Raw genomic sequence first — 72089 nt, forward strand, 5'->3', positions numbered from 1 at the left:
ACTATGAGCCCCTTTTCATTGATCCACAGGTCCTTTTCTGCCGTTCCTTTCTCCGCTGCAGACGTGACGCTAAAATCATTTTAAACTGCAGCGGTTTCAGCTTGGTTTTGGAGGATGGTCAATTCATTGCAGCTGGAAAAGGCTTAGCCATGTTTGCTGGCTCCTTTTCCAGCTACCCGCTTAAAGGAGGAACCCATCTCTCCGCAAGAACCAAGTGCTAGGGATAGGGAAACAGGCAGTTAGACGCAGAATCTACGGAGTGGTCCGAGCTTGCCTAGGTGTCAATCATGCGTGGGGACGCGCACTCCTAATTCCTTTCCGGAAGGCACTGTAACGTACCTTGGCGGCGCGCGGGGGAGGGGGGGGTGGCGGACTCTTCCTTCCCTCAGGTTGCAGTGGCGTTGCTCTAGGGTCATTCATTACCAAGAAGCCTCTAGGGAGTCATTCTAGTCTTTGGCTTAAAGGACTGCACCAGAAAATAAACAACCCATTCCTTGAGAACAGCACGTTGATTAGCATCAAAACGTAGACTTCGAAATCTATCCTTGAAAGATGGGCATTCAGCGCGCTCTTCCAGCACCGGAGAGTTCCTTCCCGCCGCCTAATAACTTCAAGGAAACTGGGCATGTGGATGCACCTAAGTGGGTGCCCGCGGCTAGTCAAGCACAGAGCTCAGAATCGCTGGGCTGCTCCCCAGAGATTCGCACCGAGCTGAGCTTGAAGCCAGCTAGGACAAGGACCAACACAGGAATGTACAAACGTGTCTGTGGATTCCCGCAGCGGTGCACACTCGATCCCCCTGTGCGAGTGCACCGCAAGGCTCTCCGCCCCGCCCGCCCTCACGGCCAGCCCACGGTCATTCTCCAGAGAGCTGTCCCCAGGTGTGGCATGTACCTTTCCCACCCTCTAACATGGAGGTGAGGATGGATCACCAACTGTAAAAGAAAAATAATTAATTAAAACAGAAATCAAGAAAAATAAAATAAAATAAAAGCCCGCGCTCCCCACTGCTGCCTGGCGCGGGGCCAGTCGAGGCGCATGGATATTGCAAGCGCCTAGCAGTGATGGGTGGTGCTGGCTCCAGTGCCCTAGAGTGGGGTTTGACGATGGCGGGCTCCTATGCAAAAACTACAAAGAAGCCCTCAGTCCTTAACTGAGGTACTCACAATTCAAAGCAATGTCCCCAAATGAGTTAATCCACTAGGCAAGCATTTTGAGAGTAAACATTTGGTGGGTAAACATCCAACCATCTGCCCGTCTATTGGAGCTGTCACCCCACGTCCCTTAGCCTGAATCCCTCCGCTTTATGGGGAAAAGGGGGAATTCTCCTCCGCACTCCCAATTCAGACTCTTGTATCCTCCCCACACATCACCTCTGGACCCTCTTGCTCAGATTGAGACATGCCATTTTGTGCCCGCATTTAAATTGTCCGCGCGCTTCTCAGCCACAGTCCCTTCTTTTGGTAACCCCGGCTGAATAACCGCTCCAGGGTAACTTTCCCCCCTTCTTGGTGATTTCTTTCCACGATCCGCAGCAGGGAAAACACCTTAAAGGAAAAAGAATGTTAGCGTCACTGGAAACCCCGCTCCTTGGAGAGGCTACTACAGCAGTTGCTATTATGTTTTCGTATTTGCTGATGCAAACAGGGGAACCTCTCTAATTCCCCTGCCCATTACCTGCGGCTGGGGACTGGGAACTTTCCGCGGCAGAGTCCCCTGCAAGCGCCTCGGGACCTGCGGGTTGTTCTCGCTCTCACACTCACACTCACTCAGGCAGCCAAGGCGAGAGTTCTGCCCCGCCTCGCCCGGCTGCCTTGTGACGTTTCTACTTGACGGTCACTTTAGCCAATGAGCAGTCACTCTGTAGGTGGTGCTCCTCAGCGATTGGTTGGCAGAATGAGGGCGCTGCGCAAAAACAGAGAAGCCGAGCGCTCCGAGCTCAGAAACTGCCAGGCAAGATCACAGGCTTTGGGGCTGAAGCAGGAGGCAGGATGGACTGAGAGGAAAAGAGGCAGGTTAGAGAGAGAGAGAGAGAGAGGCTTGGACAGGAAACAGGAAAAAAAGAAATTGCTCGTGTGTTCACAACAAATCAGGGGCCGGTGGAGTTGAAGACAGAGACAAGACTATGAAAGCCAAGAAATGCAAAGAGAGCCAGAGGGAAGAAAATGTCAAGAGGAACGTCCATCCGGAGAAATGAAGAGAATGAAAGTTTTATGCTGCAGAAAGGCTCCGTGTTTTTCCGGCACAGAATTCTCTCGCTGTCTTTAAGCCCGCTCGCCTTTGCCAGCCGTTGACATCAAGAGGCATGTACAGCGGTGCCGGCAGCATCTCCTTTTCCTTCTCTTCCTCTTCATCTTCCTCCTCTTCTTCCTCCTCCACATTCTCCTCCCATCAGCAAGAAGACAAACCTAGGACAGTCTTGAAATATCGAAATTTCCTCCTTGGGATTTGCCAGCGCCGCGTTGCGCCAACACTGTCGGAATAAAGGAGGCTGACTATTGTATTATCGTTATTTTATTAATTGGTCAGTGGGAAGAGTACAGCTGAGCATAGGGGACATCTGTCACCCTTTCTGCGCTAAGATTGAAAAATGAGGCTGGTTTTGAGGAAGCTTTAAGATGAAGCGAAAGGAATAAAAAATTTAAACAGCCACTGAAGGCCCTCACATATAGTACACTTTTATTTATATTTTTGAGATTATTGTTTTTGGGGGTGGGGTGGTGATCGGGTGGCTGCCTGGCTAAGGGGGAGCGGCTTCCTTTCCTTTTGGAGATGATTGTGCTGTTATTCTTTGCTTTGCTCTGGATGGTGGACGGAGTCTTTTCACAGCTTCATTATACGGTGCAGGAAGAGCAGGAACATGGCACTTTCGTGGGGAATATCGCCGAAGACCTGGGCTTGGACATTACAAAACTTTCAGCTCGCAGGTTTCAGACCGTGGCCAACTCACGGACCCCGTACTTGGACCTCAATCTGGAGACCGGGGTCCTGTATGTTAACGAAAAGATCGACCGTGAGCAGATCTGCAAGCAGAGCCCCTCTTGTGTCCTGCATCTAGAAGTCTTCCTTGAGAACCCTCTGGAGCTGTTCCGAGTGGAGATCGAAGTGTTAGACATCAATGACAACCCTCCCTCCTTCCCGGAGCCGGACCTGACAGTGGAGATCTCAGAAAGCGCTACACCAGGCACCCGGTTTCCCTTGGAGAGCGCCTTTGATCCAGACGTTGGGACTAACTCATTGAGAGACTACGAGATAACTCCGAATAGCTACTTCTCACTAGACGTGCAGACACAGGGAGATGGCAACCGATTCGCTGAGCTGGTGCTGGAGAAGCCACTGGACCGAGAACAGCAAGCGGTGCACCGCTACGTGCTGACCGCGGTGGACGGGGGAGGAGGGGGAGGAGGAGGGGAAGGAGGGGGAGGCGGTGGTGGAGCTGGCCTGCCCCCCCAGCAGCAGCGCACTGGCACAGCCTTGCTCACCATCCGAGTGCTGGACTCCAACGACAATGTACCCGCCTTTGACCAACCTGTCTACACTGTTTCCCTACCAGAGAATTCGCCCCCTGGCACATTAGTGATCCAGCTTAATGCCACCGACCCCGATGAAGGCCAGAATGGCGAAGTGGTTTATTCATTTAGCAGTCACATTTCTCCCAGAGCTCGGGAGCTCTTCGGACTGTCGCCGCGCACCGGCCGACTGGAGGTGAGCGGCGAGCTGGACTATGAAGAGAGCCCAGTGTACCAGGTGTATGTCCAAGCCAAAGACTTGGGTCCCAATGCTGTGCCTGCGCACTGCAAGGTGTTGGTGAAAGTGCAGGATGCCAACGACAACGCACCGGAGATCAGCTTCAGCACCGTGAAAGAGGCGGTGAGCGAGGGTGCGGCCCCTGGCACAGTGGTGGCTCTGTTCAGCGTGACGGATCGGGACTCAGAGGAGAATGGGCAGGTGCAGTGCGAGCTACTGGGAGACGTGCCCTTCCGCCTCAAGTCTTCCTTCAAGAATTACTACACAATCGTGACAGAAGCCCCCTTGGACCGAGAGGCTGGAGACTCCTACACCCTGACTGTGGTGGCCCGCGACCGGGGCGAGCCTGCACTGTCCACCAGTAAGTCGATCCAGGTTCAAGTGTCTGATGTGAACGACAATGCTCCGCGCTTCAGCCAGCCAGTCTATGATGTGTATGTGACCGAAAACAACGTCCCCGGTGCCTACATTTACGCGGTGAGCGCCACGGACCGCGACGAAGGGGCCAATGCAAAATTAACCTACTCTATCCTAGAGTGCCAGATCCAGGGCATGAGCGTCTTCACCTACGTGTCCATCAACTCAGACAACGGCTACTTGTATGCCTTGAGATCCTTCGACTATGAGCAGATCAAGGACTTCAGCTTTCAAGTGGAAGCCCGGGATGCCGGCAGCCCCCAGGCACTGGCCGGCAACGCTACGGTCAACATCCTGATAGTGGATCAGAACGACAACGCCCCCGCCATCGTGGCACCCCTGCCGGGGCGCAACGGGACTCCAGCCCGCGAGGTGCTGCCGCGCTCTGCCGAGCCGGGCTACCTGCTCACTCGCGTGGCTGCAGTGGACGCGGACGACGGCGAGAACGCCAGGCTCACCTACAGCATAGTGCGGGGCAATGAAATGAACCTGTTCCGGTTGGACTGGCGTACAGGAGAGCTTCGCACTGCTCGGCGGGTCCCAGCCAAGCGCGACCCCCAGCGGCCTTATGAGCTGGTGATAGAGGTGCGCGACCATGGGCAGCCGCCCCTGTCCTCCACAGCCACCCTAGTGGTTCAGTTGGTGGATGGAGCCGTGGAGCCCCAGGGTGGGGGCGGGGGCGGAGGGTCAGGGGAACACCTGCGCCCTAGCCGCTCTGGTGGCGGGGAAACTTCACTGGACCTCACACTCATCCTCATCATCGCCCTGGGCTCCGTGTCCTTCATCTTCCTGCTGGCCATGATCGTACTTGCCGTGCGCTGTCAAAAGGAGAAAAAACTCAATATCTACACGTGTCTAGCGAGTGATTGCTGCCTTTGCTGTTGCTGCTGCGGCAGCGGGGGCTCGACCTGCTGTGGCCGCCAAGCCCGGGCGCGAAAAAAGAAACTCAGCAAGTCAGACATCATGTTGGTGCAGAGCGCCAATGTCCCTAGCAACCCGGCCCAGGTGCCGGTGGAGGAGTCCGGGGGCTTCGGTTCCCATCACCACAATCAGAACTATTGCTATCAGGTCTGCCTCACCCCGGAGTCTGCCAAGACCGACCTGATGTTCCTGAAGCCCTGCAGCCCTTCCCGGAGTACAGACGCTGAGCACAATCCCTGCGGAGCCATCGTCACCGGGTACAGCGACCAGCAACCAGACATCATTTCCAACGGAAGCATTTTGTCCAACGAGGTAAGGGTGAAGCGAAAGAACTGCCATCTCTCATCTCCTCCATCAGAAAGCCTCCTGTAGCCCGGCCTTGCATCTCTTCTGGTGCACTGTGTATTTTAAAGTGTTGGCGTGTTTGTATGGATGTGGTAAGGGAGGATATGGGGGCCACCTTTCCTCACCTCTTGGTGTGTAATCTAACTTCTGTGTTGTTCCTGACTGCACTCCACCCCTTGGCTTTTAATTTGATCCTCCCTCCCAGCTCGCCTTTGCTTCTTTGCCACCTCAGAGCTTCCTTCTCTCTCCCCCTTATTTAAGGTCCTGCCTTCCTTGAAACCTGGGTGACACAAGGGAGAAAGCTTGGAGAGAGAGAGGAAAACGTGGGGGAGGGGCCTCCTATCACTGACAAAGGTCTTTTCCCCCTTGCATCTGTCCTAAGCTTTAATAAAGTTGGTTCAATTTTGGTTTGTTTTTCACTGCTTTCAGTCACCTGTACAAGTGAGCCATATATTGTTTAACTTTATATGGTTGCCTAAGTTGGATTGCATGTTTTAGTGATCAGTTCCTTCTCTGAAAAAGAAAGAAAGAAAGAAAGAAAGAAAGAAAGAAAGAAAGAAAGAAAGAAAGAAACTTCAGTTCTGCTCTGGACAGCTTTAACACAAGCTCTGGAAGCCGAATGCCCACACAGTGTGAATTTGAATGAAGTTCCCTTGGCACAGAACCCTGTAAGAGTAAACTAACTGAAAGCTTCAACAATTGTCTTAAATATATCATTTCAGTAATAATTACCTCCTTGCCACTGTTTTTTGAGGAATCGCCTACTGTTGGCTTTCTTCATCAAAGAATTTGGCTTGTCAATTCCAAATTCTTTTTAAAAGGTAGAGACATAGTGGCAAAGTTGGGAAGTGGAGGGAACCATGTAAAACAAAGTTTGGACTGAGGTGTGTGGGCTGTGGGGAGCCTGCAAAGGGCCTCTGGAGGGAAGGTGGGGCCAGGATTATGACAGTCTTTCTTGGCATCTTATTTTGAGTCTCAGATATAACTTATTCATGAATATTTGTACAGCTCATTTGTATCTTACGTATCTTTTGAAAATAAACAACGAAATAATTCGAGAAAATATTCAAATCTTTTCTTATTGAGCGTGCTGTTTTTCTTGTGTCCATCAGTTATCCACTTAAACACTGCGTAGGCTGTGAAAAGACAAGATGCAGAATCCAGTTAGGGTAATTCCATGGTAGACACAGGAGTTTATTAACCCTAGCTATAAGGTCTTTGCATTCTCCTTTTAGAGTAAGACATAAGTATTATGGGCCAGCATGTTTTCTGGTTCTGCTTTTGTTTTTGTTTGTTTATTTGTTTTTGTTTTTTAACCTTTACAACTGAATTTTAAAAATCTAGAATCAAATATCTCTACACACTTCCCCTGGTCCTAGACAGCAATCACCAGGCTGTGGTCTTATGAAAGCCTGAACATGTGTTTATATATATATACAAGTGCCTACATCCAATATAATTCATATTCTCAGAAGCAGAATGATCATTGCATGCTCTGAATTTTAGTGCTCTTGATTTATTTTTTTCCTAGAATAAACACCAGAGAGCAGAACTCAGCTATCTAGTTGACAGACCTCGCCGAGTTAACAGGTAGGAAATCTTTTCAATCCTTAGTTTTTGTATGAACAGTCTCAGTCTCCTACCTAGTAAATAAGAAGTAGATGTGTTGTTTCATATTAAAAGACATAATGTCTAAGGCATTTAAGCTAGGAAGTGCATAAGTACTGTATATAATTTAGGTACCTGTGTACTGTTGGCTATAAAATAAGTTTTTAAAATAAAAATTATAAAATATTTTGCCAGTATCCATGACCTGTCCACATATTTGTTCATATATATCTTATGAATATGACATAGACATATACTTAGCTCCAATCATAGAATAATGTCCAAACTTCACATGTTTGATGTTCCAATTGACCGTATTTTTGGGGATTCATATCTAAGTGGTAGAAGCCAGCTTTATGTGGAAGTAGATAATAAGTAAAAATTCCATGAGTCTGCAGCACACATCTGTGACCATGTGGTGGCAGAAGAATGATTTTTTGTGTTTCCTCACCTTTTTTTTTTTTTTTTAATAATTCTAACATTCTCCTTTTTGTGTCTCTAGTTCTGCATTCCAGGAAGCTGACATAGTAAGCTCTAAGGACAGTGGTCATGGGGACAGTGAACAGGGAGACAGTGATCATGACGTCACCAACCGTGGCCAGTCAGCTGGTAAGTGTGATCAAACAGCAATCTAAATGCCCTTTATATTGCTGTTTATTTAAATATGTCTCCAAAGGTTGATGGTAACAGTATATCTTCTATGGTTACTGTTTGCTCAAAAGAGACTGTGAGAAGCGTTGCGTCCCTCTGGAGTTATGACTATGAAATGTTCCTTAATGTACGAAAGTCACACAGAGGTAACCACATATCTCCCACCTGGTCCAATTCCTTGTGTGTAAACAGGGTATTATTAGGCTTATATATGGAGGAGATAACCAAGATGAATTTAACTTACTGACTGTCACAGGGGCAAGAGGAGATAGATGCAACACTGGGCCCTAGAATCTAAACTCCATGCCTTTCAGAGAAATGAATTTTAGATACCAGGTATCACTTGAGAGGGAGTGATGTTTAAAAGTCATAAATCTACTTTCCAATTCTGGGTCTCTGAGCTTCAGAACGTTAGTAATAGATATTTGGTAATTAGTACTGTTGAAGAGTCTTGGACAACTATCAAAATTTGAACTCAAGCATCTGTCTATGTGGGCCAACTAATGGACACAGGTGGCAGTTGTAGGACAGTATAACTTTTAAATTGACCATTGTCAATTTAAATTGAGTTAAATTACTTCAAATTTTAATTATGAACTTGATATTTAAGGATGTGTAATATCTAATACTAATTATGTATACTGAAAATGTATAAAAATAAACTATGTGTATTAAAGTGAAAATAATTTTATAAAATGCTTTCTTTTCTTTACTTCTATTTGGATTTCACCAGTGAAAGATGTTTGCTGAATTCTCTTTTTTTCCTAATTCTGTGTTTATTTGACACATGAGAACATGGAAAGCCTGGGAAATTCTTGAAACATCTGAAAAACGTCAATCACTGGGCTACCTCTGGGTGACACTCATTTCTCTTGAGACTTTGATTTTATTCCATAAAGTGACAGGGTTTCTTATTTTTAAAGTAATATTAGTCCTCGAGAGTACTCTTTCCTTAACACACTTGGTAGCCTTAGGAACAGTACTGAGGCAGTGTGACAGAGGGCAGCGCACACCCCACACCCCGTAGGACCTGGCAGCAGAGGTGGCTACAAGCCTCTCAGTTGGCTAATGTATGCTCTGTCTGTGACTGCTTAGTCTTGGGAAACCCAGGCAGGAGAAAAGGGAAAAAAGGCTGCTCAAGGGTCTCTTTATATTGCTGCAAGTCATTAATATGCAGACCTAATGAGACTTGAGAACTGCCAAGAATCCCAGGAGGTCCCTGCCCCTTGCGGGCCTTCACGCTAAGTGAACAGAGCATCTATTTAGTGTCTGGGATCCTGACAACAAACCAGACCTTGCCAGCAGTTTATATGCGAGTACAAAGTCCCTTTCATTTTTGCCCTATGTGTGGTATATGATTTATTGTTATCATTTAAAAACTGTACATTTAGAACTATTCATTTCTATTTCCCCAAGTTTCTAATTTAACCCCAGCCTTTTACAACAAAACATTTGACATGAGAAGACTGCTACATGTTTCTTTGCATGCATTTTTTCTTTCCCACCCGCTGCTTTTTCTTTCATTTTCTTTAAGTAGCACCCAGTCTCACTAAGCATTTTAGTTAGCCAAGTTACTTAGAAATACATAATGAGCCTAAAAAGCTATGCAAAGAGAGAGAAGAATGAACAAACCTCAAGAACTGCTAAATTAGTTAGATAGGTGTTCCTGTTAGGGTGTCTTCATGAGAGATTTTATTTCACAGAACAGTGTTGGCTTTTTTGTTAATGATTCTTTCAAAGACTTTGGGGTTTCAGAGCCTTTTAAGGACCATTAAAATGCTGAAAAGTATACTACAGTACATTTTAAATAAGCAAGGCAGGTTTTAGTTTTCATCATCAAAGTACTGAACTTTTTGCCCCCATATTAAAGTTGTTAGATCTATAAAAGTGATAGAGAATTACCACACCATTAATGCAGCTCAGTGGTAACAGGGTAGTCACAATACACTGGGCACAATAATTGCTGTTTTGCAGTTGTGAGAAAGCACTTACAGTGAGAAGTAATTGTACCTTTGTGTTGAATTGATCATTTGCAATAAGTTTAATTTTATAGTAAAAGGTATTCTAAGTGTTTTTAAAGTAAAAATCTGAATACATAAATTTAAAATGTCTCTTACTAAGTGACATGCTGCAGCTCATAGTAATGTTTTGTATTATAAACCTCACAGCAAGTAGCAGGAATATTTCAGAAGTTATTTGTTCCAAAAAATGTGATTTTTTTCATAAAAACAACTTATGTTGATCTCCCAAATTTGCAAAATTAGGTAATTAAACACATCTCACTAAGCATGTTAGAAGAAAATGTAAAACAAAGGAGTAAAAGTGGAAAGATTAAAAATTCTGAATTCTCTCTTTTAGCTTGTGTCTCTTGCCAGAGCACAATATAGCCTACTGTTTCACCTGTACAAATTTACCCAACTTTTTTTTTTAACTTCTTCAATATTTTCAATGATAACCTTACTGTATGCTTATTTATGGGCACATGAAACCTATCCTTTCCTGAATTGCTTCCCTTTTTCATCCTTTATTTTTCTCCTTGTTTTTATGCTATCTAAGCCTTCGGCAGTCCCAAACATTCTTCACAAAAAGGCTGCCGCCATGGAGGCAGCTGCAGAGTCACATGAGCCTTCTTAGTTGGCCACTGCACCTGGCTCCATGTGCAAAATTATTGGGCTTGACCACTGCTCTGTAGCACTTTGCTTTCTATAGCCTTGTCAAGGTGCTTTCCGTTTTTGTTTTCAGTGCACTATTGATGTATCAGTTAGATATGGCAGAGGTCCAGGTAGATGTGGTGAAGGCCTGCAAAAGCTATCACCAGAGGGAAAACTGATTAACCACAGCCAAAGGGCTAAAAAGTAGTTTAAAGGAGACCTATTTCCAAGGTTCCTTTAGTAAGTCAGTATGTTAGAAGATTTATTTTGCTATCTTAGAATAAGGATAGAACACATTAGTCATATGATTTTAAACATTGTTAACACCATTGAGGTACATTTACACAAATCTATATAGTTGAAAGAAATTGGTCTTAAGTTTATTAAATGTGATGATATGAAAATACTATGAGTTGTGAATTGATTTTAATGTCTTTCTCTTTCCAAAGATATGATAAAAGCTAGAAATTTAGGTAATGTAGCCACTATTTTACAGGGAAAATTATTGGTTATAAATTTAAAAGTAAAATAACTAGAATTATTTGTAATTTTAAGATAATAAGTAAAATATATTGTGTACTATGTTAAACCACTGGAAGGCAACAGCATCCGCAAGAAAATTCTTGGTTTTCATGAACTACAAATATCTTTTTTAAAATTCAGATGTCGGCAAATAAAGCTTTGACTTATAAATAAATGGAATTCACTCTAGTTGTTTACAGAAGTTTGTTCAAGTTTCTAATGAATCTGTGAATCTATATAAAGAGGCATAAGTTGAAAAAAATGAAATATAATATACTGAGAGAAAATGGAGAAAACTGTAGGTATTTTTAAAGATGATAGGAAGGGATAGAATTTTGATGTGCATTTTAAATTTATTAATGAGTTAGTTATAATGATATATCTGGCCCTGGCATGTTCTTAAAATTATACATACCTTATAACTGTACTTAATTTCTATGAAGTATTTTTAAGATACTTTAAAAGATTGCTGGAAATTTTTGCAAAAAATGAAGGTTTTTAAAAATTTTTTATCATACATATTGAAAGTTTGACTAGAAAAAGTAACATTTTATTATATTATTGGAAAAGAACACAAACTGGATACACTTATAATTTTTTTAATCATAACAATTCTCAGCGGGGCCATATACTGCTACTGACTAAAATATAGATACATGTGTCTTAAAATGTATCTGCTTCTATCTTTGTAAAACAGGCAGTCTCTAATATCATCTGTCATAATCGCAAGAATAGCTTATTCCTGAGGACTGGAAAGAAATGACTGGAAAAAAATGATTGCAGAAAAAATAGCATATTTTAAGATGCTTAGTAGATATCAGCAAATTTCAAAAATTTGTCTTGTGTTTTTCATGTCTGTACATGTGAAATAGGTTTAGTCATAAGTGCATTTGAAAGAGAAAATAATAGGTTTAACTTATCAAATCTTGGGCCTTCAATTTGAGTCATAAGAGCTAGTCAGAAAAAAAAAATGTGGATGCTCTGAATTGCATCACAGATACTGGAATTGGCATCCATATATGTGATATGGTCACATTTTCACAAAAAGTTAAACAACGTTCTTTGTATTTGGTAATTAAAGTCGCACAGCCAATGTGCCTAATGATAAATGATAAGAGAACACTGTTAGTCATCTAACAGCTCCCGGTGTGAGGACCCTTAATGGGATACATTTATTTCATTCTCAAACTATTTATCTAAGTGACAAATGAAAAAAAGTCTATTTTCTATTAATTTCTCTGCTTCTTATTTGAAGCTTATTGATTATGCTGTGGCTTTCATTTTCATTTCTATATCTGATTTTTTTCTCAAGAGAAATAGATCCACCCATTTTATTGATAGAACTGGTGAAATATTCAGGCCCTATTATAGTCCTCACTTACCAATCCATATCCAAATATCATATATAGCATATATAACCATATATAATATCACCAAGGAAAGTCCACTTGATAGTTTCATACATTTATTTAAAATATTGATTAACAGTTTTCTCTCTTGTTGAGTGACATTGTTTTTACCAACCTCTCAATGTTCCTTAATTTTGTCAATAACATGCTGTGTATACATTTTAATTATAATAGTTTACATAATCTAAGGGCATTTTAATCAATTTCTACTAATATGGAGATACAGAAAAGAATCACCCATTTGCAAGATAAAAACATGTACAATTTAATATATAATTACACATAAAAGTAATTTCTAGCAAATACCTTCTAGTATCATTAATAAATAGCTTATCACTGATATATTGGCCTATTAGTGAGATGATAGTAATCTGAATGACAATAAATACTTGTACATGAATACTTAAAAATGAATGCCTGGCTTTTCATATGTTTGGATGAATTTATCCATTTAAAATGATATGCATCAATTATATGCAGAATATGTTATTAATTAGAACAATTTGCACTAGTGCTCATCTTTCTTTGATTAAGTAGAGCAATTCTATATTAATATTGTGAGCTTAAACATCCATCAATTCTTCAAATTATCATGCTTTTATAAACATTTACTCTTCTGTCATACATTACATCCAGGCACAGTTTCCCCTCTCTCCGTCACTCCTTCCAGTTCCTCCCCCACCTCCTTTCTCCTCCATCTATTCCTCCTGTTTCCCTTAAAAAACAAAAACAAAACAACAAAAAACAAAAACAAACAAACAAACAACAGGACTCCTAGGAATATCCACCCAATAGGGCCTAAGGAGATACAGTAAGACTGTGTGCAAAGCCTCATATTAAGGCAACCGAGTAGGTGGAAAGTGCAGGCAAAAACATCTGAGATACCGCCCCTCCCACTGTCAGGAGTCCCATAAGGACAGCAAGCTAACAACAATGACATATTTGCAGAGGACATAGCTCAGACCCATATAGGGCCCATGAGTTTCATGCTCTGTGAGCCCCTATGAGCCCCTTGATTCTTGTCAGGAGGCACGTACAAAAGGCATCGGATTTATATTTAAAATAATTATACATAATTATTTTTCTCTTAAGGTGACTTCTGTGATACAGAAGAACCTTTTACTTGTACAAATATATAAAATAGACAATATTTAACCATAAGTGGACCCAATTATAAACCTTGTGACTGGGATGCTGCTTGAGCACCAAATAAAAGTAAATCAGGGATATTCTCTTTTTCCTTTAACATGCATATCTTTTTGCGGAAATACAGTGTGTATAGAGTGTAGTGAAACATCTCCAGCGTTTTCATTCTGTTCCCAGTCAAATTTTGTGATCCTGGTTTCAGTATTTAAACTCCTTAAAAGATTATCCAACAGTAATTCATGTTCAGGCTTTTGAATGACAATCAATAGGATGTTATAATCAAGCATGGACTTAGCATTACATGTTGATTTGTTTAAACAGAAAAGTCATTATTTAGTGATAGTAATAGATGGTAATTAACTTGATGCTGTTTCCTAAAAAATTTAGTTAATACTTTTAATTCTAAAAGATTATAGAAATTCTACAGGCTTCATTTTTTGAAATATTTATTAACTTGTGCAAACATTTTCAAGTACACCTTCGTGTAAATCAATGTGTAGCACAGTACATCCATTGAAACACTAAAACTTCCTTAGAGAGATGAAAGAATTCTAAATATTTCTGAAATTAAGAGTGAAGTGTACCCACTAAATAAATTTCTATGTCAGTTTTTAAATTCTCATTTTGCAATGCATTTGAAAGATTTTTTATAAATTAAGCATGCTTTAGTTATTTGAAATTAATCAAAATTATTCTTGCCAGATGGCTCAGTGGGGAAAGGGCCTTGCAGACAAACCTGATTTTCATCTCTACTGATCACATGGTGCAAGAAGAGAAACCACCCATGCAAGCTGTTCTCTGACCTGGCCTCCACACTGCCCTAGGAGGCAGAAACTCATGCTCACATTCTCCCTCTCTCTGTCTCTGTCTCTCTGTCTCTTTGTCTCTCTGTCTCTGTCTCTCTCTGTCTCTCTCTCTGTCTCTGTCTCTCTGTCTCTCTCTCTCTCTGTCTCTCTCTCTCTCTCTCTCTCACACACACACACACACACATACACAAACACACATGCATGTGCACAAATAAGAAAATGGATATAATTTTAAAACGCTAGGAAAATTTTATCCATATTTAAAATATTCAATAAATGTACATGCATACTAAGAAATGCATTGGAATCATGCCTTTATTTACATTCTTTTCCACATTGTGCTATCCACCAAATGAGTATCAGGCTGGACATAGTGGCAGCATACTGTAACCTCAGCATTTGGTAGACTGAGGCAGGGCAATTAAGAGCTCCAAGCTATTTTTAGACTATTTAGCAAGTTCTAAGTCAGCCTGAGCTATATGGCAAATCCCTCTCCCAACAGTCAGAGCAAATGAAACAGATGAATATTAGATATTTACTATTCCACAGCTCTCAGAACTTCTTGGGCTAGTGAGTTAACTGAGTGAGGCAAGTGTTTGACTTTGAGGCCTGAGGATTAGAGTTCAAGCTTCCAAGTTCAAATAGCTGGGTGTGAATGTGATGGTACCCACTGCAGTGTCAGAGCTAAGGAGGTGCAGACAAGCAGAACTCTAGAGATCATTGGCCTGTCAGCACAGCTGACTTGGCAAGGTCCAGGTCAGTGACAGACTCCATCTACACCGCCCCTCCTTGAAAATGCAAACCCAAATCAAACAGAAAATAGTGGGTGATGTCTGAGGAATTGCACCTTTTACTTCCACATGCATACACAGATAGTTACTTGCAAATCTGCACACATATACATATCTGAAGACACATGAACACACATACACACACACACACACACACACACACACACACACACACACACACAAGCACGCACCACTAGATGGACTTTCTTGGTCATAATCAGGTAAAATTTAACAGTCTTCTGAGTCTAAGAGGGTGGTAAAGTCATGGGAACATTTTCCGTCTTGCTACATAAGTTAACTTATTGTTGACTAGGACAACTATTTATGTATAGATGAGCACTAAGGAATATGTCGATATTATTTGTAGCTGATTCCCACTGCATTTGGTTACCTCGGCTACACTAATTATAGTCATTTGTTTGGGGTTTGTGCAAGGTGATAAATAATAAGTAATTTATAGGCATATAGATTGCCGGAGTTCCAATCACAGATATTTTTAGAAACTAATTTCCCAGGAAACTAAGAACCATACTTTTCCTACTCACAGAATGTTCAGAATTTTTGCCATTGGCTCTTTATCAACTTGAGATAAAAATTTTGTTGATGTTAACCTTCCATTTGTGATCTAAAGTCTGTAGTCTCACTGTTGTCAGTACTTGGCAGATCCTCTCTGTGTTTCTAGGGACAATATCCCACACATTGTTAAGGAGTAGTAGATTAAGAACCCTCTGTAGCTGGGATCTCTCTATATTATCAGCCCCATGAAATATTTTTCAAATGTTATTTCTTATTATTTTAATTAATTTACTTACTCATTCACTTTACATTGGGATCATAGGCACCTCCCTCCTCTCTTCTCTGTCCCACTCTCTGTCCCTCTTCCTCTCTTCCTCCCTTCCTCCCTTCTGTCTCCCCTATCCCTCAGAAATGGGAGGCCCCCCCATACCCACCTATCCCAGCTCAATAAGTCACATCAGGACCGAGTATGTCTTTTTCCTTTGTGGCCTGTCAAGCCAGCCCCATCAGGAGGAAGCAATCAAAAAGCTGGCAACAGAGTCCATGATACAGACAGCCTCCCTTTCCGAGCCCTGGTCCCCTTACTAATGGAGTCCCATGAAGCTTGTGCTGCCCATCTGCTACATCTGTGTAGGGGGCCCCAGGGCCAGCCCATGCGTGGTACTAGGTTGGTGCTTCAGTCTTTACAAGCCCCCATGGGCCCTTGTTAGTTGGCTTTTTCAGTCTTCTTGTGGAACTCCTATCTCCTGCAGATCCTTCTATCCTTTCCCCCAGTTTTCCACAATGTTCCATCCAATGTTTGGCTGTGAGTCTCAGCATCTGTTTTTATCTGCTGCTGGGTGAAGCCTCTCAGAGGACAGCTGTGCTAGGCTCCTGTCTGTGAACACAGCAGAATACTGTTAATAGTGTCAGGGGATTCATTTTCTATTCACTATTTCCTCAGCCTTTAAGAAATTGTGTGTGTGTGTGTGTGTGTGTGTGTGTGTGTGTGTGTGTGTGTGTGTGTGTTTCATCAGTATTCAGAGTTAAGGAACTGTCTCTGAGATTTCTTTGCCACTGATTCTCATCTTTCTCACTCGCAGATCCATTATCCGGTTTTAAATCACAAGGGAAATATTATTAAAAGGCTTTTGGTTTCTATCAGATTAAGAAGAAATGTATTTGGTGAAATGTCTTCACTGATCACGACATTACCTGTCGTTTTTTCCCCAACTGTAAAACTGACCATGGTCACTACATGGTGTTTCTTGTCTTTTCTCTTTTCCTTTCAACCATTTTCCTTCTTTCAGGTATGGATCTCTTCTCCAACTGTACCGAGGAATGTAAAGCGCTAGGCCACTCTGACAGATGCTGGATGCCTTCTTTTGTCCCTTCGGATGGACGCCAGGCTGCAGATTACCGCAGCAACCTTCATGTCCCTGGCATGGACTCTGTTCCAGATACCGAAGTCTTTGAACCTCCGGAAGCCCAGCCTGGCGCAGAGCGGTCCTTCTCCACCTTCGGCAAAGAGAAGGCCCTGCATGGCACTCTGGAGAGGAAGGAGCTGGACGGATTGCTGTCTAATACACGAGCGCCTTACAAACCACCATATTTGAGTAAGTATCGTACAAAATCCTACATCAAATTATTTCCCCATAGGAAGTGAAGTTCCACATTCTTACTGCTGAAGACAGTTTGAGTTCTTAGAATCTTTGATGAAAATTTGTTTTAGGGTAGGCAGTAATCTAGGATGGAAAACTGAAGTTAGCCGGAAGAAGGGCTCTGTTGTTCGGGCTCTATTGACATAAAACACCTGGTTGGCTTTATACAGGAAATATCTTCAGATGTTCTTTATTTCCCTAGAGTGTGGCAGCCTTCCTCACTTGATTTCTGTGAGGTGCTAATCAAAAGTAGAGGATCCTGTGTCTTGAATTTATCAGTGGACTCCTTTTGGGAATGAGAGGGATTGTGGGGATCGATGTTGGGGGGCTTATGCATGCCAGGCAAGCACTGTACTCCTGAACTTTGTCTCCACCCCAAGTCTCATGGTTTCTAATGATATTGCTTGGTATTTTTGTCGTAGTGATGTTACAAACATCAGACCAAATTTAGAAAGTAGTGTAGACCTCATGTTGAGTTTTCACTGCAGATATTAGTGGTTTAACATTGGTCAGGACTCAAGTACATAATCCAAGCTAGAAGTACTGTGTAGAAGAGGCATCAATGATCTTGTAGTATTGAGACTATAGACAATATGCCCTCAGTTCAACACTGACATTGTATTTTCTACGTGGATTATCTTATACAGTCATTATGAACATGAAAAATGCTTGGAGGTTCTATGATAGGTTTCCTATGAGGACCTTGGTGATGAAATGATCCCATTTAATACCTGTGCCATGACATCATTTCCTTTTATTTAATGGTTAAATACTATTTACAATTCAATCTTGGTTAAGCCACATTAATAGTAATTGATACAGATGAAACTCATGGCAGCCCAATCAAAAATAAAATCTTGAAAACTCTATTGCGTTTTATATATTCTTTCACCTTCTAGTATCAAGAAAAAATATTCATTTTAACATAAGCTAGAAACAATGAATGAGAAATATTGAAGATGAATAATTTCAATTTGTGCTGGTAAAATAGGAAGGATTAAGAAAACACAACCAAACTATACACACACACACACACACACACACACACACACACACACACACTCATTTAAGCCTTAAAACTAGGCAAAAACCACATAAATACATGAGGCCATGGCTTTTAATATCAGACAATAAGAAAGAGCAATCTTCCACAGAGGCTCCCATCAGACTCCCAATGATCACAATAGTGAACATGTTGTGTTTTACGAAAGATTGGCTTCAGACTCTCAAGTTACATAGGAACACCACTTACTTCATGGGATAACTACTGCAGTATTTCAGACCCTACTAATTATGCCTTTCATGATATTCAATAGCCTTCTTTTTCTTTATGCTATACAAAGAGCATAAGTAATTATTGAGAGTATAAGATCCAAAGTTGAATATTCTTATGCTAGTTTATTCAAAGAGCAAAAAGCAGATTTTATAAAGGAGGTTCCTAATGGAGTTCTTCTCAAACGTAATTATAGATTTGAAACTTTATTTGCTCTTAAAAATAAAATTTGTCCAAAATATTAATAATGTTCCCAACATTGTGAGGAAAAATAAAAGAACATATGATTCTAAGGAATCAAAGTTTATACTTTTGGATGAATAGTAATATTTCCTCTAAGAATATTTTGTCAGGTACTAACAGCACTGCCACAAATTAGTGCAAAAATTTCAATTTCATAAAAATCTATTATTCTCACTTGAAAGTCTTACTTCAGGGACCATTGATTTCTTTAGTATGTATGTTAACATAATCAAATAATAAATCTATTATTGTACCAGGTAAATGTATATTTGTTTGCTTATTTAGCATGTCTCTTGGATCAAATTAGTATCTAATCATGGTCTATATTTCTCACTATCGATTTTAGCCTACTAACACTGTTCAAAATCCTTAGTGTTTTGATTGAAGTGTAGTCCAAGTAGAGAATAAGCAAAAAAAAAAAAAAAAAGCCAATTGTATTTACTATATACTTAATTCATCCTGAAATTTAAATCATGTATAAATTTCTCCATTTAAAAAATAATAGCATTTCAGATACTTATAATGCATTAGACTCAGACAATTATCCTTAAAATTACATTTTGACCCTGACTTAGTACACACAGTCAATTATATTGTTAGTTTATTAGTACCTCTTATACACCCGAGCTGTTCCTGACCACCCCCTGTCATACGGTGGGAGGTTTTAATATGGTGTCATTTATTGTCAGGAATGGAAATACTCTCATCTTTTAAATTAAAAACCACATCCCTCATGTGATTTTTTTAAAAAAGCTAAAAATTGACACTAATTACTTGCTTTTAATCAGAATGTTTAGATAATTATTGAGGTTGTTGTTTTACTTTTGTTAACTATGCATTTAATTTTATAATGGGTGTAATGTACATTTGATGTGCAGGAAAGTAGCTATATATTTAGTAATTTTTTAATGTTTCCAAAAATGTCTAGTGAGGTAACCACCGTAATGTATATAATCATGATGAGAAAAGAGCAAGATGAGTAGAAGTATAAATTAGATCATTGTCTATGCCAGTAACTTCTGAGTACTCTGTGACTGGGAGCTTTATAGTTTTTAAATCCTATATAAACTTTTGAAGGAAGACAAAGAAACATGGTGCTTATATACAATGAAAATGAAGTTCTCTTTGAAGTGGCCATCTGAAAAAGTCACACTTTCTTTCTTAACACATAGGAAAATATCGACAAGTTCTGCATGATCTGTTTCCTCAAATGGAATGGGCACCAAGTTGATCACATCTACCAAATGCTTCCTTAGTCACAAGCATTGCCTGGCTTGTGTTTTACTACTTCCATAACAGAGCTACAGGCTCCATACCTGTAGCAAAACTGTATATTGTGAAAACACACATTTACCTAGATTTGCCAGAACCTTCTCACATTAGGTTAGCTTCACCTTGCATATCATTAGATAATAAAAATCTGAAAACACAAAGTTAACCTTTAACTAAAATTAATAATTGCTCTCACCAATTTAAAAACCAATTTAAAATGATATGAGACATTCTACAGAGATTAGAAATGACATTGAACTTTTATCATAAGGATTCTTAAGATATGTTTTTAATTATAGACATCTTATTTAAGGCAATTTCATCCTTGAAATGACACAATGCATTACTTGAAACAATCTGGCTTGTCTCAGAAAATGAGAAACAGAAATAATTTAACCACAGAGATGAGGAGATGGACCGGTGGGTAAAGTGATTGCCTTGCAAGCAGGACAGCCTGAGTACTGGTTCTCAGAGCCCAGATAAAAGCAGGCATGGATATAACCCTGACAATGGTGAGGCTGGGACAACTATATCTGTGGGCTCAATGACCAGCCAATCTAGCTGAACTAGTGAGTTTCAGGGTCAAGGAGATACCCTGTACCAGAAAAATTAATACATAATAAAATAAAAGAAAGTAAAATGAGGAATAATCTTTAAAAAGGTATTTAAAGTGATTGAGGAAGATACAATGCCAGCCTGCACTGCTCTGTATATGAGCCTACACATGCACCCCACAAATTAAACCCTCAAGAGTGTGTTACTGTGCACACGTACATACACGCACACACACACACACACATACACACACACACACACACACAAGCACACAGAGTTAAAAAGGTAGCTTGAGGAATGCAATTGATAAATATGTTGCATATGTAATTAACAAAAACCCAAATAATTAAAACAATGCTAAGATATATTTGAAACAACTCTTGCATATGTTTTAGAGTTATATTTTCCCTAAAGATTTTTGTCAGTGAATCAGTGTGATTCAACTTAGACAGCAGAAGCAAGGCATTAATAAATGCATAAGGATGCACAAGGAAAGCTTCTGATGATTTTATTGTTTTCTTTAAAATATGTTCTTTCCCTCATTTCTTTCCATAATTTGTGATATGGATATTTTTGACATGTTCAACATATTGAATGAAGTAAGTAAACTTCACTGATGTAATTGTCTGAAAAACTCCTTAAACTCATAAAGATGCTTAGACATATCAGTTTAGGTAGTAGGACCCTTCAATACAGTTCCTCATGTTGTGGTGAACCCCAAACATAAAAATTTCTCTTTGCTAGTTCCTTATGGTTATGAATCATAATGAAAATATCTGTGTTTTCTGGTGATTTTAAGCAATCCTTGTAAAAGAGTCTGCTGACTCCAAAGGGCTGGCGACCCATAAGTTGTTAACAATGTGTTTAGAAAGAACCACCTAGTGAAACCTACTGCAGTCCATTGGCCCTTCACTTTAGAAGCACCTAGACTAATGTTTTCATGGGAAAAAAAAAAAGTCACTTATCCAACTCTGTTTTTATCAGTTTGTGAGTTCTTTTAAAAATTTGGAGCTCACTCAGACCACAACAAAAAATTAAAATTTAAAGCATTGCATTTAGATTATGTTTACAGTTCACCTAGATCTCTTCTCAATAAAGTCGATTTTCTTAAAAAGATCCTTTTGGCATCTCTTCCGGAGCACTTCAATTCACGAGGTGATGGGAAGCAAGAAACGTGCTTTGTTTAGTAACGTCTTTCCCAATGTCTTCACTATCGCAGTGTGCCTTCTGTGAGTTTTCATAATTTGCTGAACCCAACAGTGTATTGAGAGTGTATTCAGAATTCAAAATAAGATGAATTTTCTTACTGGTATTATTGTATCCTCCACCCTCAGGTGAGGTGTTACCTCTGGGATATCTTTGTTCCTCTAATGCCATAAGTATAGCAGTGCATCCGATGTTAAATCTATAAATTAACTATTCTATTAAAGGCTTTAAAAAGACATTTTTGTCATATAGTTACAACTCATCAGTAATTGAGTGAAAGCCTTTTATGATATTCTTTTCTGAAAAATACATGTTTGTATTTTCCTTCAAATTCTGCTGCTTATTAGCCAAATGTTTCTGAGAGGGTTGTTATTGTTGATCTCTTGTTTTTATTTCTTCACACCCAGATCCATGAACCAAATTTACTTAAATTTTCAATTGATCCCTTTGTGACATATACCAGTTGTCAGCTCACCCTACTGGTGCCTTTTTTTTTTCTACTAACTTCCCTGACTTAAACATTATGAAGACATCTGTAAACAAATAGCTATCTTGCTTTAACAGCAAACAGATTCCTGGACATACTCAGGTGTAAACTTTATCTCTATCTCTCTGTGGCCACTGCTGGAATTTGACGTTCACTGACCTCCATTATATTCGGCATCTGTGGAACACATCAATCTATTCCATCATTAATGCACTTAGCTGAAGACAGCAGGTGCCTGGGGCCTCCCTATAACTCTAGGGACATGAGAAAACTGGTCACTACTCTGTTCTTTCGTTTCTTGCTTCCGGTGAATCTCAACTAAGAGGATTGAAAGTTATGAAAATCTTCCGAGTGGCAGCTGTGAAGCACAGTGTTTTATTTAATAAGCGCACATCTGTCACTGCTGGTAGTTTCTTATTCAGGCACCATGCTTCTCCATAGCCAACCTCATGTCATCAAATGTCTTTACATTTGGGTGAGGTCAAAGTAATACCTGTTCAAGAAAGCTCTAGCCCCTTTGTGAAAAATCTCTTATAGCTGCTTTAATCAACATACTTGCCTTCCTTATAACTTGCTATAATTTAAAACGTCTTTAAATTCAAGCAGCTTTATTTTGATAATCTTATGAATGGTTTACCCAAACCATCCACTCCGAGAATAAACTTACCAGCAATTACAAATGTTGCTGAAATTTGCTTCTTTTCTTTAATTTTCCCCTGGTGCAATTACTCTTTTGGCATATACATATCTGCTACCAAGCAATGGATATTATTTATTAAACTACTTATGAACAGTAAAGAAGGGTTATTTTTTTTAAGTATGTGGATTTCATAGGATGCTACCATCATTTACTCATTCACATATCTGGTCATAAACACAATGTCTGCTCTTTGAAAGCAAAATTAGTTTAATCCCTTATCTAGATTGTGTATATAGGGATTTTAGAGGACGTTAGAATTTGGAGCTATTCTACATAATGAAATACACTTAATTGTAGTGCTTAAATTATGATGTATCTTTTCATACTCTCTGAGTTTTGATTTGTTCTCATAAAATGTTACACCCTAAGGATATATAACAATGATTCATAACTCTTCACTCTTAGGATTTTAATTATTCCAATTTCTTACCTTGTCTGTGAGGCTTCCCTCCAGCATCTTGTTTATGAGTACTTAATATGTTGTTCTCCATCTTTCATTTTTCTACAAAGCAAATGATAAGACACATTCTTCTAGATTTAGTCTATTTCTTTACTTAACTTCGGTATGAGGGCTACTTATTCAAGCCATTTATAATTATGCTTTTGAGCATATGCACATGGTTAGATAAAATGTTGTCATTTAAGAATATACAGAGAAGGGAACAGATAAAGTTAGCCACTCTTTTACATAATATTTCACTTGCTGTGAGATTCTTTGTAACCAAGGGAAATTTATTTCCTACACACTTTCAATTTTAGCATATTAACATTTTTGTATACCTCATTTTATATTACAGATCATTTCCACCCTCTTTCTTGTTTTGCACATTGGAAATAAACCCATTTATGCATTTGTCTGTCATAAGAGTCTAACAAAAGAAGATTATCAATTAAAACATAAATAGAATTATTCAATGAAAAGAAACGCCTACATATGGAATTATTTTTCCTGCTTCATCATACTGAGGATTTCTGAATCAACATATGAATACCTTAAGCTATAAATATCTTGTAGATAATCCTGGAATATGCAAAATGATTTTCCTATAAATATCATTAAACAATATTCAATACTCAGTGTCCTAGACTCTTCTTGCCTGAGTGTGTCTTTTAAACTCCCTTTTTGTGGAGTTAAAGCAATTTTGGTAATGTAGCTTAAAAGTGGTGTAAGATTGTTATATTGATTGTTTAAAATTAAATAATTTCATAAAACTGGGCATGACCTATAATTACTACTCAATATCCTGAGGCGGGACATTCAGCAACAATCTAGGCGTTATAGAAAGTGTTCAGCCCCAGCCTGAGTGACTTGGAAAGACATTGTCTTGAAACAGAAATTAAAAGAGGGTGCAGCATAGAACTCAGTGGACAAATAGATACCTAAAATTTGCAAAACTATATGACAGGTGCAGTTTCCAGTATAACAAAATAGTCGTATAGAAAAATAAATACATAAATATTAATTAATTAAAAACTAAAGACAGCATGATATGAATCATGTTAGTGCTACATACAGAATAAAAAGCACTTGAAGTTTGAGGCACCCTACCACTCCCTGGTCACCGCAAAAGACAATCTAGGTCAATCCGGGTGAAGAGAATGTGGACGATTGAAAGCATTAACTCTCAGAATGTTATGGATGGAAAAAACTGAGCTAGAAGAATTGTAGCTAAATATGGAGTTTTAGCTCTTATTCTAGATTTGACCCATTACAAAACATACCTACGCACATTATGTGTTACATAGTGGTGCACTTACCTGTACGCTTTATTTCAGTGATACATTTTCAAACTATGTGAAGAGATATTAATGGCAGTAATTTTGATGTTTTTTTGTGTCAAAAATGGAGTGCCATTCAAAAATAATAACTGTAACCTTAAGTCATTGACTTTAACAAACGATCATACATGTAAGTATTTGTTCTATCTTTACAATTAAGTTATATGGACATATCCACATTTACACACTCACAGGGAAACACTGGACACACACATTGTACATTCACACAGAAGAACTGTACTTTATTAAATTTCATTTTAAATTACTTCCCTCAGTTGTCAGAGGTAGAACAGACTGGGCTCATGCTTGACAGAGGAATGCATTTGATCATCTCCTCTCTTCTGTATCCACTAAGAAACATAGAGGTGATGCAATCAGTTTTAGCCTGTCCATTTGCAATTTGAGTTGTCTTTTTTTAAAACCAGCAGTTCACAATGCTTAAGAACAACAACAGCAAATTAACTATGACAATGTAGGCAAACTGCATTACTATTTTCAGTGTTATGTGTTGCACCAAGAAGGTTAGTTATCATTGATAGAAAAAAATATAGTTGGTGTAGCATTTTTCTCTTTTAATGCTGATATTTGCCCAAATAGTATATTAGATTGTCATACCTTTTGTGTTGTGTACTTAAATGTTACATGTTTTTTTACATGCCAGAAAGTTTACTTTAGTGTACCAGTGGCTATTTTAAGTTTCAGGTATATGTCAATGGCTGTATTTGGGATGAAAATAAGACACTACTCTATTCTACAAAACCACATTTATGAGACAAAGTATTCCTTCATAGCTTAGGCTGATGTCTAACTCACAGTTCTCCCATCTAAGTCACCTCATGTTCAAATGATAGGCATGTGTCATCAGGCCTTGATGCTAAAATAGAGTCTACAAAAATTGTGTTTGCTTGTTTTTTACAAAGCTCCTTGAAGTATAGCTCAAGTAGGCCTCTAACTTAGAAACTCAAGTAAACTGTTTCTTGTACCACAATTCATTTTTATAAACAGTTTTGTCATGGTTTTCAAATAAGTTTTGTAGTTTGATGTGGGGAAAAATCTATGTACAGAAGTAAGGTATAGTGAAGGAAATCAATTACAGATGTGTTTTCTTTTTTAAACTTTAAGTATTGGTGGATGAAGAAATAGAGGAACCTGATTCTTTTTCTCATTTCTAAACAGATTGAACTGGGTTGCTTTGTAAAGTACACACACAGGTCATAAGGTCACAAGTCAAATGTGGCGTTAGTAGGTTAAGTAGATATAACAAAGACATCCTGATGGTATAGGCTTGGTCGACTTTTTATGCTGTCATTCGAAGGAAGGGCTGTGGGAAACAGTCCATAAACGTGAGAGTTAGTGTGATAGTCTGTCAGCTGCTGGGCATCTTAAGCCTAGAAAATTTGACCTAGAAATGTGGCCTGAAATGAATACAGAAGTAACAATACACCTTTGAGATTTATTACTTGTAAATTTATACATGTTATAGCTTATACATGAAATAGTTATGTTCAAGATGAATGTAAGTATTTATCTATTTGTTATGATTTATTTCAGTCTTTCCAGTAAAAATAGTGGTCATAAAATGTGATATTACAAAAGAGCAATTGGCTCCTATTAAGGTATATTTTACATGTGTTTAATCGTATGAAAGGGTAGAAAGATAAGTCCGTCCGAATTTACTTCTTCCAAAATCCAATATAACCTTTTATATTAAAAAAAAAACTAAAGTAATTTCAGAGATCTTATATAATTTATATTTAATCATGAAATTATTAAAGAGATAGTTTTTTTCAGACAAAAACAAGACTAATAAATACATGTGGACTGAAAATTAGATAGCACCTAATTCTATAACAGCAGAATTGTAAGGTTGTTTTTCTGTTTTGTTTGGTTTTGTTTTGTTTGGTTTCATTTTTTGATTGTTTGTTTTTGAGACAGGGTTTCTCTGTGTAGCCTTGACTGTCCTTGCCTTGTTTTATAGACCAAGTTGACCTGAAACTCACAGTAATCCACCTGCCTCTGCCTCCTTGAGTGCTGGGATTAAAGGCAATGTGCAACCACCTCTGGCTTATCAATGTTTTTAAATACACAAACCTATAAAATATTATTTATTATTATTATTGATTTTGTAGTTATTTACCAAATTCCTATTAGTTGCATAAACATTAGTTATATTTACAAGTAATTTGCTTAATTTTATGTAAATGTGCCTTAAAGATAAGAAACAGTTCATGATTTTAGTCAAAGTATCACATGTATAAAGAAGTGAAAATTTGTAAATATAACTTAAGAATTTTTCTCAAAATGAGGATCCTATATATAATCAGTGCCCCAAACATCTCTCTGTATTATGTCCAGGTTACAAGACATTGGAAGTATCTCAAGGTTTGCCCAATTCACTACAACTCCACACTTAGAAAGCTTTCACTCTCTACTGATGACTATTCTGCTTGTATTCTAAATCTTCTGTTATTGGAACAAATGAAATAAATGGACTATGTAATTATACTAAAATTTCTTAGCAAGTCACTGTCTGATAACATAGGAAAACTTACCAGTAAACCTTATTATCTACTGAAGTACATAGAAAAGATGGTGTAGTGAGGAGGTTGGTTTTTGTTTTTATTTTTATTTTTTATTTTTTGGTTTTTCGAGACAGGGTTTCTCTGTGTAGCCTTGGCTGTCCTGGATTCACTTTGTAGACCAGGCTGGCCTCGAACTCACAGAGATCCACCTCCTCTGCCTCCCAGAGTGCTGGGATTAAAACCTTAGGAGGTTTTTAAAAATATATATATCATATATTGCAGCTCTCTATAGGTTTAGTCTATCAGAAATCTTATCTTTGTATCTTTCTATTGACAAAACATAATATACTGTTGATTTAGTATATGTTATAGAAACACAGAATTGAATATGTCAACTTAAATGCAGACTATAATAAAAGAGAAATGAAATGAAGATGCTAGAACTTTACATGCCTTTGAGATCCTATTAGAGAATTTTCACAAATTTTGTTAATGTTTAAAGGAAACTTACAATTAAGAAATGAACATGATGAAAATCATCACCTCTGAAGAGACTTTAAAAAAAAAATCAGCAAGTGGCAGATTGAGAAGAGGAGAAAGAAAACATTTTAAATGTTAAGTATTTAAAAATATGTTAAATAGAGAAGACAGTGACCAGTTCCTCTATCTTCCAGAGGACAGAGAAGAAAGCACCCCGGCTCTGTAGGAAATACTCTGGCTGGGACACTAGTGTTTGCTCCTGAGGGAGGGAGAAGCAGTTCACATCCAAAGCTCTACAAACTCCAGACATATGCAGATGCCATCTGTGATTTTACTTTCTAGGCCCTTGATGTTGCTTTTTTTTCCTCACAAAACGCTATTATCTAGCTGAGTCTAGCAAGGAAGTGAAAAAGGTTTAGCTGTTCAGAGAAGCTTTGAGACCACCTTATTTTATTTCTCTCCTTTTTTTGTCGCTGTAGTTGACTTCTTAGATTTCTTTCTTTAGAATTTTAAAAAAGCAAACTTTGAGTTTCTTGAGGCCTCTTTCTTTTCCTTCACACCATGATTTATGATAGATATAAGACGGCTAGAAAAAGAGCAAAACCATTATAATTTAAGGAAAAGCTTTAGGAAGTTGTCTAGAATTTAAACAAGTATGTATATATGGAATAAAGAGATTGAATATGTTAATGCTTCAGACCACTTATGATGGCATATCTTAGCACATAAATTGAAAAACAAGTTATGTAGAAATTTAACATATCCTATTTTGGCATAGTCTCAGTATTCAGTTAATTTATTTTATTATTATAGCTATTGCAGTTATTAATATTGTTATTATTTTGGTTTTTTGAGACATGGTTTCTGGGCGTAGCCCTGCTGTCCTGGAACTCACTTTGTATACCACGTTGGCCCTGAACTCAGATATCTGACTGTCTCTGCCTCCCAAGTGCTGGAACTAAAGGTGTGCACTACCAATACCTGGAATTTTTTTTATTTTAACATGAGAATTTTCCATGTTTGATGATATGTTATCCTCCACAGTGTTGGTTTTTTTAAAAAGGAGGTCTGCTTTGGTAGTTTGTGAAATAGACCACAATTAAATAAAAATAAAGATTTTTTGTTAATTTTTATGCCTAAGTTACCCACGTTATACCTTTAAACCTTGGAATTAGTGATCATGTTTTTGTTACTATGTTGAAAGTGAGTAGAGCACAAACATACCACTTATGCTAAATAAATCGTTATATTTGGTGGCTTAATTTTAATGGATAAATTAAATGGTATCTTTAGTCTAATCACACAGAAACTTTAAACAATGATGTGTCCAAGACGTATGAAGTGAAATACAAAATTATCAAGGGTCTACAGCTGTCAGTGCTCAGCAGTCCAAGGTGCAGGATAAAGATAGTGAAAGTCAGGTTGCAGTAAATAATTTTAGAATCAAATGTAGTGATATAAAAATTGCGTTTTGATCGCAAGTACTTAAACTTTCCAATATGAAATATGATACTATCTTTAAATTAAAGCAATCATGTTTCTTTAGCCTTAAATTTAAGTAGCTTTTCACACAATGTGTAGATATTTCAATTATTTTCTAATTTCAAAAGATTATCAGTGATACTATTATTTATTTGCACTAATTATTATAATTTTATACTTATTATTAGATAGGCCCATGATAAATAAAAAAACAAGCAATAAAAGAGAGAAAAGAAGGGAGAAGATTGAGGGAAGGAAAGGGAGATGGAGAGAGAGCCAGCTAACCAGCTCTTTAACTGAGTCTTTGCAAATTATTGGCAAAACAGCATAAAACTTTTTTAAAAAAATATAGTTGAATACTGCTATCTTTTAGGTGTTTTATTCTTTATTTCTGTTGGTGTAGCACCACATTACATGAACGTCCTCCGGCTTTGCCTGGTATACATGAAAATTGCATCTCAAGAACTTACCAAAGATAAGTGAGTAAGCACAAAGATGAATAGCTTCTTTATATAAGATAACTAATGGACTAAGTAAATAAATTGTAAAATTCATGAGATCTCTTCAGAAGAAAATTAAAAATAGTACCAAGAGTCTGGCTGGAATCATAAGAGGTCACAAGTGTGCTTAATGACTCATGATCCCCTATTTCACATGGATGAGCTTTTCCTGCCCACCATGTCACCATTATCAGAAAGGTAGGTCTATGTCCCTGCCACCCTCATCCTACACAGTAGAATCATGGTATTATCCTCAAATTGTTCAATGCAGGCCTCATGCAAACACCAGCCTTGCTATTAGAAGTGAGCCTTATAGCCAATGGTGCTTCAAGATGTCCATTTATACACTTATAAAAGCCCTGAGAAATACTATGTAGTATTCCCATTCACACAGTAAGTGTTCTGACCCCTTTTCATTAATTTTATCCTTTTTTATTTCATTTTAACTTGGACCACTGTATCAGAATGTGTGATTTTTCATATTCTCCTTACAGGATTCATATTTTATGTTATCTCTTCCACAGCCTAGGATATTCTCTCTCTCTCTCTCTCTCTCTCTCTCTCTCTCTCTCTCTCTCTCTCTCTCTCTCTCTCTCTCTCTCAGGATTTTAGAGACAGGGTTTCTCTGTATGACAGCCCTGCCTATCCTAGACTCATTTTGTAGACCAGGCTGACCTTATATTCACAGAAATTCACCTGCCTCTGCCTCACCAAGCCTGCTTCCTAGGATGGTTTCTCAAGGGTGTCTTGATGCATTTCCTCATGTCCAAGATGTCATACTGAAGTGATGACCTCTGGTTGTGCAGACACAAATTGGGATGACACAGGCAGTAATGACGTGATCTCCAAAACTTCTTTAGTTTTCCTGTAACTCTTATCTGTAACACAGATTCTCAGGGGCTCATTGTGAAGATAAAATTATTTAGCATATTTAAAGCAGAGTGCTTGGCCCAAAGGAGCATTAAGTGTTGAAGGCAACTATACATATTCAGTTAAAATAGGAACAATGACATCAGCCTAAGTATGGATGAAATTAAAATTCTGAGCTTAAATAGGACTAATTATGCCCTCTTTCACTCAGAGAGAAAAATCAGACACCAAATGTTCTTTTCACAATAAATCACTATTTTGCATCTGCAGTTAATATGTCCTTTCACAGAGCACATGTGTTAAAAGTACAGTATTCCTATTTTCACCCTTTATCCATTAAGACATTACAGAACCAAATGTCTAATATGCAGCACAGATTAAGCTTCATTCGTGTTATGATGATGTTAGCTACAAGCCAGGATTACAACTTCTGAAATTTTATTGTCTTTGTTTTACTCAACTTTTATATTTATAATGAGGGAAGACACTTGATTATGTAAAACAAACAGTGACACAGAATCACTTGAAAACAATGATTTTAATTTAGTCTATGGTGTAACATTTTAGGTTGAATGATTGTAGAAAGAACTATATTTTCTGGACAAAAAATAAAAGGAAACAGAAAGAATTAAACCACTCGATGTCTAATGCAATATACCTCCTCTATATGCTGACAATTGTGATTAATCATTAGTGACTTGTGGCTGTTGGCAGGATATTGTTACTCCAAATATCAGTTGTACCTTTCATGTGAGAGACACAGATGCTGTGAATCTTCTGGGAACACAAACAGCTGTTTTACTGGAAAGTCATACATTTCTGTGAGATGTAAGAGTGATGTCTGTGTCTACTTAGGACAAGGTCTGAACACATAAAAGCCAAATGTTTTTGTCCAGCTATTCTGTCACTGAATTTACTGATGTACCTGATTCTCTCACTCAGCCCGGTGTCTGAATTTTGGACTATAGTCTTTTTAAGTCAGACAATTATCAAGGGGTGGCAAAAGTCCATTTGAAATACAGACAAGAAACTGTGCAGAACTAACTTTCTGTAATAGATTTTTAATTGACTCTTCATGAAAATTCTATTCTATGGTTCTGTGTGTTTTCTGTCTTCTTCTTCAGTATTAGATATATATATATATTCATTTTATAAATAGTTCAACTCCCCAGGAGAAAAAAACTCTGTCTGTCTCTGTCTGTCTGTCTGTCTGTCTGTCTGTCTGTCTGTCTCTCTCTCTCTCTCTCTCTCTCTCTCTCTCTCTCTCTCTCTCTCTCTCTCTCCATAAGTATCATTATTTTTCCTGAGTAAGAAAAGACTTAAAAGCCCATTTTTTTCTCCAGAATCATGATAGTCCTACATCTACTTCAATTAATATATAAATTATAATTTTTATATTGTCCCAATGTTTTGCATTTAATAATGCTGTTTCCAATGATAGAAGTGAAAAATGTTAAGACACTTTACAGTTTTGTATTTAAGTAGCTTGTGATTTTTATTGCTGCTGTAGTGAATGCATTTAAGCATTTTTTCTTTTTACAAAATTCATAATTTTCCTCATTCTATGTTATCTTAATGTTATGAGCATACAAGCAAAAGAAAAGACCATTGCTGTGTTAAAATAAACCTAAATCTTTGGGAATGATTCCTTAAAATTCAGTCAAGGGAAGGTGTCATGCACCCTATTGACTGTGTATTACTCATGGGCATTTCCTGATGGAGACTAAGGGCATTCTAGATGTTGGGAATTGTGTGAAGAAAAGTATAAAATTGGACATCACATATCACATATTTCAAAGTGTAAGTCATAGAATGTTAAATCTATAACCTAAATCTAGAGGCATAGTGCAAGTTTGTTCTGGCTGAGTTATACCATGTTGTTTGGAAAATTAAAGATGGTTCAAATAACGCCAGGAGAAAGAGGTAACAACTTAAGAATCTATTATGATACTAGTACATTTTTATGCATTTATCAGATGTGAATACATCTAAATTTTATTATCGAATGTGAATACTCTCACTGTCACCATATTAGGAATTATTTAAAAAGGGACCATTTCCTTTAGTTGCTCTCTCGAGCCTAAACGAGAGTCTCAGCTTATATCTGGGATGCTTTACTTCAGCCTTGATGTCTGCAATTTATATTTGGCTCCTAGGCACATGAAAGGACACAGATTGGAAGTCTGATGCAGGCCGCTGTGTGCTTGTTTTGCGGCTGGGAGTATGACTGATGATTCTGTGTGTTGTGGCTCTTAAGGACTGGAAGACAATAGTTCCAGTGGAAGATGAACATGAGGACCATGCTAATCCAACTTTAACTGGAGAATGAAGGAGAGAATGAAGGAGACAAATGTAGCAACTGTAGAAAGTGTTTACCAAAATAATTTCTCTGGTAGTGACACCGGATGGCTGAGACAATTGTATCATGATAAGCAACAGTAACAAATAAGATACTGATGAAGTCAGTTAATAATGGTGATGAGAGGTGTGGAACAATAGTAGAATGCTTGGCTAGCATGCCTAAATCACGGATTTAAGCCCAAGAACCAACAAGGAGAGAGGGAGAGAAAAAAAGAGGAAGGGATGGGGGAAAGAAAGAAAGCAAGGGAGGGAAGAAGGAAGGAGGAAAGAAACAAGGGCAGACAGAGACTAAGGAAGGAGAGTTTTATTGTTGTAGGGGTACCACAGGAAAAAATATATATTACTGAAAGGGTCAACTTATGTCTGAAGGCTTTGAGGTTGTAGTAGTTGTTGTGTGTTAATGTTAGCATACTTTTTTAAATGAATAGATTTGGACGGCAAAAGAAACAGTTAGGGAAGACAATTTATAAAACTAAAGTGGACTGTAATATGTGGTTCTCATCACATAGGAGATATTTGATCAAAGGTTGCTGCCTTACCCCCCTAGCACAGTTAGATTAAGTCGTACAATCACAGCAGTCCTGCAAACTCTACTAATCCTGTGAATTACAGGCTCAAACCTCACAGACCAAGATGAACTTATGTCTCTGTAAGAGAATAAGCCCAGAAGCAATACTTATGAGGAAAAAATTCTGTCTCGGTTTTAAAGTGAATTTAATATTAGTCTGTCATTATTATCTGCCTTATTTTCTCTTAAGTTAAAATTTATAGGGAAAATATACCCAGTTGTCTTGGGTGTATCCCTGGCTTCATTGTAGCTGACATTACTTCAGGCTTGAGATGCTGAGATAGCAGAGCAGAATTTCACCCTGAGAATCTCACCTCACTCCTCAACTCCTTCCACAATTATCCTTAGAGGTGAGCAGGCTGCATGACAGCTGGGCAGCCGTTTTCACTGCAGAATGTTCTATAGCTTTTCTCAAAAATTAGAGCAAGGTATGCTGTTTCCAAATATATTAAGTATAATCCTAGGACTCTCTGCTGGGCTCTGAGACAATGGTAGACTCTTCAAATGAAAGCTTTCCGCCTAACTCCCTGGAATCAAGGAGCAGTTATCTAAATTTCCCTCTATCTCAGGTGTTTTAGGAGATGTTACGTTATGATGACAATTGCATCCATGTCACCAGCTCTTGGTCTTTTTATAGTTACGCCATGGCATGGTCTTCACCCTCTTGATGCATCTTTTGTCTCGAGATATTGCATGCTCAGTCACTCTGTTCTACCCCTGGGACAAGTGCTTTCCTGTATGCATTCTCCCCACTCCACAACGGTAGGGCCTCTTCCTCCCCATGAAGCAAGACACAACTCATATTTCCTATGAGCCTCTGATTTTCCAGAGAAACATACGTGCTTTTCCCATAATGTCTATTAGATTCTTATGCACAAGACCATTGTATTGAAAACAATCTGTGAAGTCATTTTGCCCAGTGTTCTACACATGTTTTAGAATGTAATATCTGTGCCTATGTCCAGAGCTCCATTTTTAAGCAAGCAGACACCCACAAGGATTATTGGAATTAATCTGTGATTCAACAGGTGAAGTATCTGGGATGGAAGAAGTTTCATTCACTCTGGTATCTCCCTGATATCATTGAATAAAGTAAACATAAGTAAACATAGTTTATTCCCATGTCAAAGAGCAAACAAGTAAAAATTACAAAATGCTCCACAATTTCTGCTTCAGAATATATTTCCTTGCATTTCAGTCTTTCAAATAGCCACAGTTTTCAGATTTACTCTGACTCTAGCTGCACTTGTTGTTCTCTGATGCTTTTCTTTTGAGACAATACTTTTCCTCCTTAAATTTCATGCTTCCCTATGTCCAAGTGTCAATTTCACCAATATGATTATTTTTCATAATCACCAAAAATTTCATGCATCCACTCACTATTAAGAAGGATGACCTAAGGGTAAATATGAACAAAACGGGAGGCACTAGAAACTGAGGTTCAGAGGTTAAGAGGCAATTAATTAATTTCCTCAGGTATCCAAGATTCTAATATAATCTTAAAGACTCTAGAGTTTGTGTGTGTGTGTGTGTGTGTGTGTGTGTGTGTGTGTGTGTGTGTGTGTGTGTGGTGTATTTGCCCATAGATGTGTGTACATGTGACTTACAAGTGATGCTGAGATCAGATTTCTTCCTTTATTGTTCTACATTATATTATTATCATTTTTTGTTGTTGAGAGAAAAATCTCTCAATGACCCTAGAGTCTCTATGTTTGGCTAGGATGGCTCAGCAGTGAGCTTCAGACCTGCCTGTCTCTGCTCACTGGGGTTACAGGTGTAGGGTTCTGCTGTTTTCATATGCATATTAGGAGTCAAATGTGGCTTCTAATGCTGATGTCTCAAATATTTTGCTGACTGATCTATCTCTCCCAACTTCTGTAAAGAATTCTTACCAGCACTGCCTATTTCACAAGCTGTTTTTTTTTCTTTCTGTTTTTGTTTTCATTTTTAGAATTTTTAAAGGCATAATAGCAATGAGTGGATATCCTTTATTGGTTGCTAATATTGTTAAGTAGTTAATAATCAACCAACTTTCTGGAATATTGTTGAGTGCTACATTTCCTAATTTTGATTAAAAATAAAGGTATTTTGTATGTGAATATACAGTATCAATACATTTAGCCAGAATCTATTTCTGGTGCCAAGAATGGTTAATGATTGAAATGCTGAAGTTTTACTTTGATTTTTTGTACCTTTCATTGACTCTAAGTGCACAATACAACTTTTAATTTGTCATAAGTCTAATTATTTGCAATAATTAAAATAAACCTGAATTAGATACACAGTTTAAAATCATATAAGAAGAGTGGTGACTTAGGGTCTGAACTTGGTATCTATATTATAACTAAAATTAACTTTAACTTTTAATAAGCATAATAGAACATTATTTCAGCAATTGGCATTTTAAACCTTTAAAGCTGTTTGATTCCCAGCATACCAGTTTTCAAGTGGCTTATTACTTGATGAGTGATTGAATCAAAGGGACATAAGGATATGACTTAGTGAATACAGGATATAACTGAAACTAAAGTTTATGTTTTGGCTTACATTTCAGAAAGGGTAAGTAAAACGATGTTTCTTATTCAAAGAAGAGAACACTTATTAACTATGCTATATCTCATAAGACCATACTCAAAAGCCCTGGTGAAAGTTTAAGCATAATAAGTAATACATAAACATATTTTTGTGACAATATAATATATTTAAAGTAAATATACATTTATTTGTAATAATAATCAGTCATTAAATATTGATTTAAATTCTGGATGACAGAATTGTGTTTAATATATGTTGTTGTTACATAGAACTTCAATATTAATAAATTAGACCCCTGAGTAAATTAAGTCACCCATTTTAAAAACTTTAAATACACGTTTATTTTTGTACTGTATGATGCTGAATTCATGTTTGTTTTTCATATAAACATGAGATCATATCCTTCTTGGAGTTGACATGAATGCCATGTAGAAGTGACATTTGACACACACAGCTCTCTGCAGGTGTCATATCCTTGCGCATACAGATATGACCAATCTTACTCCGAGATTTTCCTGCCTCCTTCTGTGAACAGGGATGCTAATTTAAACCTTACAAAAAAGTAACTGATTTTCTTAAACTGTTTTGAAGAAACCACTTAAGGTATGACTGTTAAATGGCAGCAAATATCATGAGACTCATTTAAAAGAACCATTTATTCTTTAAAAAACATGTGGGTGTTCTTTTTGAAATTCTAGCTGTCTTAAATTAGCAGCATTTGGTGAGCTGAATGAACTATTTATTACCTTGAACTTGTTTAAGGGAGGTGTACTGAGTAAATTGTCTTTAGAAGTTGCAAAGGTGTATTTTAAGTGTAAATAATGTTTTTAAATATCTCTGAGCAAAACTTTGCACATTTGATTGTATTGTGGTATGTTAGAAAAACTATACTGATTGTCAAGAAGAGAAATACATATTTTTATTTGTCAAATATATACTGAGTCAGTCTCTACATTTAACTTAAAGAAACCAATGAAACAATGATTTTTGTTTGTTTCTTGGTTGGTTTTTGGCTTTGTTTGGAGCCTAGCACAGTGTCCACCAAGTACCCAAGAGGCCCATATTCTGATTTCCCTCTTGCAAAATTTAGCTTCTAATGTATATTTAGATGCATGCATATTTGTTTTACTATTTTTATTTAATACTTTATTTCACTAAACCCACTTTCACAGTATTTTTGATATAATACTCACATGTGATTTTGGGTCTTGTTAGAAACCTTTTTAAATTCAATTCAAGACATCATCAAAGGAATTAATGCTCCACCACTGGTTTTTGTTAAACACACTGTCTATTACTATCATGAGTTTTATAATATCACAGATAGACAACATGGCTACAGCAAGCCACGCAGACAGGATTTCCACGTGAAAGAAGTATATACTTGATATTGACTGCCCATGGGTCCTCCATCTGGGGGTGGAACTCTGGTCTGAAAGGATCTGTGGAATGGCAAGGTTCTTAGTTCTTCATGTAATGCTGTGTGACTTCATGTAAAGTTGGCCATGATACAACACTGTTTGGTAATGAAACACCTCTGCTCTTATAGGGACTGTGCTGTTTTCATAGTGATAAAAATTTAAAATCCACACTAAGTATATTGAATTGTGAAATCTCCAGGCAGTAAATTCAGGAGTTTTAATAGGCTGCAATTTTGCTTGAATCTGAAACTATCTTATTGATTATAAAATAAATTCCTTCACTGCTCATACCTTGTCTTTAAATTATATGTGGTGCTTATAATGGCATACCTGGGAGCACATTGATAACAATGACTGATTCTAGTCAGAGTTCAGAAGACAGAGAGGCTACCATGATTTTTTTTCTTAGAAATGACCTTTTATTCAATTTATTATTGTACATGTCTGCTTCAGGAAGCCATATTTTACAGTCTTCTTATTTTTTAAAGTATCATGGATTTAAATTTCAATTTAGTAAGTATTAAATATGAATGATGCTTTAAGCATTACGCACATAAAGCAGTGAACTAAGGATAAACATGTCCTCACTATATACCTCTTACACTAATAGTATAGAGGAATGCCTTGTGAATTAATTTCAATGAATTTTATTTCCAAAAGATGAGGACTTTACATATCTGTGATATTAATACTGCCTTCAAACACACTCCTGTTCCCTTATAGTGAATGATCATTTATTGTTGTCATGCTACACTAATGGTCATATGACTTGATTAAAGGATAACATACAACTTGAAAGGCAATCAAGGCAACATTGCAACTTAAATGTAAACTCAATGTTATGCTGAATAGAAAGATTGTAATTGGTCAGAAAAATAATACAGTATATTAAGAAAAGGCTTTTAAAAAAATAATAGACCTTAAGCCCAGGCAGTTGTCACACACACATACTCACACACACAGCCACATTACTTCCAATCAATTTGTATTCTATGTGGTGATAGTAATATATAATATATGAAATATAAAATATGAATGTGTGCATATGGGAAACTACAAGAGAAATTAAGTAGTTACCCTTCATATCATTGAACACTACTGTCCCTCATTTTACAACATAGGGTTAAACACAGGGAGAAAAGTCTTTAGAAAAATTATAAAAGAGATTCTTCATATGTAGTTCAAAAAAATAAGACAAGAAAGTAAAAGGAACTGATTATTCAACTGGGCAAATCTCTAATGAAAATTTACCTTTAAACTGTCTTTAAGTTTATGATATGATTTTACAGAGAGAACAGAGGGCAGGTGTCTGAGACTCCCACAGGGGTAATGGGCTCAGACTCTCACAGGTAGATTCCCTTTATGTGTGAAAATTGTCCTGACTGTGAGGCTTATTAAACATTTCAATGAGCTTCTAGTAGGTGACTGATCTCAACCCCTGGAAAATGTTCACTGCTGTGGCATCTCAATCATTACAGATATCTGAAGGTTGCTCTTTTTTTCCCCATGCAGAAACAGATTAGACTGTTTAATAAGTATAATATATTTCTTAGAGTTCTTTGATTTGTACTGTGATAAGTCATGAGATTCATTTGTGTTTCTAGCAATACAAGTATTGAAATATGAGTATTTGGCTTATACACTATTGTTTTAATCCTTACTATAACATACTTAATTTCTGTTAGGCAACTATATGACACAAGTACTCTGTTGGTTATGATAATTCTACAATTATTTAATACCATGCAATATGGCAATCATTCCTCTTAAATTATTTCTTAATCATCTTATAAATACTTCAATTAACCTAAATGCTTTAAGTTTTCTCACAATGTACAATTATGCTTTGAAAACTATGAAGGACTATACAGTTTAGAGAATAAAAAATAGACTATTACACAATTCATTAAAAGCCATTTGCTTAATTCTAAATGTAGATATTTGAATGTTTCTTCTCCAGAATACTTCATCTCTACTTCAGATGTCAAGATAAGTGTGAAAAATGAAACATTTCTGTGACTCACTAAGAAAAAAAATGCAGTTAAAAATAGAGTGTAAAAGAAGCACAAACAGTTCCTTAATTCTTTTGATCACAGTGAATAGAAAACCTTTGTCTGATGTCAGACACCTGGTTCAATGCATATAGTGATGCACAGCTTTTAAAAGTACATTCAAGAAATGATAATCTAGAGGAGAAAGTTTCCAAGGAAGCTTTGATCACTCTGTGTATGTACAGAGGGACATCAGGGAACATCAACATATGTGATGAATTGCTCCCACCCTGAAATAACACCCACAAAGAGAGTTTCAACACTGTTAGGTCTACTGTGCATAGCACTGACCATGGAAGGCCATTGCTTTTCTTAAAGTGACACCTGCTTAATACTTATCTTAATCACTACCATCCAAGGTTATATTAGCCTCTTAAAGTGTGGATATAGATTGGATGTAGCTATAACTTCAGAAACAGTTGAGCGAGTTTCTTTCTTGTCTTCCCATTCTCATAGTTCCTTGAAGATTTTTATGTTCCAATCAATGAGTGGGTAAGAGCAGCTAGCACTATTAAAATGGAAAAATACAAACAACAGCTGAAGGAGGAGGATGGTTTCAAATATAAGGAATGTACATGCAACTCAATAAAGCTATTAAAATGCATATATTGAGCTTAGTTTTTTATTTATAATTTTAAAAATTATGTCTGCTAATTCCATAACTGTGAACCATATGAAAAATATATTTATTTTGCATTCTGAATATAAATTTCCAGTAACTTTTCTCACCAGTTGTATTGTAACCTAATAACAAATGACATTATTTTATTATTAAAATACTATTATTATTGAATTATTAAACATATTATTATTATTATTAGATGAATCATTTACCCATGGGTTCATATCTATGCTAATGTAAGAAGCACTTTTTCCTCACAATGAATTAGGTTGTATGTTGAGAATAACAGTACTACTGAGTTTTTTGTATCTTTAAACTCCTGGGATAAAATTTCTTAAAGAACAAATGGAAGAAAGAAAGAAAGAAAGAAAGAAAGAAAGAAAGAAAGAAAGAAAGAAAGAAAGAAAAGAAAGAAAGAAAAGGAAGGAAGGAAGGAAGGAGGGAGGACAATTATGGTGGAAACTGTCTTAGTTTGAAAACCCTAATAACAGTTTTGAAGTAAGAATATTTTTCTAAGGTGGGAAAGTAAAAGACCTTGCCAAAGTTCTTGATAATTTTCTGGATCTTGCACCATTATGTCAGGTTCAGACCGAGATTCAAGCCACTGTAGTGATTTGTTCAAATTCATTTTGTAAATTGAATTTCTCTGGCTGTATGTATCTAACCCCCTAAATAATTTGCAGTTCTGACTGTTATAAACAAATGACATCATAATTAATTTAAGTTACTATGTATCACAAAAGTTTAAAGTTAAGAGTAAAAATGGGATTTAAATCTATTAAAAGATCCAATTCTGTTTGTTTAGAGAACACTCTCTGTGACATTGTGACTACATGTGATAATAGCCAACTTGTGATCCAATGTTACATGTGCTGCATGATGAGATGCAAGGAATCACTGTATTAAAAAAGAAAATAATTTTTGTCAACTTCCAGCATTGTTACTATGCATCTATCCTCACTTTGGGTCTAGTTTCTGTCCACAGGAGTGCCTGATATTCACACTTCCAGCAGGCATGTGTGCTGCTTATAGAAAGGCTCAAGCCACTTCAATGATCAGAGACAATATTTGAATGTGAATCAGGGCAAAGGAACTAAAAAATAGACCATCTACTTGAAAATAGTAGAACTATCCAAGACGAACTAAGCTGATCAATATATTACACTTAAAGCAAAGACATTTCACCACACTAAAATAATTCCATTTCATTAGTTACTGTAATCCTTAGTTTCTAATACAATATACATTTGCCTGATTTATTCTCAGTTGAATTTATTTAACATTTGGTACATCTTTATATCTATGTTGGTTTTAGATTCAGTTCCTAATTAAGTGATGTAATCCTCTTCTGATTTTTTTCAAGGTCAAATATCTTTCAAGATATTTAAAAAGGAGAATAAATATCTTTCAACACTACTGCTAAGTAAAATATATAACATCATAAATCTGTATAACTAAATCTAGGCACTATTCTTTTTAACATATTTTACAGGACTAGAAACATGAGATAATATATTTTCCCTCATTTTGCTATTAGAATTCTTATGAAAAGGCTGATTCTTATTACAGTCAAAGCTGCTCAAAAATTATACACCATGGAAAGAGTTTAGATAATTATGTCAATACAGTTATTATATAACATCAAAAATGAAAATAAAACTGCAAAATATGAGTCATCTTTGAGTTTTTGAAGGCCATATTTTCTATAGTTTTAGATTAAAACATAATAATTGTAAAGTTTATTAAAGCAAATTATATATAAAAATTTTATAGATTTTTAAAAGACTTGTTCTACCAATTTAATGTTTATACATTTTTCCAAACTCTGATTATATATACACAGACAGTGAAGCAGGAATTGTTCCATAGATAATTAAAAACTTAATCTTTGTATGATTTGTGATTTCTATGTTAAATATGTAGTTCCCATCCACAACGGATTTATTAATGTCGAAAGTGTAAATTTCAGAATGTCAAACAACAGAACTTAAGTGTTCTCAGCTATATGACACAACATGGTTCAAACAGAGGGTAACCCCAAGTTTCCTTTTGTATGATTTCATGTGCAGAAATGTGCATTTCTAAACTCCAAACATCAACCACTTTTTCTTAGAGTATTTTTCTTTCTTTTTCACAGCGCGGAAAAGGATATGCTAGTCAATTCTGCAGCTTACCCGAAGCAGTATGATTTGCACAGAGTCGACCAACAAAAGCATCAACTTTTCAACTTCATTATCTTGGCCATCCAGTTAGTTGTGTGTAGCTGAGTGTTAGATTTCCAGCGGAGACATCGTGGCCACGTGTAGGACCTAATTGCTCTCAGCAGGCCTGAGAAATGAGTTGAAATGTGCAGACTGTAGAAACTCCATAGGCAACCGGCGTTGCCTCTCCGATCAGTGTGTGCCTGTTTACAGCACTATCTATCCTTCTCTCTCCAAATGTCACTGAGCCCTTTAGATGTTTATATTCACCATGAGAAGCCAGTCATCAAGATAAAAGAAGTTTGTGCATTATAAATGCAATATCACTGTTTTAAACTTGACTGTTTTATATTATTTTTGTGTGACCAAGTGTTCCCCACACTATCCCAACTTTACAAGAGAGATGTGACTATGTTCTTTTCATTTGTGGGCTATTAAAAAAAATGTTGTATTCTTAAGACCCACAAAATATCAAAGACATTCTGTAGTTTATACACCGTGTTGCAAAGTGTTTACTGTACTATTTCAAAGCTTCTAAATAAATATAAAATATATATTATATTATATAATTTTCCTAAGATGTGGTACAAATTAGTTGGTTTTTAAATGAATTCATACAGCCCTCACCATACAAAAAAAAACAAAAAACAAAAAAACCAGAAGGCAATTCAGGGTCCCTAAGATTAACTGAGAAACATTATCAATAGTTTGTCCTAATTTTCATAACTTGCTCAACCCTGTATTTTTTTTTCTTTAAAAGAAAGTGAAGTTCTAAGCTGCAAAATTTTGTCAAGAACTCATTGTGAATTTTCAATGCCAAAGATGTAGCTGTTAATATTGTCAGGCGGAGCACAGAAGATGTAGTTTCAAAACATCGAGCAGTCTACATGATTCCGATTCTATTTCCACGGCTTTGAATTTAGCATCACTTAATGCTTTTATAAAGAACTATAAATTCATCTGTATTTGTTGTTAGGAAAAATCTGGGTGTCTGTACATTTTGTGGTGTAAAATATGTAACTGAAGATTACTATTTTAAGACGTTCTCATCATATAATTCATAGAATTTTATTTTACATAGTTTTACATAGTTTTGTGACTCTTAAGTAAACATGCATAAAAATCTATAACTCTATATTATGAATATATAGAGGTATATAAATATAATTATTGGAGCTGGTACATATTAACAATAAAATATTTTTTAAAATCTCTAAATTTAAAAAGTTCAAGTAAATTTGGAGATAGAAACATGTTACATTACTGTTTCAATATTATATGTAAACATTTTATAGCTTAAATGTAGTCAGTGTTTTATTAATGGTAATATTCTTCATTGGCTAGTCTTGAAAAATTAATTTTGTGTTCTACTTTCATGTCAACAAGGGTAATTATTAAATTCAGAAAGATGTATTTTCTTTTAGTTCACATATTTTTTTCTGCTGTTGTCTGTTGATTGTTGAAACAGGGGAGGGATAAGAATCAGAGAATGTGAGAGATTCATCCAAGCAAATCATGGAATAAATTTAACTGCCATCTAAAAAGATTCCAAAACGATATCATGATATTTTCCAAGCCCAAATTATAGGCTCATTTTAAAATGCTAATCTTTATTTTCATATATGCTTATATGCTCACTAGTATTTTGAGCTACATGATGAGAAAGCATGGACTAAAATATAACACTTAACAAATGAGATCCATCTAATTTCATATGATTTAAAATAAACTTATAATTAAGATTTATCATTAAAATTCATACATGCAGTCACTGGTCCTTTCGGTATTAGTTTAGAGTTGTATCCAGCATCCTTCTTTTGACACTATGAAATTATATAATAATATATCACAATACCAATTAGCTCACAGCAATATAATGTGAACAGAATCCTGTCTCTGGGGAACCTGTTGAAAAAGAAACCAGTTGTCCATGTGTGATTCAAGAGCACATACACTCACTGGGTGCCGTAGCAATCTTTTCTCAAATATATGGCATACTACATGATAGAGTATTTTAGTACAATGTTATATATAATTTAACTAGAAAAATGTTTTTTTCCTCATTGCTTTTCAATCAAAAAAGTGGTTTTCTTGTTGAATCACTTAGCATTAATTAAAACCATTTTTGGTTCAATTTGCAGTCATGGGTTAAGATCCACATTCATCTTTTCATGTTCACTTAACATACAATGATGGTACTAATTCATTTGATTCTAAAATTTTTAAAAAATCTCTTGTGTCATATGCAATATACTTTCTACATCATTTCCTGACACATAGTTGCATTAGCTATGCTTTATATATAACAGCAACTCTCTAGAGGAATTAGTATGACAGTTTTAAATTGTATCATTATTTCTACCAAAACATACATAATTTGAGGAGGAAAATTATTTTGACGCACAATACTAAATTCTAGTGTCATTTATCAATTACTGCATGCAGGATAAATCAGAGGCAACAGTGGAGATACAATTTCACTAAATATTGTGTATCCGTGACAAAGACTATAACAAAAAAACAGTGAGACAAAAAAGTAATGAAATACTACAGGACGCTTCACCAAGCACATCAGGATAGTTAAGTGTAGGCATTACACTTCATCTGATCATTTTTAATATCCAGTCTGCTACTATCGTGTACATGTTCAAGGGAAACAATAGTTTTAGACAGTGTTTCATCCACAAAACACTTACAATAAAAAATGGAACTACTCCTTATTTAGTCAAATTAGTTTTAGAGCAGTAAAACTCAAAAATTTTCCTGTGGAAAGAGTGTTGTACGGTTTCAATGGTATGTCAAATGACAATTTTTTAGGAATATTTCATCCACAAGTAAGATTATAATTTTAATCTGTGAGCATAATTTTGTAAAGTCACCTTAAGTCAAGTATATAAATATTGCATCATAATTAATTAAAAGATATAACAATGTCAACAATATAAATGTGTCCCCGTTTTTAGGAAATATGTATACTTAGTTTTAGGAAAATACTAAATGCAATGCCTTTATCAAAACTTGTGAATTAGAAATTATATAGATGATATAAATATTTTCATTATTCATTCTCTTTTGTTTCATGCTTGTGCTATAATTTGTCCTCGATTCTCTGAAATGTTGAAGTTCTCTTGCTTTTCCACGAAGCAGAAACCTCTCCCTGCAGATCATGACATGCAGGCTGCCAGAAGTAGGCACTGATATTAGGATGGAATCCGGCTAAATTGTATATGGAGCGGGGTCGATCAAATTGAATGTGGTGAATGTTTGCCAACATAAATAAGGCATTTATGGTATTGAAGATAATGACGTTGTTTTTGTCGTTGTGTTTTACTTCCTCCCTCATATCTATGTGTGATATAAATACCTGTAGGACTAACAAAAAACTTTAATATTGGTATACTCTATAATTTTGCTGGAATCATATATTTTTGCATACTGCAACTTTTTTGTGTTCTCAATCTTTTCTCAAGTCTAATTTTGTAGTGGTAAAGGCTTTGCATTAACATCCTTTTTATGTTCTCTTTTTAAACAAGGAAAACCAGAAAATTACTACATTCAGTATTTTTTACATCCTGAAGTAGTAAAGTTATTTTGTATATCGTTAGTACTTCAAGAAATTTCCCTCCGAAAAGTCAGACAAAACCCTTATTCAGTAATCTGTAAAACTGTTTAGTAGAGACTTTTTTTCTGCAAACACTCGGCTTAGGTTTTAGATCGTAGCATTCTGTCGGAATGCTGGTAGCTGTATGCCGCCAGAGTATAGCAGGCAATAATATGACTTTGATTCTAATACTTTCAGTGTGCATGCATGTGTTTCTAATCACTGTTATTTTTTTTAAGTATTTGTAAAATTAGAAAAAAAATTATTTCTTGAAAACTCGTCAGATGCTTAGTTTGAAGTTTTTCTCTCCAGATGTTTTTGAGGAGTGTGAAAATACCACATTCCAGATGTAGAAAACATTACATTTTCACATGCGACTTAAAAATTTCTGGAATATAGAACTCGCATTTCCCAAACATCCATATGTCCTTGAGCTGAACGTAAGCAGGGAGTGTCAGTTCTTCGGACACGTCTGAGACAATTATCTGTGAGTGAAACAGGGTATTATAACAGATGAGTTTCAGTCTTAATTACAGTGTTGTGACTGTGAATGCTATAACCATACATAAGTAATATGCGTGTAAATGTAATATATTATTTTATACTGCTGTATACATACAAAATAAATAAAACTAGGATACATATCACACCATCTTTCCATGCATGGATCTTCCACTGACGTCATGGGAGCTTTGAATAAAACCATCTGCAAAATGTTACCCTACGTATAAAAATGACTGATGCTGACTTAGTAATTTCAGTCTTAATATCACAGGTCTAAAGGACAATTATGTATCACTTGAAAGAACATATGGTAGAAACTGAAGAGTTTTGCCATATTTAAAGATTGAGTGCAGGCGTTTAATTCCACATAAACCTCAGCATCACCCCAACATCATTAAGGCAACATTTATTTTCTGATTGGTACTGGATTATTTTAATTTAAAACTTTTGAAGAAATATCAAGGATTCAGAAAGATTAACATATAGCTACATAAAATATGAGTGCCTTCAAGAAATTAAGAAAACATTTTATTTAAAGTGAGAGAAACCTATCACTTCATAGTCAAAGTTCATGGAAATGCAAGAAGAATATTCATATAGGTATCATTTTCAGAGAAGAAAATTTGAATGACAGTAGAGGAGGCACATCTTAAACAATGTTAGAATACTTAGAAACTTAGCTCTTGAGAACCCAAAGGTTGAAAAATTGTGCCTCTTATTCTCACGTGTGATTTTTATAACTAATTTTTATTAGTTTAATACTAATACACTCAAGTAAAAGCTTCATTTTATCAGACAACAAGTTAAAGGTTAGGATATGTTTTTCTTTAAACTTCTTTACTATCGAAAAAATAAATTGGGATGATAATTCTCCATGAAATATTACTAGTAATAATTATGGCCTATGTTCCTTCTTCATTCTTTTGTCATTTTTCTCTGAAGACCATATCAACAATTTTTCCATTAAAAAATACATTCCAGAGGTAAAAATTTCTACTTACTGACCTAATCCTGAAGTCCTAAGAATATGTTACTACAGTTTACTTCATGAAAATTCTAGTTTGCTTAAGAAACCAAGCAAATTACAAGAAAACATATAATAGTGAACATATAATAAATAGTAAAACATATAATAGGGAAATGATGAAAGTTAAGTGATCAAAATAATCAGTGGATTCTAAGATTATTTTAGAATAAATATTAGCATAAATATATATAAAGCTAAATAATTACAGTAAAAATATAGCTACAACAGTATCAAAGCACATCATTCTTTTAAAAGACAATTGTTCACTTTAAAATTTTTCAGATGTATGTGTGAACCAAGGTACACTGCAAAATAGCATTTTTGCTAAGATTTATTCCCCCAAATGCTTGCAACAAAATGAGCCATATGATCTCTACTTCAATTTTAAACTGTTTCATGCAATAGAGAGTGAGGGGCAAAATTCTGGAAAGGTCCTTCACTTCTGATAGAATGTCTACTCTTTGTACAATACGAATAAGTATTATGAGTTATACAACTTCTCCTGAGAATTAAGTGAGCTCCTTTAGAGGAAATTCACACAACAGTGCTAAATTTTAGATAGGTTGTTGTTATTAGCATCCATTTTATTATTAAGTATTATTATTATTATTATATTATTATTAATCATTTTAATCACTTGATCACCATCATCATTTTAAAACACTGTAGAACACAATCTGCAAATGGAAAACATCTAAGCATACTAGAAACTTATAGCTAAGCAAGGATAATTTCAAAACCTGAAGGTGAGTCTACACTTCTTAGGGTTTCCACTTATTTGCTGTTTGTCTTCATTTGCCTGAAGATCGCAGAGCAGGAAGCACACTCACCCTTATCTAAGGTTCAGTTCTCATTCAGTGTCCTCAGAAACTTTAAAATAATAATTTGTGCCTACAAGGGATGGGATAACCATTGGGATGTAATATGAATAAATTAATTTTTAAAAAAGATGGAAAAAAAGAATAAAACAGAAATCTGAATGTGCGAGGGCTACACCTTTGATACCGATGGCCTTTCTGAATATTCATTGGGAATACTGAACATTTAATGGGATCTTTCTAGCATAGGATTATCATTTTTGCATGTCTTCTATTCATTCTCACAATTACTTAAGGCAGTCTTCAGAATCTTCTCAGATGAAATCGGACTGCTTAATACTTCTAATTGGAGGCCTCTGTCTGGTAAGAGCCTGCTTCCTTAGGCTTGCCCTTTGATGTTTAAAACATTGCTAGAATTCTTTATTCCTTTGAATTTAGTAAATTCCTTTATATGTTCCACTTAAAAGAATGTGCTCCATACCAATCAGTAATCAAACTGATGCTCCCAAAGGCGCGCTTTAATTTTACAAGGAATTCTTAATTCATGAAGAAATATAAGTGAGACCATCATGTGGATGGTGATAATGTGGGATATTTTGTCCCTTTATTTTCCTTTGATGGTTATTCTAAAATTCTTTAACCAGTCTCTCTGGAGACAAAGGACACTGTATTAACACTGCAGTCACATTATGTGAATGGGAATCCCTAGTCTTTCCTTTCCCTTCCCTCTTTGTAAGCAACTTTTCTCAGTAGCAGGACAGGAAAAAAATAGACAGAGGCGGTCATGTGTGGGATTATAGAGGGCAGAAAGTAAGCTTTATTATTAAATTAGTGAAATCTCTCTCTTTTTTCCCAAGGTTAGTTTTTATTTTACTTATGTGCACGCATTTGTGTTTTGTGTGAATGTATGACATGTATTTTTGGGTGTCGGAGAAGACCAGAAGAAGGTTCTGGATCCCATGGAGCTGTCAGCTGTATTTTTTTTTCATGTGGCTGTGGTAAACAAATTTAAATATCAACCAATCTTAAGATCTGAGCCATCTTTATAGCCCCAGGAAATATTTCTTGTCCTTATTTTTATAAAACAATTAATAATATAAAAAATAGTCAAATTTAAATTTCTCAATCATTCTGTTTCTTTTAAAAGTATGTGTGATTTGAGATGGAGCTATTAGCAAGAACACTAAATTACTAAGTTATTCAATAACTTTTCATTATCACTAATCTGTCTTAGGGTTTTTTTTAACACCATGAAATAACTCCAAGACTGATGACTTCTTTTGGTATTATTTGAAAAGTATCATTTATAAAAGGATTTATAAGGACCATAAAAAGATAATATACACTGCAACATACCAAGTAACTTTAAATCAGAAAGAAGTGTGTTTGTGTATGTATGTGTGTGAGAGAGAGATGAATTGAAGTGTAAAGTTAATAAAAATAAATATTAATTGGGTGGTTTTAGTTCAAAGCCTCGGTAAAACACTTATAAGTAGACTTACATTGTATTTTTAAATGTAATAATATTAAATGATCTCTTCAGAATATTTTCATAGATTTTCACCTTCTTAACATTGTTTTGACATGTGTCTATAAACTCACAGAAGCATATATAGGGTTGGAAGTGCAGTGTAGTTAGAAAAACCTTGTCTACTCTGAGAGATACTCATGGACAAATTCCCAGCACCTCAATGAAAAAGCTTGCAGATATTATTCACTTCAAAGAAGCCACATGGATTCTAAATTACAATATATACTTAAAATTTTAACAGTCGGAATGATGGAAAACTGAGTGACACTAACAGCTGACTGCACAGGTACACGAAACACTCTGTAGTACTTGATAAAGTCACTTGGTAGTGTCAAAACTTGTCTTGTTGACTCAAGGTACTGCCTCTATGTCAGAAGTGAATTTCCAAATATAAACAACGTTGTTGTGTCAAACAGAGACATTAAGAGGTTTTTAAACTTTAGGTCTTTGAATAGTGATTAACCAAAATATATACCCTTTAATTGTATGAAATAATTTTGGTACATTTGTGTGTAGTATACATTTTTGTCCTCATGGTCTGTGCACATTCATGTATTAGAGCACATGTGTAGAAGCTAGAGGTCAGCATAGGATAGTTTCCCTTGTACCTATTTCTTTAAACAAGCTCCCTCACTGAATGTCAAGCTCCCTGTCAGTTATGCTGGCTGGCCAAGGAGCTTCCAGGATCTATCTGTCCCCCTTCAGTTCCTACTACTAGTGCCGCAGTTAAGGGCTGATCGGTTGTGTTGGCTTTTTCATGGGTGCTGGGTTGGTCCAACTCCAGTTCTTACGCCTGTGCTGCAAGTGCTGTACCCACTGATCCACTTTCACATCCCATGGAAAGAAACAGTTTCCAGCAACGCTCCTGGCTCCTGTAGAAAAGAGACTATCACAGTATCACATGCAATAATAATGATGGAAGTGAACACTGACAAGAACTAATCATCACTCAAATTTGCTTTAATAAGATAAGAACACTGGCCTTCATTAAGCCAATTGTGACCTTGTAACTTGTGCAACAACCAACAACGCAACACACTTTTCTTTTAGGCCAAACAGAGAAAAGGGAAAGAGTGTAAAGCCCTTTGAAAAATCCCAGGGCCTCACTGGTAGATGGCCATCTGCCTGACAATGGATAGGACAGAATAAAAGATGTGGCTTTGTTTTTCTTATATAAACCAGCTTCCTTTATCGGACATGCTGAAAAGAAAGTTCATCTACAGGAATATAATCTTGTTTGTAAAAGGGATTTTCAGTCTTTCTTTTTCATTTAAATTTCACTGTGCCAACTACCCAAGAAGTTCAGAAAGGCAAAATGTATGAATAATACAATGTAATTTTATAGTTTTTTCTTGGTAGTAAATGTTAGTAGTTAACCTACATTCTAATAATTCTTTGTATAATATTTTGTGGTTATTATTTAAATTTTTGTTCCAGGAAACTTTTTTCATGAATCATATTTTCATGGAATGGATTTGCATATGCCATTTGTCAATTTTAAATATTTTAAATTTCTTAATATCTAAACAAATTGTCTAGAGTATATAGAAGAAAGCATGCTTTTCTTGTATAAAAGAAAAAGACAAAGTCACCCCCTCTATCATCTTTTGTGACATACACATAACACCACATAACTAATATAAAAAGTAAAAATAAAAGATAAAACAGTTGTGTAACTTATTTATATTTCCCTTTAATCTGAGTTCAAATATTTTATTAAATATTTCAAAGGCATAAATTTATATTTTAAGGATATCCTATTTAATGTTCTCAATGCTTATTACACCTATGGTAGCATTTAGTAGAAACTGATAGCATTTCTGTGTGTTTTCTTTCTAAGTGAATTCTTCCCATAAACAGTAATTTAGCGTAGAACAGAGCCTTGTTGCTCTCTATATCCTAATATTATGAATAAAAAGACAAGATAAATCTTGACAAACTCAAGAAAGAATCTTCCCATAACTTTCACACCTAATTAATCCATTGTTTTCCCTCTGAATTTTCAACCTGTTCTAAGCTAGTTTTTCACTCTGTGTCTGTTACTCATTGAATCACCAACAGCAGTTATCTTTGCTAATACACCAATAAGTTAGAGAATCAACACTTGCTTTAGAGTTTAAATTTTCTATTTTATTTCTGAACCACATGCTCATCTGTGTTTCACATTGGGTATATAGGGTTACATTAAAATAAAATGTTTTCATGCATATATTTTATTCCTTTTAATAGCATGCGTTATGGATATTGAATAAGTAAATCTAGAGTTAAATAAATAAGAGTGCCTTTCCCCCCAAATCATACTGAATAACTATACTTCACCAAATATAAGTCTGAGAATTTGGCTTTAAAAAATCACTATGTGTCTAATGCACCCTGACAACTGAGAGTGTTGGGTGACGACAGTATGTCTGGGAAGACCCAAACAAACGTCAACTAATTTCAGATAGGGAATTAATAGGCAACATTCAGATAACACTTAAGTCCAACTTAGTGAACAAATGAATTTTACTGGGGTCATTTAAATGGCTGTGGAGTTACTTACAGGAGGAGAAATGACTCACAAACAGCTGCATCACCAAATCCCATTGCAAACCAGTTGGAAACCTGGAACACACAGCACATCCTGTAGGAAACTCAAAAAGTTGGATAGTGTCCCCTTCAACAGACTTGGTGTTAATACCTACCATGCAGTTCAATTGTTCTCTGTGTCTTTCAGGTATTTCTGGGGCTGGAGGGTGTGGATCTCTGCTTATTCCAAGAAACTCAGTTTATCTGAGCATGACTCTCAGCAGTGTCTACAACTTATGTATTCTTAGGGGAAGTGGTACCCTTTGATTTTTTTTTTTTATTAATTTAGGGAACTCCTGAACCTATTCTGAGTTATTTACTAGCTGAACCTAAGCTTCCTTGCAAGATGGCATTTCCCCTTCCTTTAACAATGTTTCTCAGCCTTCCTAATGCTACAACCCTTTAGTGCAGTTTCTCATGTTGTGGTAACTGCCAAACATAAAATTACTTGGTTGCTGCTGTGTAACTGTAATTTTGGTAGTTTTATGAATTGTAATACAAATATCTGCTATAGAATCTTTGTGTAGGTCATGGCCCACAGGTTGAGAACCAATGCCTGTTATTTTATTTCTTTGTAAATATGCCATGTCTCAATAAGATTCTCTCCAAGATAGAGGGTTTTAATAACGGAGATAACCTCTCTGCAAGAGAGATTAGTATAGTTTAATTGATTTATTGAAATACACAAAGAAAAATAAGAAGGAATGGAAAGCATTCTTGAAACTGCCTACCATCCATACCATTAGTTAGTGAAGAAGTCTTACACTCAGATTATGGAGGCAAATAACACATATACCTGATGTTGACTAGACTGATGGGAAAAACAGAAAAGTGTCAATCATATACTTTGAGGGCATGTGGGCTGACACAACACCACACAGTGCCACTGTGGTTGCAAGCATGAATGGAGCAAAACAATATTCCTCAAACTCAAATGAGCAAGACCTTAGCTGTAAGTCCTATTTGTGAGCAAAAATAAACAATTATGCCAAATATTTTCTGATAGAAACAAAAGAAAACAAAGCAAAACAAATAAAACCTCTTTGGCTAAGGTCTAGTCATCAAGAGTAGGTAAACAATAGCACAGTACTGTTGGAAGCCCTCTTGACCACACTAGTTATGAGGGCTAATGACAGGAACATTACCTTAAGATCTTTAGAGCCTTGACATGAACTTATAACTTGAATATGAGATGAGATTTCTAGAAAGAAGCAATGTTTCGCTAGGATGAAAAGGTGCATGCCAAGAGAAAGAAGACCACTTTGAGACACAGTCTTCAAAAACATGCACTTGATAGATATTCTCTGGAACTGACAACAAAGAAAACATAGACTTGTGTGTACTGGCATAGGCAATGGAAACCACAGGAAATGTGGATTTATATCACCACAGAGCTCTAACAAAGGGTTTACCTCGTACTTGGAAACTTGAAGGAACATTCTCTAAGAACTTCCCCTGGATGGGGAGACCTGGTGGCACTCAGAGGAAGGACAGCACGCTACCAAGAAGAGACTTGATACCCTATGAGCATATACAGGGGGAGGAATTCCCCCTCAGTCACAGTCATAGGGGAGGGGAGTAAGGGGAATATGGGAGGGAGGGAGGAATGGGAGGATACAAGGGATGGGATAACCGTTGAGATGTAATAAGAATAAATTAATAAAAAATAAAATTAAAAAAGAAAGTTCATCCCTTTTAAACAGTCTGTCTAGCATCTAGAGGGACATTAAAATTGATTGATTCTCTTTTCAAGAACTCAATATTGTTGAGTCAAAGGAGATGGCTCAGTCTAGAAGTGCTTGCAACACACACATGAGGACCTACATTTGATCCCCAGCACTAAGACAAAAAGAGTTGGTACACAGCTATAATCCCAGTACTGTGGAAGAAAAGATAGAACATCCTTGGGGCTTACTGGACAGCCAGCCTACCTGAATTTAGAAGGTATAGGTTCAATCAGACACTTTGTCTCAATAAATAAGTTAGCAAGTAATAAAAGACATTCCATGCTGACTTAAAGTTCCTACATTCACACATGTGCACTTAGACCTGCACATACCTGTTAGTGCACACAATAGGACTGAACATTGTATATTTTGGGAAATGAAGTAAATGTCATTGTCACCCTCAATGATATCTCAATCCATAAGTGATTGAAAAGTGTTTTCTTTAGCACATATAGTGATAGCATTCTCTTATATTATTGAATTGTGGTTAAACCAAGACCAAGCTGTTCACTATTTTATTCAATCAAGACATTTTGTTTGCTTGTTATGTTTTGGTTTTTTTTGTGTGTGTGTTTTGTTTTTCCTTATTACAGGAATCAAGTCCAGCTTTTGGCCGCATGACAGGCCAACTAATTTGACATACAAAGGACTAAGAAAAGGAAGAAAGACAACTTCATTTGAAAATATGACTGAATGGGCTGTGGGTGTAGGCCAGTCATAGAATGAAAAGCATGCATAATGCCAAGAGTTAAGTCACCAGTGTGTGCACAGGTTCACCCCCTCACACACAGATTCAGTCATATATTAGGAAAATTTACTTGTCTGAAAAGTTGGAGGACAGTTTCCCACAGTGTATCTTGCCTATAATGTTACTTAAAAGCAGTTTATTCAGATATATGGTTGACATTTATAGACCTGTAGTGCTAGGATATGAGTGGCCTTGGATGTGGACTTCTGCTGTCTGATTGGTTCTCTTACAGTGGTAAATCGCTCTGATCTAAAGAAAATTTGGGGAGGAAAGGGTTGATGTGGCATACCTTTGTAAGTCACAGTCCATCGCTGAGAAAGTCAGGGAAAGAACTCAAACTAGAACTAGAAGGCAAAAAAAAAAAAAAAAAAAAAAAAAAAAAACATGGAGAAATGCTGTTTACTGGGTTTCACACTTGGCTTGGCTACTCACTTAATATAGACTAAGGAAGGTGCCTCCCATAGTGGGCTTTGCCATTTTATATCAGTAACAATCAAGAGAATCCCCCCACGCACACCCATAGTCCGATCTGATACAGGCAATAACTCGATTGAGATTATTTTTTTCGTGTAACTCTAGGCTGTGTCAAATTGACAGTTAATGGTAACTAGGATAAAATCCTTGGGAGTCAGAAGAACCATTTGAATCCGATACTCTAAGGACAGAGCCATTAAGCTGGCTTGAACCAGTAGACCTTGGCCTCTCTGAGAACCAGAGCTGCCTATCATACTTAACTCTCCATTCTTAGATTGTTTGAGAAAGGTCAAAAGGCTGTTTTCCAAAGTAGAATGTTTTCATAAGTCATGTTTTTCTGAAGGTCTCCTAACTTCTTTGTAAATGTATGGAGTGATCTCTTTATTATCAAGTTCTGAAAGATCATACTAGCATATAATTTGATGTGTATCTATTTTAACTAATACTGAAGGCATTTGGTAAGTTCTTTGACCCATCAAGCGAACCTTTAAGATTTTGAAAAAAGCTCTTAAAATTTTAGGTCATTATCTTTTCTTACTCTCCGTCATTACAGAAACTTTATTACTTAGAGATTGAACTTCCTCAACTAATTGCTGTTTTGTTTGTTTTTTAATATTCATTTATTGATTAGGAGGTATACAGTGCTCTGTCCTGCAAGTACACCTTCATGCCAAGGAGAGCTTCAGATCTTGTTATAAATGGTTGTGAGCCACCATGTGGTTTCTGGGAATTTAACTCGGGACTTCTGGAAGAGCAGTCAGTGTTCTTAACCTCTGAGCCATCTCTCCAGCCTGTTTGGTTTTTCTTAGACCTATTTTCAGAATCTACTTTCTCGGATCACTTTGGCGTTGTTTATTACATGCTTATCTTCTAATTTTTTATTGCTAACTTTCCATTGGGCTTAAAGGTTTATTATGTTTATAATCTTAATTCTAAAAAAATTTCCCTCATATTCCTTCATACACTCATTTGAACTCTTTCCCTATATTTAATATCTTTTCCCCTTCACCTGAATGTCTGGATGAGAGACATCTTCATGAATAGTGTCTCTTTCATGGAATTATGATAAATATGTTACATAAGTGGAATTAACACAATAGTACAGATATTCCTCACATGTATAAGATTTTGGACGTAATCTCAACAACAAAAATAGAAATGTATCACTTGACTATCTTTCCAATAGAATTTGATGGCAAACTGTTGGTGAGAAGTGTTTACTGAGTATGTAGGTATATATTGTCAGTTAGCTGAATCATTTAATTAAAGAATTTGTGTTACTGTGGTTAGGTATATTTTCCTTCAGTAAGTTAGATGTTCAAGACTTTTTTTGAGATCTGCCTAAAGGCATAATCCTTGGTACTTGGACACTGAAAGTTAAAAGAAACCTGGGCAACTAAAGACGTAGACTTTTCTTCTATCACAATCAGACATTAAACTCCGCCTGATGTCTTCCAATCTAGGCACTGTCTGTGTTAACCTCTAAGAGGATAAACTTTTCTTCCAAATAGAGTGTACACTTGATCACCTACCTGTGCACATAGATGAGGGCATCTGTGAGGTATAATGACATCTTAATGGCATTTTTGAACCTGCTTATGGCTTAGTTTCACTCTCATTCCTTAGCCAATTTGCTGGATCAGTTTTTGAGCCTTTGGAATTTTCTGTGGAATTAATCTTGTATTTTTGTCCTACTCATTTTGTCACTAAGAATTAAATTATGTCAGGTACACTGATTATGCTTAAAGTTCCCAAATGTATGAGATGATTTCTCACATTTCTTTTATTGCTCCTTCTGTGTTGACATATTTCCATTAGGAAAATTTTAAGAGGAAGAAAGGTTAGTACAAAAAATTGCCTCTTCTGTTTCTTTAACCTGAAGCGTGAAAATGAACTTTCCACATAGCTCACTCTGGTGACATTCATGGAACAGTATCAGCAGACAGTCAAAGCCCTCATTTCTTCAAACCTTAGATGTCTAATTCCAGTTAACAAAGATTTATTATTTCTATGACTTCACTGAAAAGTGCTATTATGTTTGAGATGGAATCATATTTTGAATTAAAAATTCAAATGTAAAAGTAAACTATGTATTCCCCTTATTACATATCAACATTTAAAATCATTGTAAACATAGTTCATTTACCTAAATGGCACTTTTAGAATAATATATTTATACCTTTTCTTTTGAAAACACTTTACCCTTTGTCCAATATGTGTGCTGTACATTGTTGTTTGTTATCTTATTTCTAGCACCAGTGATTATTTAGATTCAGTTTTTTAAAATAGCATAAAATAGAATAGGTTTTTTATTATGTTACTTTATTTGCCATATTGTCCTGATTTGATTAGGACCTGAATTAGTGTCTAAATAGTAACAGGGAACTAGCAAGCTTCAGCACTGGAGGTCAATTTAATTACACTGTGCATGACAGAAACTAGGCCATGTGGGTATTGCCTTTGCCACCAGCAATTGACACCTGCGTGTTAATGAGCTGGTAATTAAGAATTGGCACATACAGACACAGTTTACTGTTTGGGACTAGGATAACCATATGTTGCTCAAGTTCTCTGCTAAGTACTCTGTTAGGTTTAGAATCCCACAATTATGTTTATGAGCTTTCCTAAATGCTAATATTCTACTCTCAAAAGATTTTTAAAAATTAAAAAAATATGTCACTTTCTTACAATTTTAATTGTAAATTTTCTTTTCTGAATTCAAAAAGTTTAAATTGGAGAACAGTATGTTTGAAAAAATATAGCTAAAGGGTTTGTTTAAAAACTGTACGTTTCTTAAATTTAAAAATCTTTAGAGGACTTCCATCTTAAAAGATCATTCACACTTTTTTATTGGATAAAAATGACTTTGGATGAACACACATGGAGGGACACAGCCTCTGTTATTCAGTGCTTTCTTTTGAATGGAACTGGAATATAACAGCCACCTCCAAGAGGTCCCTGTGGGAGGAGGCAGGGTTATCTCTGTGGCATCAGGGTAGAACAGCATCTACGTCGGCTTTCCCTTTGAGAAGCTCCTTGTACACTGTTTCCTTGTTTCTTGTGCTGTTTGCAGAAATGCTGTGGATGCAGCTGCGTGGAGAGGCTCATTTGACTAAAGATGGAGGCAAGCAAACAACCGCGTAACTGGGCTCGGAAGCTTATTCTCCACTTGAGCTTTTGGATAAGCCAGCACCCCAGACAACAGCGTAACTACAAATCTGAGAGACTCCAGCAAGGGACTAACTGAGCTGCACTAATTCCAAACCACACAAACTGTGAGATAAATATGGGAGGATGCTGCTGCTCTCTTCTTGGGAGTCTTGTTTAGCAACAATAGATAGCTAATACAATAGATAACTGAGGAATTCTTTGTCCGTTATAGTTGTAAGATCATTAACTATTCTGATGTGATGTGGCTATTTTTCCAAACAACGTATGTATTATTCACTTGCTGTTTCTTTGCTTCGCTCTTCAATTTTCACTTCTACTTTACTTCTCATCACTTAACGCACGCACGCGTGCGTGCACACACAAACACATGCACACACAAACATCACACACACATAGACACAATTTCCCCATCATTTTCTGTATTAATATATTGGCTTAAAAATAAAGTGTTCTCATCAAATGAAATATGCATTAACTTTGGTGAGTTTCAGTTGTGGGAATTACTTCTAATTTTCTTCTTTGAAAGCGTTTGCTTTTTCATAAAACCCTCTGTAGGACGTATAGCCTTTTATATGCAGATTGGTATAATTACACTTTGAAATATCTTTGAATTCCCTGTAGCTTAAACTGGGAACATGAAAGGCCAAATGTTATATCGAACTGAAGAATATAAAAGTGCGTGTACATCAATCCAAAATGAGATATAGAAATGAACAGCTCTACACAGCACTGCCCATTTCTGACAGATTATCGAAGAGTCTTTAACTGAAGGGACTGCCTTCCCTAGCAGGAGAATCCAGCCTGGGAATGGCCCCATCCATTCATATTTGTTATTCTTTTAGTACCAAAGTGTGAATGCCAGTGCAGTGAAAAAAGACTAACAGAAGCTTTACCTCCTTTCCAGAACAATCCATCATAAAACGGAGTGTTATAAGGTAAGAATTATCTACCCAAGCTGTCAAGCCAGAGATAATAGACATCACATTTCATGAAGTCCGCAGAAAAACTCACATGGCAGCATGAACCTTTCCACATCCCAGCAACATATAAGGGTTCTCTTCCACATGGAAGCGTTTTCCAGGGCCATAACACACACATTCAGAGTATTTAAAAGTAGAGGGCTGGAGAGATGGCTTAGCAACTTAGAACACCAACTCCTACTGTAGGGGGCTTTAATTCAGGTTTTAGTTGACACATGGAAGGTTATAACGTTCCATATTTCAAAGTCCAAGAGACCACGTACCTGCTTCTAGCATCCCTAGTCCAGGTACTCACACAGTCCACATATATATATATTCAGGCAAAACACGCATACACAAAATTTTAAATAAAAGAGCATTTTAAAGAAGACTATTTAAAGTACCTTCATTCTTTATTACCAACAGCAGGATAGTAAAAGATATTTGGCAGGATAGTAAAAGATGTTCAGTGTCTCTGTGAAAAGTCAAAAGGTGCTATCAACACTTAACTGATTAAGAACAGATTCCATAGAATTAGCTTCATTTTTAAGAGTATGATCTCTTAACTTTTAATATTATGTAATTATCCTGACTGCCATCTGTTAAGTGGTTCTCATAATTAGTCTTTTAAAATTAGCTATAGATAGGAATTTTTTTTTTAAGTAAAGGGCATACCTTCACATAAAACTGTGTTTTATATAAATGAATGAAAAAAAAAAAACCACCTAAACTGGTTAACAAAAGAAAAAATTTGAATTTAAGGCAAAAAGCCCAAAATTATGGTGTCTCCAGAATTCAAAGATACTGAATAGCTACAATTGAAATCAAATATAGAGGGTAAACATTTTAAATAAAGGTACTTAGAATCAAATATGAGGCACTAGAGGAGACCTGGTGGCACTCAGAGGAAGGATAGCAGGTAACCAAGAAGAGACTTGATACCCTATGAGCCTTGAAATCCCCCTCAGGAACAGTCATAGGGGAGGGGAATAAGGAGAAAATGGGAGGGAGGGAAGAATGGGAGGATACAAGGGATGGGATAACCATTGAGATGTAACAAGAATAAATTAAGAAAAAAAGAAAGAAAAAGAAAAAAAATACTTAGAATCCTCACAGACAACCAGGGAGGCAATTGACTGTGATAGTTATATGTCAGCCTAGGCTAGGGAGTTTTCCCATTTTTAGCATCTTACAAAAACTGCCACTTAAGCTGGGTGTGGAGGCGCATGCCTTTAATCCCAGCACTTGGGAGGCAGAGGCAGGTGGATCACTCTGAGTTCGAGGCCAGCCTGGTCTACAAGTGAGTCCGGGACAGCCAAGGCTACACAGAGACCATGTCTCAAAACAAAGAAAAAAAAAAAGAAAAAGAAAGAAAGAAAAAAAAAAAACTGCCACTTATTAATTTTCAATATATGTATGGAAGGAATTGATGACAATTCAAGTTGTATTTGAGAAAAACATAAACCTCAATTTGTTCTGAAATTGTCATTTTAAAAACACAGCATTCTACAATGTCTTTTTTTCTAGGACAAATGACAAAAATTTAAATACTCAAACATTTCAGACATGCACTAAGAACAAATGCATACAGAGCATTAGAACCTCCCCTGATATCTAACTGAGCTTAGGAAATAGACAACCTGGAATGATGTGAAGCAACCTGGATCCGCCACCTGTACTGAGTGAAAACCGTGTGTCCTTCCTAAAGTTTTATGGTTAATACAGAGACTCAGATCAGGTCTGACATCTAAATTTGATCACATATAGAATTATTTGTGGGAGGAAATTCCAATGAAGGCAAATAGAGACAATAGATGGAGAATAATTTTATGTTTTACGACTAGAAGTTCCCATGCACTCATTTAGGATCCTGTTGAACAGACATTCTGGGTAGAAATAATGACATGAAGCAAAACAAAAAAAAAACCAAAGAACAAACCAACCAACCAACCAAACAAACAAACAAACAAAAACCACAAAAACCTACAAGCCTCCTAATAACCCAGTAAAATGTTTACAGGTATTACCTGATGAAGAATCATCTATTCTAATTCTTTAGATAAGTGTTATAAGTGATAATGTTTTGTTAAAATATGATAAAAGCCCAAATCTATACTGTTTTGTTTTTATGTGGCTCCACAGTACAGCATAAACCAAGTAACGCCTGTGCAAAATGGTCTTTAAAACAAACTAAGAATAATTATGAACTTATTGAGAAAGCTAGTGCTGCCTGAGTGGTCCCTCTGGGACAAGCAGTGTGCTCTTTCTCACATCACCTACATGAAAGAGATCTCAATCACAATTTTATCAAAGGCAAGCTGGATATGTAAACTTATTTCTCAATGATAATACTGGTGAGCATTGGAATGTGGAGGTGACCTATCACCTGTGTGCATCTGTTGTTATTTTCTCAGCTTAAAGACGAAGATAGAACGGAGCAGTTCACAAAGTAAAATTTCCCCATTGGAATAGTCTAAAATAAATATTCTGAATTTTAACACTATTTTTAGAGACATAAATTCCTACACCATAATAGTAGAGGTGTGTGATTTATTCATATTTGTCGTACAACTAATATGAAGGATAGGAAGAGTTTAAGGGTTAAATTAAATTACAGCATTTATTATATCCAGCAGAGAAAGTCCTTCTTTATTGAGTAATTTTGTTTTTATAGTATAGAAATACTATAAAGAACTATGTAGCTATTTTTCTAGCTAATATTATAGTCAATGTATAGCTATTTTTTTTTCTGAATTGATACAATCTTTCCTTGAAAGGAAAGGGAGGCTCATAATGGTTCATGAAATTCATGAAACTTGCAAGGATCAGAAAGCTACGAAAATGGCAAAATTAACAAGGTTATTTCTAAAGGTTATGAAAGCATCTAGAAATTGCTGGAGAAAGGAGACTTCCCAAAGTATATGCCTACAAACTTTGTAGGAAGCACCAGAAATACAACTTTCTTGTTAACCAGCTGTGGTGGACATTTCTGTGATGCACAGCCTTAGAATAATCTATCCTCTTTTAAGTAACTCCAATAAATACATTGGCTTACTAAACTATACTCTAGTGTAATCACCTCTTTGGCTAGTTTTCAGCACCCTATATGAAGTGAACAGATATTTATTCCTCCTCAGGAAAAAAAAGTCAATAGTAGAATATATATAGACCACATGAACGTTGGAGATCTCCTTGAATAAACCTCACAGCAGAGATTATTCAAGTTTCATTTCCACTAAGGTAGTGTAGGAGAAAATAAAGATGATGAAATTTCATTTTCAAAAGGGCATTGTATGTTATATCAGTTTCTGAGAGATTTACAATTCTTTATCTTGCCAACAGTCTCTTGGGAGTGTTTCAATAAAAACAATCTTGTTTAACAATATTTTAGCCTCATATTCCAAACTACTGACCATAGACCCATTTTTGTGCAAGATTAGCATCCTAAAATGAGAGTTATAAAGTCGATAGTTTGGGAAGTGTTGATTTATCACTCCACTTACTGTGGAGACAAAGAAAATTGAGCCTTGAGGAAAAGTGCTTAAACCTTTGTGACAAAATAGCAGTTAATATGCAAGAAGGCAACAAACATTTATATATGACATAGGTTAAGGTTTTTTATTCTAGTTATTTTTTATTGAAAAAAAAAAACACATTGTGGGGTTGGCCAGTTGGCTCAGTGGATAAAGTGCTTGTGCAATTTTGAAGATCAGAATTCTGATCATCAAAATCCACATCAACAAACATTTGTTTGCTGGTTTGTTGGTTTGTTGGTTTGTTGGTTTGTTTTCTAGTGGCAGCCATTAGTAATCCTAGCCATTAGAAGGCATACACAGAGGGTATTTAAAGTAATCTGGCTACTTAACCCACCTAGATTTGGTAATTTCTGAGTTTAATAAGAAACAGTGCTTCAACAAGTGATGTGTGGTGGCACATATTTTAATACCAACACTTAAAGTTAGAGGCAAGTGGGTTTCTCTGTAGACCAACATGGTCTACTTAGTGAGTTCCAGATCAACCAGGTCTATATAGAAAGCCTGCTTCAGAAACAAACAAACAATCAAACAGAGTATCCAAGATTAATTTCAGGCCTCTATGTACTTGCTTACATGTGCTTGTGTATCTACTCATTCACACATGAACACACACACACACACACACACACACACACACACACATCTGAAAGTAACTGTGTTTTGACTTTTTTATTTCTGCTCTTCCACTTCCTTCTCCTTTCTTCTCTTCTTCTTCTTCTTCTTCTTCTTCTTCTTCTTCTTCTTCTTCTTCTTCTTCTTCTTCTTCTTCTTCCTCTTCATTTCTTTTTGTAATTTATGAGTAAAACTTGATTTTTCTTCACTGGATTATTCATTGACACAATTCATCGGTTACTACATATAAAGTGTATACTGTAGTTGACACATATATGGCAAATGATATAACTATTATTTTTGTGTAGCACATTAAGTATGCTTAGAAGAATTATATAAGAGGTGAGATGAATCATCACAAAGGGTCATCAGTTTGCTCTTTATTTTTCCTAAGATTAGTAAATACTGCTTTAGTGTGTTTTTTTCTGTTGCTAGCAAATAAAGATTAATATTTTTTGAGGCATAAACTTAGAAAATGCAAACACCATGTCAGTACAGAAGGCAGGCTGCCTCGGTTTTATGAGAAATAGTTTCAGTGATGACATGGATTTAAAGTCTAATTGTGTGAGTTCAAACCATACACCAGCCACTACTATGGTTAGTTTCCAATGTCAACTTGCTTTAACCTAGAATCATCTGGAAAAAGAGTAACACTTGAGGAATTAATTGTCTAGACCAAGTGGTATGTGAGCATACCTATGCGAATGACTTGAAGGTTAGTTGTTCCAGTGCCATGTGAGTAGCACCAGTAAACTATGTAAAATTGGAGCAAGGTGGCTGAGAGAAGCAGCAGGTAGCACAGGTCATTTGTTTCCCTGTGCTCTTGATTGTGATGTCATAAGACTAGCTCCTTGAGTGTATGCCTTGAATTCTCTAACTTGATGGAATGTAACCTAGAGGAATAAACCTTTTCCTTCCCTGTGTTGATTTTTTTTTCTCCAGGATATTTTATGACAGCAAATGAAATGAAACTAGTACACTGGCTCACAAGCACCAGTATATCAACCACCACAGTTAATACGCTACTGGAAGACTGTGAATGCCTCCTTCTACACTGTAACTGAATAAGCAGTTACACACTTTTTTGTGTTTATTACCATATTCAGAAATTATTTGTGTCTAAGAATAAAATAACCAATAATTTTACACAATAATGATCCCTATGATTTTGATTTTATTTCTCATTTGAATAGACTTTGTGCAATGGTAAGAAAATAAACAGGTGGACTGCTTTCTGAATGGGTTAACAGCTTAATAGTGACTAAAAGAAGGGAATCTAAATTGGCTACAATTGTAAGTATATTAAAGTACCTTAAAACCCTAATTTAAATATGCAGTTGTATTTCTTTTTTTTTTTCAAAATATGCAGATACTCTTTACCTATTAGAGTCCATGTTTATTTTTTATTTATTATTTTTAATTTTTAAATATTTTATTAATTTATTCATATTATATCTAAATTGTTATGCCATCTCATGTATCCTCCCATTCCTCCTTTCCTCCCATTTTCCCCTTACTCCCCTCCCCTATTACTGTGACTGAGAGGAACCTGTATATGCTCACTCTGGCGCCCCGTATTTGACCACGTCCCCTGGATGGGGAGGCTTGATGGCACTCAGAGGAAGGATAGCAGACTACCAAGAAGAGTCCACATTTAGTACAACATCTGAATGTGTTTCTATGAATGACTACAGTGCCTTTAGATTAACCAATACCCATATGTTTGAGGACCTGAAGTATTCATACTGACGTTTCTATATTTTTCAGCTACCAACAATAAGTCTTTGACTGTTTAAAGAACAAATTAACATTATGTGGTGTTGAAAGAACTTGGGAATATATTTGTGACATTATGCCTACAGAAAAATAAACAATATACTTTAAAATTCCATCTTATAAATTTAGAACTTACTTGCAAATTGATGACTGTCACAAATAATAATTTTAATAGTATTTTGTAAAGCTCCAATGTAAACAAAATTAAGGTTCCCTTAGACTCAACCCTGGAGGCTCATCGCTGGCACTGCATCAGAACACTAGTTCCTTTCCCTTCCTTTACCTAAGCCCACATTTTTTGGGGACCCCATAAACCACCACCGCCTAATCTTTGTGCCCCATTCATCACTGTTTCCCAGCCCCCAACTCCATCAGGCACTCCTCGCCAAACTACAGGGCACAACTGTCAAAAAAATAAAGCCAGTGTGTTGCCACGGGCCTTCTCTTTTTCAAATCTTTCCTCAAATTTCACACAGCTCTGCAGAAGAATATCCTTGGATGCCCTCCTGCTCGTATAACTCCTGTGGATCCCACAGGTCTTCCCCTTGTAATCTCCATACCCTCACATGTTGTATTGTCTCAGACCCCCAAATCCAACAGGTATTCCCTGCTAACCCATGGGCCAAACATGCCAGGGCAACAAGAGGGTTAAGGCAGACCCATATATCTCCTACTGCACATGATATCCAATTTCCTAAATTTCATCCCCAGATCTGTAGCAGAAAAGCTGACATCATCTCCCTTTCCTCTTTGAACTCATCCCCAATGGATCCCAAAGGTTTTCTTATCCAAACTTCTAACCCACAGTCGTCTTACTATCCCAGCATCAAACAACAGTAAGCATTTCCTGTGAACACAACAGCTGAATAGGCCAGGGAAACAGAGGAAACAGAAACCAAGGAAGGAAGTGCCAGCTCAACAAAGAGAAATCTCGAAATCACCATCTATTCATTTAATCATCCCGAACTCAGATACGGAGATAACAGCATGAAAACACAACTAGCAAAAGCTAGGGCAATATGTCTCCACCAGAACTCACCCTTTTCTACTACAACAAGCCCTGACTGTTCCAACACAGGTGAAACACAAGAAAAAGACCTTAAAATAGCCTTTATAAATATGACAGTGGTCCTTAAAGAGGAAATGAACAAATCCTATAAAAAATTTTCAGGAAAACACAGTGTTCTGGTTAAGATTTCAAATTATAAATAATATCAATAAAGATAACCCAATCTGAGGCAATTCTGGATATTAAAATTTTAGGAAATTAAAGAGAAACTACAGAGGCAAGCTTTGTTAGTAGAATACATGAAATAGAAAAGAGAATCCAAGGCACTGAAGATATGATAAATAATTGATACAACAATAAAAATAATGTTAATCTAAAAAATTCCTGGCACAAAGCATTCAGAAAATCTGTGAAACTATGAAAATGCCAAAAACAAGCATTAATTTGTATAAAGGAAGAAGAATACTTGCTCAAATGCCCAGGAAATGTTTTCAACAAAATCATAGAAGAAAATTTCTTATCCTAAAGAAGATGCCTATAAAGGTACAAGAAGCTTACAGATTAGACCAGAAAAGCACGCACTCTCACCACATAATAATCAAAACATTAATCATACAGAACAAATAAACTATAATAAAAGCTATAAGGGAAAAGACCAAGTACCATAGAGTCAGAGCTATTAGAATTATACTTGACTTCTCAATGGAATCTCTAAAAACTAGAAGACCCTGGAAAGATTTGCTGAAGACTCTAAGCAACAACAGATGTCAGCCCATATAATTAACTCAGCAAAAGTTTCATTTACTATAGCTATAGAAAATAAGACATTTTATCATAAAGTCAATTTTAAACACTATGTATCTACAATTGAACCCTACAGAAGGTGATAGAAGAAAAACTCCAACCTATGGGTATTGTCTATACTCATGAAAATGCAGAGAATAAATAATCTCAGAGAGGCAAAATCAAAGAAGGAACCCCTCCAACACAACAAATACATGCATATATACACAGCAACAACCACAACAAAATAACAGGAATCAATAATCATAGGTCATTGATATGATCTCAATATCAGTAGTCTCAGTACCCTAATAAAAAGATACAGAGTAGCAGAATGAATGTAAAAACAAGATTCCTCCTTCCACTGTATGTGTTAATTACACCTCAAAATCAAGGGTAGATATTGCCTCAGGGTAAAGAGTTGGACAAAGATATACCAAGCAAATGGACCTAAGAAGCAAGCTGGTATAGCCATTTTAATATCTGATGAGACAGACTTTAAATCAAAACAAATCAAAAGAGAAGGGGAAAGGACAAAACATATTCATCTAAGGAAAAAGTCTACCTAGATAACATTTCAGTACTTATCTTTTATGCCCCAAAGACAAGGACAACCAAGTTTGTGAAAGAAACACTACTACAGCTTACATCACATATTGACTTGACCTTCACACACTAATAGTGTGAGACTTCAATATCCCACTTTCACAATAAAAGTGGTACCAAGAGGAAAGTTTATACCACTAAGTGCCTACATAAAAGAAAGAAAAAAAAACAAAGAAAAAAAGGAAAGAGAAAGAAAGAAGGCATGATATAGCAACTTTATAGCATATCTGAAAGCTTTAGAACTAAAAGATGTAGTCACACACAAGAGAAGTTCAAAGCAAGAATAAAACTCAGGGCCCAAATCAATAGACTAGAAGCAAAGAAAACAATACAAAGAACCAATGAAATAAAGAGTTTGTTCTTTAAAGAAATCAACAAGATAGACAAACCCTTATCCAGCTATCTAAACAGCAGAGAGTATCGAAATTGATAAAAGCAGAAAGGGAAAGAAGGCAATAACACAGACATGGAGGAAATACAGAGAATCATCTTATGTATTTTATTTTGTCTTTGTTTCTTACCTCTAAGAAGCCTGTCGTTTTCTATTAGGAGACAGAAAGAGAGTGGGTCCAAAAGGGAGGAATGGGGGAGGAAACTGGGAGAGGTAGAGAGAGGGTAAACAATAATCAGCATATATTGTATGACAAGCATTCTATTTTCAATAAAAAATAGATGCATACTGAAAAGAAAAGAACATAAAATTAGACATCTTTTACCTCCATATGCAGATAAATTACCTTTCATTCATTTGAATGTTATAGGAAAAGCTTTTAGTGCCTTAAATAAAGCATGATGAATAAAGGCATAAACTCTGATCTACGTGACAGTTCAGTATATTTTAATTCTACTGATATACAAAGAAATAAAAAAGATTTCCAGGACACACAAATTTAATTTCGGAAAATGTGCAGCCTATTACTATTGTCCATATTGAGTGCTCTGAGTTTTGTGTTTGTAGATGTACTTATATATGATATAATCTCACATATAGATTATATTTATATATTTATTATTGAATAGGAGTCCTACTCAATCATATAGATAAAGAATCAATGTTTTTAAAAAGCCACACAAAGAATATCTATTTTCCATCAGAGATATGTGTGAGAAATAATTCTTTATTTAAAAACAGATTATTAGTAATCAATTTGCATGCATGCAAGGCCAGTAAGAACTTTAGGACACTGATAAATTATATTCATTACTGACATTTAATTGAAAGTAGATTCGAAAAAACTTTACAGAGGAAGCATATATATATATATATATTCATTAGATAAAATGGTATATAATAATAAAGGGCATATAATAATGTCTTTAAATTTTAACACACAGAGAGTTATTACATGTCTTCCCAGTTCAAATAACAATTGATATACAGCCAGCAGAAAACTCATGTTTAAAAATAAACATTTCAGGGAGAAATGGATTTTTAAAAATTTCATAGACTTACTGATATTGTCCACTTAGTTAACTCTTACCTGATGTAAAGAAACCTAAGCTTTGTTTTTCTAACTTTTCATTCTACAGTTACATACCACAGTAGAAACGATTCTGCTCTCACACACATCCTTAGGCTTCCCTTAGTTTCTTTTTCTATTGTTGTGATAAAATGTTGCACGAAAAACTTTTTAAGGAAGAAAGGCCTTATTTCAGCTAAGAGTTTCAGGGTGTTTCCATCAGTCTGTGAATTTAAGGTGACTGAAAGCTGAAGCAGCTGTGGGGAAGGATCCATATTCAAGAAGCAGAGAGTCTCTTCTTGGTAGCCTGCTATCTTTCCTCTGAGTGCCACTGGGCCTCTCCATCCAGGGAACATGGTCAAATATGGGGCACCAGAGTTTGTGTGAAAATCAGTCCCCAATTTCCACTTAACTGTGGAGAATGTCCTGTCCATTGCTAGATCTGGGTAGGGGTTCAATTTTTCTGCACGTATTGTCTTTGGTTGGTGCCATACTTTGAACAGGACCCCTGGGTCCAGATTTGCCATCATAATGTTCTTCTTATAGGTTTCTAGGACCCTCTAGATCCTTCTATTTCCCCATTCTCCTATGCTACTCTCACCTAGAGTCCTAATAGGATGTGCTCACCTCTATCCCACTTTCTTGGTAAGTGAAGACTTCCATGGGACATGCCCCTTGGGCTAGTGTCCAGATATAAGTGAGTATATACTATTTGACTATTTCTGCTTCCGGATTAACTCACTCATTATGATCATTTCTAGTTCCATCCATTTGTCCACAAATTTCAGGAATTCCTTGTCTTTAATAGCTGAATAGTATTCCATAGTGTAAATGTACACAGTTTCTTTATCCATTCTTCTACTGAGGAACACTTAGGCTGTTTCCAGGTTCTGGCTATTATGAATAATTTTTGTTCTTTTCATCCCAGGAGCTTATGACCATGCTAGTGTTCAGGATGCTTTAGATTAGTGTGAATTCAGGGGATTTGTGAATGAATCTGCTCAATTCTGGCTGATGCTCTACATTAATCCTAGAAGTAATGCAATCTTTTCATGCCATGCTGTAAGAGCAGAAACAAATTGACTTTGGAGAAAAACAGATATCTAGACAGTTTTCTAAGTCATAGTAATTGTGTGTTCATAGTGTGACTTAATTATCTTTAATGAAATGATGTGAGTTCTTTAAACAACCAACAAATTCCATGGGGAAAATTTATAGACCTATAGTAGATGTTTCTAAAATTCAGTAGGATTTCTTTAATTTTAATATTTAGAATGAACAAAACATCAAACATTTGTCTTCATTTCTATTGTGGGATCTACAATATAAATAAACAAAAATCCCTCCTCTGGCAGTTCTCCATGCTTTAATAGAGTGTACTTTTGTAAACACAATTGTTTAAATTAGTCGCAGAGATAAAGTTAACCCCAAGCAGCACATGCTGAAAAAAATTTAATTATTATTATTTGTTTGAATGCAAAGGAGAAACTTTAATTAGCACAATACAAGTTGTGTTCAAAGGGTAAACGATTCCTATTTCCTCACCTGATGAACATGGCCTTTGGGAAGGTGTAAAGGCACAACTCTGGGAAGCCCTAGTGAAACAGCATTTATGCCTAGCATGTGCAAAATACTGCTCAGTCAGAAAAAAAAGTAGAGGATTAAGCTAATGAAAATAAGTAAGTAAGTAAATAAATAAACAGATAGATAGATAGATAGATAGATAGATAGACAGATAGATAGATGGATAGATGTGTAAGGCTGAAACAGTGGCAATGAGAAAATTTCCTGATTTTTAATATTTTTATTTGTTTGTTTGTTTTAGATAAGCTTTTTTCATTGTTTAGCATGGTCACTTTCTTTGTAACTGCAATGAACCTTTGAGCATCAGTAACTCCTAGATAAGGTGAATCTGTGATGTTTTTCATTTATTTTATTTATTTATTCTTTTCACAGCCTGATCCCAGCCCCCTTCCTCCTTTCCTCCCAGTCCCACCCTCACAGCCGCTCTCCACTCTCCCCTTCCCTTTTTTTTAGTGAAGGAAGGCTTCCAAGGGTACCACCACACCCTGACACTTGAAGTCTAAGCAGGAACAAGCACATTATCTGCACAGGCCAGACAAGGCAGCCCAACTAGTGGAAAGGGCTCCTGTGATATTTTATCTCAAGCTTGTTCTGTGAGCCAACTTTAAAAAATGGCAAAGTGACAGTACAGGTGAGACTTCTGCTTCTGTGCTGGTTTCAACTGCATTTTACCAAAGGAGTCTGTGCATTAGGACTGAGATGCTCAGTTCAGAATGAGAAACGTCTGCTCTAGAGATCTCATATCCCATCACTCCCAATTGGGGAGGCTTTCCCCGAATTGTGAAGAACTAGGACTGGGCTACCTTCATCTTTTACGAAACATTCATCTTCTTTCCTTAAGTCAGACGGAATAAAGTGATTTCCTGTTATTGTTTAGACCCAAACCTAGGAGAGTCATCACCCTTGAACACTTGTAAAGATAACTCACATTCCTTCCTAAGGTCACCAACTGTACCCTGTGCTCGTCTTGAAGTCATAAGTAAAGTTTGATAGTCCTGAAATTGTACGTGAGATAGAACTTCAGTACAAGATGAAATTAAAGCCAGTATAACAATATTGGGTCAATAGCACTTTACAATGAGGAGTGTTTGTAATGGGAGTCTTGTATCTCATCATCCCCAGGGGTTTCATCTTCAGGTGCTTATATACAGCCCATGTGTGCAGATTTTTTAGTGATTATCTTTGTTGAAAAGTGATTATTTCCAAGCCTTTTTATTAGGTAATTTCCACAGTGTTTTTACACTTACATTCTTATAATAAAACTCTAGGTCATGGTTCAGTAAGGAAGAAGGAAAGG

At 36.2% G+C, this 72089-nt stretch overlaps 1 protein-coding gene across 3 annotated transcripts; it reads left to right on the forward strand.

Moving 5' to 3' along the window:
• Positions 1-1936: 1936 nt before the first annotated feature.
• On the forward strand, positions 1937-58932 carry PCDH10 (protocadherin 10). Of its 3 annotated transcripts, none has more exons than XM_084768316.1 (5): positions 1937-5397; positions 6962-7020; positions 7541-7647; positions 16820-17125; positions 58370-58932. In XM_084768316.1, exons 1-5 carry the CDS (start codon positions 2773-2775, stop codon positions 58438-58440), a joined length of 3168 nt encoding a protein of 1055 aa, XP_084624442.1. In that variant the 5' UTR covers positions 1937-2772; the 3' UTR covers positions 58441-58932. The 3 variants fall into 3 exon arrangements, with proteins under 3 accessions (XP_084624442.1, XP_084624444.1, XP_084624443.1); XM_084768318.1 differs by lacking the exon at positions 58370-58932 and adding an exon at positions 42235-46546; XM_084768317.1 differs by lacking the exon at positions 58370-58932 and adding an exon at positions 23704-23977.
• Positions 58933-72089: the final 13157 nt, after the last annotated feature.

The sequence above is a fragment of the Acomys minous genome (genome assembly GCF_964271855.1).
Source record: "Acomys minous genome assembly, chromosome: 19".
NCBI lineage: Eukaryota > Metazoa > Chordata > Mammalia > Rodentia > Muridae > Acomys > Acomys minous.

Coding starts and splice junctions, on each gene's coding strand:
- PCDH10 (XM_084768316.1), top strand. CDS start 2,773: ATGATTGTGCTGTTATTCTTTGCTTTGCTCTGGATGGTGGACGGAGTC. Junction 7,648..16,819: donor CAACCGTGGCCAGTCAGCTG/GTAAGTGTGATC, acceptor TCCTTCTTTCAG/GTATGGATCTCTTCTCCAAC. Junction 17,126..58,369: donor TTACAAACCACCATATTTGA/GTAAGTATCGTA, acceptor TGCTGTTTGCAG/AAATGCTGTGGATGCAGCTG.